The sequence below is a fragment of the Talpa europaea genome (assembly GCF_964194135.1).
Source record: "Talpa europaea genome assembly, chromosome: 14".
Classification (NCBI taxonomy): domain Eukaryota; kingdom Metazoa; phylum Chordata; class Mammalia; order Eulipotyphla; family Talpidae; genus Talpa; species Talpa europaea.
Window position 1 is genome coordinate 20,152,480 of NC_140082.1, and position 72,089 is coordinate 20,224,568.

Consider the following 72,089-nt stretch of genomic DNA (forward strand, 5'->3'; position numbering starts at 1 on the left):
CTTACTTGAAGGAGTCAGACTAGTCACCAAGTGTCTTTGCATGTCCCTGAAGCACCCCCTTGGAGTTTTAAGAATTCAAATATCACAGATTTAAAACTACTGCTGGAGACCGGATTCCCCCACCCACACCCCACGTGACCCAGCAGAATGACCATGGAACTATCCACCCCCTTCATCACCTCAAAGACTGGACAAGCAGCGCTGACACCCACCTTTGGAAACCTGCATTATGAGGCATCACACTGAAGTGTGATTGACTTGGTTCATTGTGCAGAGAAGGAGATTGAGGCTTTAGGAGGAAAGGTGACTTGTTCCAGATCACAAGCATGTGAAATGGAGGGGTCCCAACTCATTGACCCCATCTGCCTCAGGGGCCCAGAGGCTTCCCACTAGACCACCACATCAGCCCCAGACAGGATTAGATGGAATCTGAATACAGTCAGGCCACAGCCCTCTTAGGATATTAAAATTTCTGAGGTTTGAAGAAGCACATGTTTTTAAACATGCTTTGAAGGCTGTGTAATCCAGGCTTTGAAATAATTATATTTTCTCTAGGGTCTAAAGCATTATATGATTTTAAAATGTTATTTTAAATGTCTCTTGTAGGTACATTTTGTGATAAATTTCATTTAAGAACATGTTCAGGCCTAAAACCATGCTATGAAGGGGTATATAGATTCAACTAATATTTACTGGGTGACTATTCTACACCGTGTAGAATACACAAGAAATTTCAAAAATCTTATCTTTAACACACTCATTTTAACCTGGAGAGGAGGGTAAAGAAGTTCAGAGAGGGGAGATTACAGGAGCCTGAAAGCTAAGAAGAGAGAGGGTGCCCACAGGCATTCTTGCTGCTGCTGTTGCTTCTGCTGCACATTTTGAAAGTGACTTTCCTCCTAAACTGGGTCTTTCATCCCTTATGAAGGCATGGGCCAGGGGTGGACAAGGCAAAAAGGCAACAAGGCAGGAGGCCAGATGGAAGGATGGAAGGGCCATCTACCTGCCCAGGCTCTGAGGCCAGAGAGCCATGAAAAAATCTCCAAAAGGCCAAAAACCAAAACCAAGTGCTATTGCCTAGCAAAGGACGGTGCCAAATAAGACAGTGCCAATAAGGACACTGTCTGTGGGTTCTCACCCGCGCACACAATTACAAGAGGCCTCATGATCCAGGAACAACAATGGGATTTATTTTACAAACAGGGGGAAATAAAGAACTTACCTTTTCCACAAGTGGCTGCTACCTCACGCAGATAGTGTCAGTGATGGTCTCCACTGGTCACCAGGAGTGCTGGACAGTAATGGCCAGTAGTGATGGCCACAACTGGTCCCTCAGAAGCAGTGTCAGAGACACCCACTGTTAACAGCCCTTTGTGAGCCCATTTTTCCATCCTGGGGCTGACTGGAACATTTACCATCTGATGGTCCATTCCACGATCCAAGAAGTACGCTGTTACCGAAAAGGGCTATGAGGAGCAACAGCTCTTTGTGACACCACACCCAGGGCCCTTGGTGCTCCTTTCAGGCAATGTCAGAGACAGCCCCAGAGGCCCAGTCTGTGACAGAGGTCTTGGGCTTCTCTTCCCTCCATGGAGGTCGGCTCTGGATGTTTCTTTTCCGCTTTCTTCAGAGGCCAGGAATGGATTCTCCTTTTCTTCAGGGGCTGGCAGCAGCAACGGCTCTTTCTTTCGGGGGCTGGCATCCTCTCTTTAGGGCTGGCATCGTCTCTCCTCAGCACCCTCCAACCCTGGCTTATATCCTCTTTCAGGGTGCCCCACCCTCAAAAATCTAAGAAGTTCAGAGAGGGGAGATTATAGAAGACTGAAAGCTAGGAAAGCCCCAAGGCTAATTGGACCATTTTTCCAACCTGTGGCTGATTGAAACATTTAACATCTGATTGGTCCATTCCACAATCCAAGAAGTACTGCTGTTACTGAAAAGGACTCCAAGGAGCTACTGCCCCAACAGACTTACCGGGCTGGGTCCTGGTAACAAAAGTCTGATTGGATCATTTTTCAATCCTGTGGCTGATTGGACCATTTAGCACCAATCAGCTGATAGCTCACAACTGATTGGTCTATTCCATGATCCCGGAAGTACACTGTTACATAAAAGGTCTCTGAGGAGCAACTGCCACAACTGACAAAAAGTTACTAAGCTTTGCAGAGCAACTGCCACAACAGACTTGTGGTGGAGCAGCAGGTTGAAAGAACACCACTGCTCCTGCCAGCTCCCACACGGAGGCAATGATTGGAGGACATGGTGTTTGTGCCAGTAACAATTGGAGGACATGGTGTTTGTCTTACCTGAGGCGGAATTCTTTAAACCCAGTTCCCACCCTATGTTATGCACTGCCATAGTGCGCAGTCATCATGGGAATGGCAATAGCAGGGTGCCGAGGGCCACATGGAAGACAAGAGAACGACAGCTTCATTTAGGAAAAAAAAACAAGGACCTCCCTGGCGGCACAGGGGTTAAAGTCTCAGCATTATCAAACTATGGGCAGGCACTGCAGCACAAGTTCAATTCCCTGGTCAGGGAGCTAATCCACATGGCACAGCAGACCTCTCCTGTCTCACCCGCTGCCCCCCTCATCATGTGTTCCAGTAGATTCATGTGTTCTGTCTCTGGTGAATCCTCTCACCATCCCCCACACCTCGGCCCTACACCTCAGCTCTTGTATGCAGAAATAAATAAAATAAGTCTTTAAAATAAATAAAAGTCAAGAAAGCTAGGCATCTAAAATTGCACGTTAAAGTGACCAAATTGATTTTTCACTCTACAATAAAGAAACATACAAAAGGAAAAATCATGGTGATGCTTGAGAAAATGAGTTCTTTGCAGCTTTGTTGCTCTCAGAACAGAAAGGACATGAAGGTTCCATGAATCACAGCTCAGTGAACTTAAGTTAGGAACAAAGAAGCATATTTCAGAGCAAATTGATTTCTTTTTTAGGAAATGACTGCATTGAGTTTGGAAAATTGTATGGTCTCTACAAAATGGTAGTGCATGTGCTTAGAAATCAGAGGAATTTCAGGCTTAGCATACCAGTTTGGTTTCTGGGGGCCTCTCCCCTGCCTGACAATGCCACTTTAACTGCCAGGATTGCTCTTTTAGTTTACAAGGTCCATCCATTCCTCTGGGAGCAGCTTTTGAGGAGTTGGAAAAAATTCAGTTGTCATTATCATCTAGAATCTGCTTAAAACTTCCTTTTTTCGTGTTCCTTTTCAGGCGCTTGGGGAGATTTCTGGGGTCAGGGTCTGCAAAGGGCAAGCCCCATGGAACTCAAAGGAAGCATGATGGGCAAATGGAAGTAAAGAAAATGACCTCCTACTGAGTTAAATAAAACAAACTCCATCCTGATCAGTCACTGAAGTTCAAAGTGAGTGGAACTGATGCAATTGGAAAATACTCAAGTATTAAACTGCAAAGTACGTGCAATTAAAATGGCCTCCCTCGAACTCAGCACCATCCCCACAATACTGGTCTCCTCACAGCTACTGGAATGATCCTGCTTCCAACACTGTCCTAAAGTAGAGATAAATTCAGGAGCTGCACAGACCAGAGTGACCCCCTTGGTGGGGGGGCAGTGCCATGAACTGGCATGTTGCTTTGCCCCTAGACATGTGAATTTAGGAAAGATCGAAGACAGCTGGACTAGTTAGGTCATGCTCTTCCTTCTCATCCCCTCCTCCCTCCCTGCCCTCCTCTTTCCTGTTCCACCTGCCTGGATCCTCAGATTCTAACTGTAGCAGAAACACACAGAATGGAAATGGTTGGAACCAAGTTAACTCTTACCAACTTCCTAGAAGAAAAGCATCCAGTCTTTCTTGACTAAATATATAATGTTAACTGTAGGATTTTTGTAGATGTCTTTGTCAAGTTAAGGAAGTGCCTTTCTATTTCTAGTCTGCACAGAATTTTTTTCATGAATGGGTGTTGTATTTTGTCAAATACTCTTTCTGCATCTATTGCGGTGATAAAATGACTTTTCTCTTTAATTTTGTTTATTTGATGTATTGCATTGACTGATCTTCAAATGCTAAACAAATTTTTGTGTATCAGTCAGGGTTCTACAGTGGGAACAGAACCCCAAACAATTATGGGGGCTGACAAGCCTAAAATCTGAAGGGCAGACTCAGGCAGTACTTGATACTGCAAACTTGAGCCAGAATTTCTTCTTCTTTAGTTTTTCTTTTTAAGATCTTTTTTTTTAAAGATTTATTTATTTATTTATACATACATACATACATACATACATACAAGAACCGGGGTACAGGCCAGATGTGCGCAAGGGTGAGAGGACTCACCAGAGACAGAATGGGGAACAGAACAGGCAGACTGATGAAACACACTGCTGAGGGGAGCAGCAGGCAAGACAGGAGAGGCCTGCACGCCATGTGGTTGGGACCCTCGCCGGCAGCCAGGGATAGAACAGGCGGGCGCTGCAGAGGCTGCAGACAGCTTCGCAGCCCAGCATTCAACTTCTGCGCCGCCAGGGGAGGCCCTTTAAAATAGCTTTTTTAAGGTCCTGTCAGCTAACTCCACAAACGCTATCATTTCTCAGATGGTCTAGTGACTGATTTTTCTCCTGTTTATGAACCACATTTTCCAGTTTATCTCTGTCTAGTAATTTTTGACTGGTAGCTGAATATTGTGAATATTATGTTTAGTACTAGATTTTGTAATATTCCTATAAGGAAAACTGGACATATTCTGGTAGGTAACTATTTGTGAATTGGATTCTTTCATGTCTTGCTTTAAAACTTTTCTAGGGGGCCTCCCTGGTGGCCTAGAGGTTAAGTCTCAGCACTATTACTGTGATGGCACATCACAGTGGCCTGAGTTCGATCCCTGACCAGGGATCTAACCCACCTATGGCACAGCAGACCTCTCCTGTCTGGCCTGCTGCTCCCCTTAGCAGTGTATTTCAGTAAATCTGCCTGCTCTGCTCCCCACTCTGTCATTGGTGAATCCTCTCATCCCCCTACTCCCCGCACCTCTGGCTTACACCCCAGTTCTTCTATGCAAAAATAAATAAATAAGATCTTAAAATTTTTTTTAAAAGTTCTTAAAAATATTAAGAAATGAAACTCTTTTAGGGCATATGCAGAGTACTCTCTATTCTAAGGCTGATTTAGAACTACTTCCAGTTTTTGTCTCTTCTAAGATGTCTGATGGGATCCCCCACATATTCAATAGGATCTGCATTCCAGCTAGAGGGAACTTAAGTGATTCCTGGCCTTGGGTGGACTCTGCAAATTGTTTCTCTTATTACAGCTCTTAGATAACTGCTATTTTCTAGGAGGTTGTTCTGGCCCAGCCTATTAATGTTTCACAGTCCACATGTACAAATTGATCTTTAGCCAAAGAGTTAAAAGAATCCCTATGCAGACTTCTGGAAACATTCTTCTTTGGAATTCTGTTGTTTCATTTCTATTCCTATGACCTCCCCAACTCCAAATTAATGCTCCTCACCTCAGCAAGATTGCCAGGCCATTTGTATTGTCTCTTCTCTGTGCTACAGTCATGAAATTGCCTCCAATATACTCAAAGGGAATCCTATACATATTTTGGAGCTCTTTCTCTGCACAGTTTCCTTCTGCAATTTCCAGCTCACTTTTTTCCCCCAAATTCTTCCTCCTCAGCTCATCAAGATTTCCTACAACACAGCCTAGAAAATACCTCAAGTCAGAAAACCAGGAAAATCATAAGGTTTACTTCTTGTTTCCCTTTTCTCAGGATCACAGTCCTGCACTGGCTGAAGGCCAAAGTCCCCAAATCATTGTTTCATAAATTTTCTCCAATTGCCTATTTGTTCCTAACAAAAGGGCAAATGTCTAGTCTTGGCTATTCTATCACGGCCATAAACAGAAGTCTTGTTTCCTCCTAACAATTTGCAAGTCAAAAATTGTTTGTGGTCATATGTTTATCCCGACTCCTGCATTAGACTATAAACCCCATGGGGGTAGTAATTATGTCTGTATCGTATACACTGAATGCCCAGTGCCCTGTACCAGGCTCACACATAGTAAGAACAACAAAGAAAAAAATTATAATCTTGGGGCCAGAGGTTGGCATAAATCAGTAGAAGGAAGGAAATGGACCACATGGTATGAAGGGCATTGCCAGAGCCCATGTGGTTGCCAGACTCCCACATGGGTGGCACTGTCCCACTGACACATGCTTTCCACTAAGACCTGGATATTGTCACAATAGATTGGAAGCAAATGTTTTACAATGCCTAATTGTGTTAAAGCAGTAAGTTATGTTTTCCACACTATCTGTAATGTGGGTAGAAATTTTTAGATTATTCTTTAAATTCCTCCACATATTACTGTCCATGGTTTTATCATGAGACAAAGTCTTAGTTGGGAAAAACTTCAGGTTGCTGTGGTGAAGTCACTGACTGATTAATGGAATCATATTCTCTTCAGAGTGTCTTGTTCCCTCTCACAAAGCCAGTGTGATTTGTCCTGAAAGGAACAGAGTATTAGGTGATACTAATTCCTTACTCTCCTCCAATCTGCTCAGTCTCCTTCTTGCTGTCACAGAAGTCTCAGTTGACCCACTAGGGTGGGTACATGTTAGCTGATGTATAGTCACAGAATCACACAAATTGTGATTGAACAGAACCAAGCCACAAAAGAAACAATCAACATTGTCCTAAGGTCACTTCAGACGTAACCCACCAGCTAAGCAAGGGAATATCCTGTCTCTTGGGAGAGACCAATAACAGATCCTAGATATGTGAGAGATCAAATTCTTTGCAAGCTGGCACCTACTGGCCCATGATCACCATTGGTCCATTCAAGATCTTTGTTATATTTCCTTCTTTACCCTTCTTTAAAAAATAAAAAAAAAAAGATTTGCTTTGTTTATTTATGCATACAAGACCTGGGGTGTAGGCCAGAGGTATGGGGGGTGAGGAGATTCACTAAACACAGAGTGGGGAACAGAACAGGCTCCCCACTGAAATATACTGCTGAGGGGAGCAGCAGGTGAGACAGGAGAGGTCTGCTGCGCCATGTGGGTCACTTCCCTGGCCGGGGATCGAACTTATGCTGCAGTGGCTGTGGATAGCCTCATAGTGGTGAGACCTAACCCTTTGCCCCACCAGGGAGGCCATTTGACCTCTATTTCTACCACCTCTCCTCCCATAGACAGTATTTGGTTAAACATGCCTTGTTTTAGGTACATGTATTTTTAGTTTATGCAAAAGGTAGTGTTCTGTATTCCACTTTATTTGCTTTTTCTTCACTGAGTAATGTATCTGTTCAGATTCATCTGTGTTGCTACGTGTACTTTTAAGTACTAATAATCCACGGGGTGGGTCCATTACATTCTTTCTAATCACCTTCCGATGATAGACTTACCACAAACAGCACTGCAGCCAACAGCCCTGTAACAGTCCCTCAAAAGCCAGTGCAAGAATATAAGACATGTATCTGTATCCCAGAGAACTGGGAATTACAGGGCATAGGCATATTTACTTAGGCTAAAGAGTATCCAATAACTCTGGACACAATGACTGTGCACTTTCTCTGTTCCAGGCTTTCTCAGCCTCTCTTCTCCTGTTGACATTGTAGACGATTGTTCCGTGTAAGGAGCTGTCCTGTACACGGCAGGATGTCTGGCAGTATCCCTGGCTGTGACCACTCAATGCCAACAGCATATTCAGTTGTAATGACAAAATATGTCTCCCAATACTACCAAATATCCCCAGGGGTCAGGGGGTAAAATCGCACCCAGTTGAGAACCACTGCATGATCCCATTTCTGTCAACACTTGTTAATATCCAGCTAATTTTTTCTTCTCTATCAATTATTTTAATCCTAAATTAGGATTTTTCCTCTCATGTTAATTCTCCCTTGAGGACGCCGGTGGCTTTTTGTTGCATTTTCAGGAAGTGTCCTATGCTTGCCCTTCTTTGGAATTGACATAGGTCCCAACCCCCTTTCAACTAACTATCTGTACTGTACTTCACGGACAAAATTCTTAAATTTTCATGTATGAATTTCGTCAATGTTTTGCTTTATGGTTTGTATATTTGAACTTTAATTAAAGAAGTCCTTCTTTGCCTTTACACTTTTACTTTTATAATTTGATCTTGATCCCTATGAAGCTCATCTTCTATTTAGTGCTGGGTAGCAATCTTGTTTTCGCTCCAGATAGTAAGGATCCTCCCTTCCCCGCCAGCTTTTTATAAAAAGTTTCCATAAATGCATGGATTTGTTCCTTAGCCCTCCATTCTATTTCACTAATCTGATCCTACCCTTGTCCCTGCTTTCAACATGTTTCCAAACCAATAGAGCAAAGTGTCCCTTATTCTTCAGAGAATCGTTATTTCTCCATTTACAATTTCTCATAAACTGTCAAATTCCTCAAGTTACAACTGTGATTTTTGTGGAAGTGGCACTAACTTTATAAAATAATTTGGAAAATTAGCATCTTTTTAACAATAACTTATCCCAACCAAGATAATCACATCATCTATTTCATTTTCACAGCTTCCTTTACAGAAGCTTACATACGCCTGGCTGCTTTGTTTGTGATTGCCATTATGAGTTGGTATCTTTTAAGTTTCTAGTTAGCATTGGTGCTCTTGATTTTTAAGTTGATCTTATATGCAGAACTGTTCACTCATTTTCTGAGTTTGGGTGGGTTTCAGAAACACTGACTTCTTAGGGTGCCCACTTCTTGTTATCAAGGCACCTGGAAAACTGGTAAGTTCATCAGAATATAGTCTATGAGCAAGGGATCAGACCAAAAAAAGTGCTAGAAACAGCCCCAGTCACAAGGGAGAACAGTCTTGTCCCCAGAGTCATCACCTCCCTCCTTGGCTGCAAGGTGCTGAATACACCCAGGTGAGTTTTGTCTCTATGTCTCTATGTCTTCTTTTTGCAGAGAGACCCTTTAAAAGACATGTTACTATCACATTCTGTGCTACCCTAAAAATTACCAAAACTACTTGCTTAGGAGCTATTTTGCCTCTTCTTTTAATGTCTAAATGTAATAATCCAACGCTTGCTGACCCACAAACTTCATCACAATCACAATATACCAGTAAATCAGCAAGTACCATTACTTGCTCACCCAGAAATCTTCAGTCCCAGGTAGCCAGGACCCATTGCACATGTGATAACGGAAAATTACAGGTAAAAATTCTCCATCTACCATTGCTAATTTACCATTTCAATACTGTCGTGAATGGAAAAGGATTCTTCCGGAAAAATCAGCTGCAACAAGACTCAAGGAGAAGCTTTCTGAGCCAGTCACTTGATGCAGTAATTCTGTCTTTGAAAAGACTTGCCAAGGCTTCCACGTCGCCAGAGGGCTGTGTGGGACCATTGTGCCTGGACCATTGCTGCCCACTCACCTGCGGGACAAGGCACTGGGCCTGTCAGGCCAAGTCGACTTGCTGAGGAGTTTCACTGCCTTAAACTTGTGTGAATCCTTTATTCTTTTTTGTGTTCAACAGCAAGCATCTTAATAGGCTTCCTGACTCTGGTAAAGACCTCAAAATACACATCCCACATATTTTAAATGGCTTTATTAAAGGCTATTAATATAAAATACAACCAAGTTACAAGTAATAAGAATTTATCATCTTGAAAAGGTGTATCAAAGAAAGAGAGGATGCTCTGACATCCACCGGGATGGAGTGCAGGCTCCCCCATGTTACCATGGTGAGTGACACTCCCCAAACCCAGAGGATGAAAGAACTGAGACTTGTTTTCTGACTTCCTGGGGGTGATTTTGCAAAATACAGTCACCCAAAGCAGGACATTGAATCCTTGAGCTGAATCCCAGATGCAGGGAGAAGGGGGGAATCTCTAACCAAAACATGCAAGTTTTCAGCTGAAAAGTGTGTTTTTTTAAAAATTATAAATGTAAACTCCTGGTTTTAGAAATGTTATCCTGATACATTGGGGGAGGGGGATTGGGAAGGAGAGACAGCAAGCATTAAAATTTAAATGTTCCCTGCCTTGGACACCTTTCACATCGCTTCCCAGGAGGATGGGGAAGGAACCACCCCGGAGTCTGCCTCCAGAAAGAGAATGCCCAGGTCAGGCAGGATGCAGGCCCACGAGCCCATGTCCTCCAGGTCTTCTCCCTCTCATATTCCTTTATTTCCAAAGGCAGAGCAAAACACCACGACTCTAGGACTCTCTGCAGGATTTCCTAACTTCTGATTTCACATTTAATCTCAGGAGACGGTGCCACTATGAAAATCTAAACACTGTAATAAGAGACAACTAAACACCGCTGAGTACAAGACTCTAAATGGTAGTAAGGGTGGCAGAAGTTTCAACAATCCCTCACCCCCTCAGCTCCCAGGAGAACCTGAAGGGACATTTGGGATTTATGAGAAGAGGAAAGAAATCAGAATGGTCTTTCAAAAGGACAGACAGATCACCTGAGAGGTAACCATCCAGATGCAGCTCTTTCTTCCCTGTTATACCAACTCCACAGACTACAAGCTCACATCTGCACATCTTTTCTTTAAAGGATGCTGCTTTCCAGCATGGGTCCTCAGATAGTCCATGCCCTTGAAAGGCAGGTGGTAAGTCCAGCTTGGAGGTTCAGGGGCTACGGGTTGACACCTTGTGGGTGGGCTATTCCAGCTGGGATTTCTAGGTACCTTTTCCACCCTCCCCAACCTACCATAAACCCCTTTTCCGCTGCATGTCTCATTTCTACTTAAATGGTACGGGAAAAAACCTGTATCTATCATGATCTAGTCCGTCACCAGAGGAGGAAGGTGAAGTCCAGGATTCCAAGGGGCCTAATGAGGTTTTGGGACATTAGGCAATTGGCAGGAACTGATCCACAAGTTGGCTTAAGCCCCTGCATTAGTAGGAACTTTCCTGGGGGAAAAAAAGTTGCCATGTGTGTTACCAAGGAGATAAATATTCTGGATAAAATATTCTGGAAATCATTTCAGAAGGTCCTATGGGCCTATGAAACAGAAAAGCATTTCAAAAAAGACACACGTTGATATTGAAAGTAGGCGCTCACTGGCAGGATTCAGGGATTAAGGCTTCAGGTGAGGAGAACACAGTGAGAGGCAATGTGAAGCCCACACACACAATGCAAGTCCTGCAGGCTCACAGAACTCAGGACGTCGGTTGGGCACAGGCTTCCCAGGGAAGGCTGGCAGACCTCCCCACTGCCCTGCCCCACCACCAGAGCGCCAGGGGCCACAGTGGGCAAAGAAGTCCAGTTCTAGAAGATGCTATTGCTGTGCCATAAGGATCTTCAGGGGTTGAGGCTGGGGCACGGTAGAAACTCAACTCTTCCACTTCTGCTGGTGGATGGGGTTGGGGGAGGGTCCATCACGATGCAGCATGACCAGTCCTTGGGATGAAGGATGTCCACACCCCTGCCAGTCTCACACTGGAGGGTTCTAAGACAGCTAATCAAAAGAGCCGGGTTTTTCAGTCACACCTGCCATCTGTCCTGCTCTGGCAGGTGCTCAGGTCAGGGGCCGCTTCACAATCTACATAAGCAGCCAAGAACTTCCAGAAGGAGACTGGTACAAACTCAAGAAAAGGGGGAGCCCTTACAATTGCTAAATCTAGATACAAAATAATGAAAAGTTAATACAAAATGGTTAAACATGCAACTCTTGTTAAACAATGAGGAAAAGTTTGAATAACTATCAGGGCAGCTTAGAGACAAACTCTGCCACATGCCAACATCTGTTTCCTGGAATTGACATGAAGTGGCACATAATTTGAGGGAATTGGCTTAAGCCAGGAAAGCCCTGGGAAGCTGGGAGCCTCGGGTGAGACTTCGTGGGGTACAGATCTTGCCTTGGTCCCAACCAGCATGCCAAAGTCATTATTGCTGAGGATATCACCAATCATCACCCAATAAAGATAACCCCATACATTTGAAAAAGGAAGGAATAAATCATAAAATCACTTTTCCAATTTTTGTGGTGGTTGAGAAAACATTTCCACTGAGGAGGGTTCAGGAAAATTAGGTGGAGCTGGCAACAGAAGTTTTATCTACAAGATTTACTGAATTCCTAGTTCAGTCTTTAAAAATTCCAAATGTAAAACTTCTATTATCAAATCACTGAAAAGAGCATGTATGTCTGGTCTTACCAAAAGGGGAAAAATCTGGACAGGGCAATATTTAGCAGTTCCCAAATGACTAAAAGTACACAGGAACCAAGGAAATGCTGCCCTCGTGATCCCCCTCCACCGCACCACTTTGGAAAACACTTTGGGGCTCATGGTCTTATTTTTTTTGTCTAACGTGTTTTACCAATTGTCCAGAAAATCAAATCCCGTCTTCAAGACGACATTACTTGAGCTGACCTGTAAAGGGCACAAAAACAGCAAATTAAGGAAGGAGGTCTTTTTTTAGTTATGCATATCATCTAAAAACAGCATCTCATTTAAAATGACCCAAATGAAACAACCTGCTTCTGTCTGAGAGACTCCCTGACCTCAATTTGCCTTGGTGCTTAGAAGCAGAAAATTAGACAAAATTCAATGCAAGCTACACTCTGCTAGGATCCCACACCCCACCTCCCATCTGCAGGTCTGCCTGTGAGCAGTTTATAGATCTATCTGTTTGGGGGGTTGATGGGGGGAGGTGAGGAAGAATATGTATTTTTTCCATTTCTGAATGACAGGCATGTTTAAATGCCTTCCAGGGGCTGCTTTAGTCATCATGGAATAAGAGAACAAATCACAAAGGCAGTCTTTGTAATGTAAAACACACTCAGACAAAACAAAAATTATTTGCAAAGTTGAGGGGATATAAGGAAAGGAGGAAAGGAGGTAAAGCCTTTTTTCAGATTATGTGGAAGGTTCCGCAGTGACTTACCCTAGCCCTTCTTCGGATCAAGGATGGCTCACTTAAATGATGTGGGCTTAATTTAAAGGGTTCCTGTGAGCACAAGCTGCTCCAGCTGCAGTATTCAAAAACATTGCAACAGGCCAGCAAGCTGCCTGCAGTTTAAGCCACGCCCTTCCTCCCATGGGACACAAGCAGGTATTCACCTGGCGGAAGCAGCCCACCTGAGCCAGAAAACCTCAAAGTTCTGCATAACTGGCAAACAGAAAATGCTAATGTGGAGGTAATGGCAGGCAATGGGCTGGGCAACTTCTCTGGAGTCTATCCCAGACCCAGTTTTGCTGCGTTCTAAGAGTGACAGAGTCAACACGTGAAAAAACAAGGAGTTCAGGCAAATCTGCCTTTTTCTGATCTTCCACCGGTTTCCTAAATCCAGTGACAATTTCACTGTGCTTTGCACTCAGAAATCTCTTCCAAAGGATTGCATGCGCTCACTCCCACTCTCCACTCCTTCCATATCCTTTCCTGTTCTCTTTCCAGTTAAGACTCTCATATATTTGTTATAAATGCTTCCTTCGGGGCCTCCCTGGTGGCGCAGCGGTTGAGCGCTGGGTTGCGGAGCTGCCCGCAGCCTCTGCAGCGCCGGTTCGATCCCCGGCTGCTCCCCGGCCACCGGAGGAGGGTCCGCATGGCGCGCAGACCTCTCCTGCCGCCCACTGCTCCCCTCAGCAGTGTCCTTCGGTCCTTCTGCCTGTTCTGCTCCCTGCTCTGGCTCTGGTGAATTCTCTCACCCTCCCGCGCTTCTGACTGTACCCAGAGCTTGTATAAATAAACAAATAAATGTTTAAAAAATAAAATAAATGGGCCTTAAAATAAATAAATAAATAAATGCTTCCTTCGGAGTAAGACCCAACAGCAGAGGATGAGCACGAGATAGGGACAGCAGTGAGCTGAGCTGACCCGTAAGGGGCCACGGCAGGAAGACTGAGGATACAAACAAAAAGAAGTGACTAATGTGGCCAGAGGAGTCAGTGAGGGGAGGGGGGAAGTGCTGGCTTATGTGATGGGCAAGCCTGAAGGAGGGAGGTGGCTAGAAAGCTGAGGTGGAGCTGATGGAGGGTGCTCCCCTCAGAAGGCTCCCCTTCTGGAAGGAAACCGAAATGGTGATCAGCTGAGAGTCAGTATGGAAACACCCAGAACGCCATTCCAGGACACACCCAGAGGTCACGACCACAGCTCGACAAGAAAAAAACAACAGAATGAAACTGGGGAAAGGATGTGAACAGACATTTCTCCAAAGAAGATGACACGCATGACCCAGAGGCACATGAATAGACGCTCAGCATTGCTTATTAGAAACAGCTCTGGGTGCAAAACCTCCCAGCAGCTGCTTTGATAATAGCAAGGCTTCCAGGCCACAGTGGCGCTGACATGCTTGTTGAAAAGTAAGATCTCATTACTCACGGGATACCCCCATCTTAGGGCCGACACCTCAGGATAGCACTCCCCTGCGTTTCCTCCCTTGAGGTGTTCATCCCTTTCCCATGCCTCCCTGATCCCTCTGGCTCAGCAAAGACTCTGATCTCTCTAGAAAGTTCCAAATACCAGGAAGCATTCATGTGACTGAGCCTTGTCCATCTCCAGTGTGGACAGGACACAGAATCTTGTTTGCTCACCCAGGTGCACAAGTCATCCATAATTTCCTCCCTGAAATGGTTCTCAGACATGTCTACAAGCAGGGCAGGCTTAGATGTCCTTAAAAAAAAAAATTCTTCCCAGGAATAGAGGGGACGCAAAGAAGAGCTGAGGGTCCACTGGATCCTCACCCGGCACACCTGTGCATCATGAAAGAAGAGACTGTGCCAGAAAACAAATAGCCTGAGTGGCTTCTGATGCTGTCCTACTTCTCTGAGGCAGCACTGGCCATTTCTTTACCAGCAGGTCTGTTTTGCATGAAACAGCAAAGAGAAGACAAAATGTCCTGCTATGACTTAGAATAGGAGGAACACATAAAACCAACCAAACAAACAAACAAAACAGTTATTATGTTTCAGAACGGGCCTTGGTTGATGATGACCCACCTGGGGAAGGGCAGTGGGTATCTGGGATACAACCACAGACCAAGTCATAGGTTCAAGATCATTCAGGTATTTTTGAGTAGTAGCAGAGCTAAGAACCCAGCTCTCCAGGTCCCAAAAACCTTCTGAGAAGGGTGCAGGATGAAGAAGAAAGCTAGGCATCTGTGCCTGCCTGTGCTCCTCCAAAGCAAGGCCACCCACCTGTGTCGGTACAGGATCTGAGAACAGAGTGTCCTCCATGTCGTCCACATCCTCCCGCCTGGCCTCAGGAGAGGGAAGCTTCGGCAGGGGCTCAGAAGGGGTGACTTCATTCAACACACTGGTGCAGGCCTGGACGGGTGGGGGTCTCTCCTGCTCAGCAATGACACTGGGAAGGATGCGCTGCTCCTGGCGGGGATTGCCTGGCCTTTCCACCTTGGCCTCCCTGTCCTTCAGGACAGGGTCCTGCCGATAACAGGTTGGCAAGACCTTTTCACCTTTCTCCATGGACTTGATCTGGCTGGGGGTCAAGGACTGGAACTCAGCCTCGGGCCCATCCCCCCGGGACCGCTCGGCATTGATCTTCCAGAAGGACGCTTCCTCGTCCTTCCAGGAAGGACCCAGAGCATCCAGGCTGGAGGACTTGCTGCCCTGGGAGGATCGGAGGTTTTGGGAGCCCTGAGCAGCTTTGGACAGCTGCCTCAGGTCGCTGGTGGCTGTGCCGCTGCTTGGCTCTTGGATGGATAAGGAGGAGATGCTGAACTCCATCTGACTCTAGAATGGAGACACAGGGTGGGGGAAAGAAATCGAGGCTTATAACCAACCAGAACATGTAGGACAGCTCACCCACCTCCTTCCCAGCAGCATTAACACCAGCCGCTTCCCAAATGCTGCAGCTTCCTATCTGCCCTCACTGGCTCTCAGCAGAACTGCCACAGTTTACCTAAGACAGCAAAGGTTTCGATACCACGGTCAGCACAGTGTTACACCTTAGAGTGAAGGCCCCTGCACCTGCACAGCAGCTGCACAGCCCACACACCTGCACTTGGTGTCCCAGAAATGCTTCCCTTGATCTGATGCTGCTAACCGCCTCAACCCCTAACAGTCACAATGTTGAGCTGCTCATGGTCACCTATACTTTCTCTTAGGACAGACCACTAGGAGGGTGTCACCCCCAGCTCTGCGGAACGAGCAAGTTGCGGTCTCAATCAACTCTAAAGTCAGTGTTGAAAATTTCTCTTCCTCGCCCACTTCTTTTTTTTATTTTTTAAAGTAAACCAATAAAACTGTAATACAGAAAGTCAGGGAATCAAAAGAAAAAAATCCTCCATAATGCCTGCCTCTTCCCAATCACTACCACTTTTTGTATTTTGGTATCATCCTACCCATATACACATTTTAAGAGGCTGCAGTTTTGTTAGGAATAGAATTTGGGGTACTGTTTATTTCACTTATTCAGAAGCATCATCCATGGTGTTTATGGTGTTCGTAATCATTTTTAATGGGTACAAAATAATTCAATGAGCGGCTGCCTCACCATCTACCCAACCATTTTCTTATTATCAAACAATCTGCTGGTTCTAATCTTTGTTGCATATGGTTCTCTCCAACTTGGAGTCAATTTGGGGAAATGAAAGCTCAAAATACGAAGCCTTTTGCTTATGGTTACAGTGCAGACACCAAGCCTGTCTCTCAGAGGCCCCACTGCTGATGCTGTATATCAGAGCCACCTTTTCAGTCCTGCTTCTGAGTTGTCACTGAGTGTAGACTTAAGACTGTTCTAACTTTAGGCACAAAATGTGGTTTCTTATTGCTTTAATGCACATTCCCTCATTTAAAATATAGCCGATTCAGGTCTTTTACTTTTTACACACAGCACCCTCCCAGGACTCACTAGCGGGCATGGGCGTGTCTGCTAGGGCAAGTAGGAAAACAACCGCTTATCTTGAGAAATACAGGTCCTGAACCCAGAGTGGCACTGTTCTCTCAGCTTGAGATTGCTCCTCAAAGCCCGGATTCTGATGGCCAGTCTCCCTCTCAAGGCTCAGAAGATGAGATGCCATGAAGAACTCAAGTTCAAATAGCAAGCACAGGCTGCTCTGAAGCTCAAGGTAGTAAGAAATAAACCCCCAGAAAAGGACCTCACAGTCCTGGTTCTGGCAGATGCTGTGGTTCAGAGCCACAGTTGCTGAATATACTGCAGTTATTGAATATGAAAAAGGACATGAGGCACCTTTTTTTATTGTAGGGGGCTTTGGTGTGGTGTTTTTGTTCGTTTTTAACTTCTCTCTGCAAATGAGAAACTGGAGGTTTGATGCATTTGAGTAAACGGTTCTAGGCCACTAATCCATTAGGAGAGAAGGCAGCTGGGAGGGTCAACCTGGATTGAGTGACTCCAGTTCTGAACTGCACTGGGCATCACATTAACAAGCCAGGGGACACCAGGGACAACATTCAAGACCAGAGAATCCTGTCCTCAGCAGGGTCCTATAAGTATATCAATGATGTGATATGATTTTTAAAGCACTGTGAATCATTCTCAATACTCTGCATATTTCCAAATTCCACCATAAAATACCGGGAGATTGTGGGCACAGAGATGATGGTTTCTTAAATAAGCAAATAGCTAAAGATAGCTCGGAAGTAAGAACTCAGACTCAGAGAACAGAGCTGACTTTGATCTAGAAATTGTAGAGTAAGGAAAGCACTTAAAACTGAGCACTTCATCAAAACCCACACTTATTTTAGGACTAGCAATTTCTCCAGTGGGGATCTCTACTTAGAAGTCTCTGGAAGGCTAGGCAGAACATTTGTCTACGTGGGGGGCAGCAATGAGCCAAGCCCAGGCTGCTGAGAAGAGAAGGTAGTCCCAGTAGACCACTGTTAAGGGCACCCAAGCAACACTTAGCTGGACCTGATGCCCTGGAACAGGACAGAGGTTGTTTCCAGGCCTCCTGGGGCAGTTGGAGTCATGTGACAGACAGCAGCTCAGGGGAGGGTGACAACTGTAGGAAGAGAGGGTACTGCTCACAGAAGTGGCTATCTGGTTGGTGGGGGGCTTTAGGGGAAGAAATCAGAACTTACAGTAGGAAAACAGTTCTGGTATATTTGCTTCTAAATCTTTTCCTTAATCATGTTTTATTTTTTTATTTCGCAAATAAAATATGATTACAGTCTCCTTTTAAAAAATAATCCTCCCCGATCAGCAATACTGAGACTGGGTTTCTTCCCCACAGCTCACCCTGAGCAAAAGGAGTCATTCGCATTTAAAGCACACAACTGTGGGAAGGGGTAAGAGGAGGAACTTTTTTCCTATCTTTATTTCATGTTCTGCCCAGGAACCTGGGCTTGGGCAGGATCTGTGGAAGAATTGTGCCGCCAGGAGTGTGATTCTACCCTGGGGTATCATCAGTTAAGATGCCTGTGCTCACAGCACCAGGATGGGGTGAAGAGTGGCTCTCAGCTCATTCTGAAAGATGCTCAGTCCTGCAGGCCACATGGAAATACACCTCTCATGTCAGCTCCCTTTGCCATTTCAAAGCGGGCTTGAACTTTACATAGTCAACACAGACACTGATTCACAATGATGCACACCTGAAGCTTTCCAAATGCACTACAACATCAACAAAAATTTGATAAGACAAACTAGGTTTTCCTGGGTTTCCCCTCTGTGACTCCAGGGAGTTTACCTCCCTGCTGGCTGTGCCCGCTTCTCCAGCAGATCTAGTCATCCTGCTTCTGTGAGTTGTTCTCTCCCTAGACACAGTCCACTAGACACCCATCCAAGTTGCCCAAAGGCACCTTGCACTTGCTGGTTTCCTTCCCTTTAGAGCTGAGACCTGCTCCTCCTCACAGTAAATGGCCAAACCCACTTATCAGCTACCCGATCTCAATGTTGGATTTGTTCCCCTTAATTTTTATTTATTTTTTTTATCCCCTTAACTTTTAGCAAAAAGGAATAATCATCATTTTTATCTGTGAAGATTAAGTCAGCAGAAGCACCTCAGGCTTTCAGAACAGTCCCTGGGATGTAGCAAGTGCTCAGTAAATGTGAGCTACTTTGCTCTTCTCTCAAGTTCTATGTGTTTTGCGGTCAGCAAAGCTCTACCTCCATGACCACACGTTATCGGGCCTCAGCCGGATTCCCAGTGGTTCCTTGTGGACTCCGGCCCTCTGCTGCCTTCCTCTAGTCATCAGGGATGTAGCACATAGTGCCTGTCCCCCTCGCAAGCACATACAGCATCTGTCCCCGGAACAGCAGAGTGGGGTGAATGCTACTCTGGAGCCCTCTTCCTGGGTGCCCAGTATGGACTCGTGGAATCTGAGATGCGCCATTCCCCACAGGCATCATGGTCCAGCCTTTTCCCTGTCCTGTGGACTCTCTCAGAGTCTGCAGTCCTAGAACTGCTGGGAACCCTGACCTCTCCACCTTTGGAGATGCCTTTGGGAGGAGGGCCCTGGACACCTGTGTCCTCAGACCCTGGAACAGATCTGTGGTCAGGAGGACAGTCCTGCCTTGTGCAACAGCCAGGCTGCAGGGGCAGTCCCTGGCTACATCCCAGGGCTGTTCTGAAAAGCTAAGGTGCTTCTGTTGACTTAATCTTCAGACCAGCAAAGAGGACTGCACCCCCTCCACCTGGGCTCAGAGCAGGTACCGGGCCCAGGAGGGTGTAAAGTAGACAGATGTGATTTTCTTGTTTCTGGGAAAAATATCTGGTTTTGCAGGTGTGCGGAAAGAGCTTTTTGGGAAAAGAAATAATATCAGCCTTGTCCCGCCACACTGAGCAACACTTATGGGGCCCAGCTGAAGGACACTGCCTGCAAAAGGCCGCAGATGGTCAAGAGACTCCAGCGCATCCACATTGGGTACCGACAGGAAGTCAGGGCAGGGGTTCAACTCAGTAGTCTGTGAGAAGGGAGTAAGCAGAAGCTTTCTTCCCTTGAGGTAGCAATGCTGACAGCCCCACCTACAATGCCCAGGTGCTTGCTGAAGCCCAAGGTAGAGGCACCAGGAGGATTTAGTCCAGCAAAGCCAGGACTGGGCATGGGTCATCCCATGTGGGGAACTGGGTCTCAGCTGGCCACGTCCGTTCTAAAAACAGAAAGGCCACAACTGAGCCCAGGATCTATTTTTATTCCCCACTCACTGGAGAGGAATGTGTGATATTTCAGCAAAGGGAGAGTGCATGCAGCCAAAACTAACTGTTTGGCTTGGCAGCCTCTGGCAGATCTAAATTGTTGAGACAAAGGCTGCAGAAACATTGTCAGAAAATATAATTGTTTACTGGAACAAATCCTAATTCACAAACCGTTTGACATCTATTCTCCCACCTCTCTCTCCAAAGAAGAGGAGGAAGATGGGAAAAATAGTGAGAACTTTTAGAATCACAAAATCGGTACAAGTGACCACCTAATGGGGTGGTCAGCACAACTCGGCCACTGGAGACTGAGGGAATAAGAGCTGCCTGGCTGGCGGACCACTTGCCCCTAATCCCCAGATGTGGACAGGGCACACAGGGACCTAAAGAGCTGGGCAAACAAATGGATTAATCCTGCTCCAGTTCCACTGCCCCTTGCTTGGGCTCCATGGCAACACCAGAAAACCCAACAGAGACCTAAGGGGGGAGGGGGGAGTGCAAAGGGCCTCATTGTTATAAAGTTAAGAGAAAATAAAAGTCTCTCCTTCCAGGATTTGTCATCCCAAGGGATGCTGGGTTCACATCCCCTGTTTTATGCCTGGATTTCCCTGTCTATAAATTGGGGTTGTCGTGATGATGGAAAGGAAAAATGCAACAAAGACACTCACTGTTTGGGGCACTGTTGCCGTGATCTGGAGAATCCCAAGGAACTATTGGCAACAGGTCTGAAGGGCAGGCTGGACAGTCCCTGGCAGCTGAGGGTGGGGAGTCAGGCAGAGGCTGAGTCGGAAAGAACAGGGTCCCTGGGAGAGCAGAGAACAGTGCCTGGGGCACTGGGTTGAGAGAGCCACACCCTGCTCTCCCCACTTTAGAAAGGTGAATGAGAAAAGGCAAGGGTGGGCAGACCTGGTCATTGCACAGAAATGGGAGGGGGGGGTCTCGGTGAGGAAGGCAAGGTGAGGGAGGGCAGATGAGAAGGGCAGATGGGCAAGATGGGGTGACTGGGCACAGTGTTCCTCGGAAAGTTCTGTTGGCAGTGAGGAGGAACAGCAGAGCAGACCCAACTCGGGGCTAAGGGAACCACTGGACGAATGCCCTTCTGTCCTGCTGTGAGCGGGAGACTCCTGCCGCCAAGGACAGACCCAAGTTCCAATCTCCTCATTCACCTGTCAGCGACGCTCTCCCTGGGTCCCTGGGTGCTGACCTGTCAGGAACAGCGACACAAGTACCCAGCACCCATAAGCAGGAGGCTTATGCTCCTGAGGGCCTGCTTCTCTTGCGGAGGAAGGGCTGGAGCTCCCCCTATTCTGGGAAAGCTGTCTGACCCTCAGAGATCTTTGATACCAAAGGAATGAAGGAAACCATCCCCACACCCATCTACTTACTATCCCCAAATAAGCAGCTGGACATCAGAAGGACTGGGGTTGAGAAAAAGGAAAAAGCCAGACATCCTGGGGGAGGAAGGCGGGGAATGGGGGGGGGGGTGTCCCCAGAGCCCCAGCCAGGGCCTGACCTGCCTCCCCAGGCATCTCCTCTACATTCCCCAGCCCAGACCGACTGGGGAATGCAAAGAATCCTTTCCATACTCTGCCCCCCTCTCTGCAGCATTCCAAGTGCTGATTTTTTCCTCTTGAAACTTCAGGAGCATGAGAGAGGAATCCACCACGGGGCCCCAGGGGCACCCTCTCCCCCAGAACGGCTGCCAAGCTGACAGATGAGTGGAAAAGATGATGGCCACAACCATGCCCTTGCCTGGGCTGCTCCCCCTCTGAGCCTCTTTCCTGTGATGGAAGAGGTCAGAGCCGCAGAGGCACAGGGCCCACGCCAGCCTGGTCAGGAAGAAAGTAACTCAGTAAGGGAGGAACAGGCTGGAAGACGGAGAGGATTCAAAGAAGCCAGGTGCTCGGCTGTAGCCCGAGACCACCTTGCACTAGCTGGGCTGTCATGGGCTCTGCAATCAGAGCTGTGTTTCACTGAGGCAGGGTCCCAGCTCAGAGACAGCTCATGCTCTGCAGCTGGAGCTGCCAGCGGCTGGCCCAAGTAAAGAAGCCCATACAGAGATCCAGTAATTGGGTGAGAAGCCCCAAGTCCCTGAGATTCTTAGCTCAGCCCCATAGCCAAGGCCTGGGGTCAGGCTCACCCTTGTCTCAGTTGACCCGGGATATAAGCAGAGCCAGGACATGAAACCAAGGGAATCCTCTCCTTGTGGAACACCCTGACACGAGCCCCTCTGTCCCGCTGTGGGCAGGATTCCTGCCAGCCACAGACCTGAGCTCAATCTCTCATGTCCATTCAACCTGCCTGTGGGGAGTTGGGGAGCAGACAGGGTGTGGGCATTTCCCAGCCAGTTGGTTTCAGGAAGCTGAAAAGTCAAAAGTGACAAACAGCTGGGCACATATTTGTCATTCACGAAACATCTGCTGAGCTGTCCTCTGGAAAATGCAGGCACACACACCTACCAACACGTGCATAGATATGTGTTAAGTAAGTGGGGAAGATGGCTGAAAGGATGCCTGTGAGGACAAAGCTTTTCTCCTGCATGAGTTTTGCCAACAAACGGAACTAGCCACTCACTGTTATATGAGTGGAGAAGTGTTTACTCATCGCTGAGCATCTAGCCCAATGTTCTGACATAGACTGCATATGCGGTAAATGTTCACTGAACTTCTGAAAAAATCAAAGGATGATGTCATAGAGACAGAAAGCAGAATGGCAGTTGCCAGGGGCTGGGGGAGTGGGTGGTAAGTGTTAAAGGGGACAGAGTTTCCGTTCTGCATGATGAAAGAGTTCTGTGGACAGATGGCAGTGATGGCTACACAATGGTGACTGAACTGCACACTTAAAGTGGACAAAGAGGTCAATTTTTTGTGTATTTTACCACAATTAAATATTAAAGTAAAATAATCAATGGGTGGCGGAAAACAATCGAATAAGATGACCCAGTGCCACAGCTGCCAGGGTATGAAATTTCAGATTAAAAATGGCTACAAATTCTTCCACTCTCTGTAATAAAGTGTGCCAAAGCCAAGAGGTAGAGCACTCTGGCTTAAGGCTAGGGAGGGCCAATTGGCAGAATGTTCTAGAACGCAACATTGACCAGTGAATAAAGGAATAAACTCCTTCATTGGTTCTTTGGAGTGCTCTCTATTTTGCCTCCTCAAAGTCTAACACGAAACTAATTCTCACTCCACGAGATCAAAATAAAATGTGAGGAAGACACAGAGCAAGCCAACCAGGTGGCAAAACCAACAGGTTCTCTCGTTGAAAGAGAATATGACATGGGACTGAGAATTCCGAGCCACCCAGACTGTGTTTTTTACTGAAAGGATACAAGTTAAAATGAGAGACACATATAAACTTGATTTTATTGAATCTTCTCTATTTACCAGATTCCTCGGCACCAGGCTGGTGTCTGTGGACCATTAGCACCACAAGTGTGACCCCCACACACTGTATTAGCTCTCTCTGCTCTCAAGGCCTTTTCCAGTGCCCCGCTCCCCACGTGGGTCCTGGTAGTTGAGCCCTGTCCCTTGGCTAACCCGAACACTATCTCATCCTTGTTGCAGAATGTCACCTGCAGCAAGTTAATAATAGATGAAATGTCCCATCCCACACATAGCTGAGTCAGAAACAATAAGGTAAATTCTTAAGAGAGCAGATATCACAGGGCACACAATGGCCTGAGGGTGTAGGATATTTTAACAATTTTCACTTCTCTGCCTTCATTAATGTTATATCCTCAAACACAGGGTCCCCATCCCAGAAGATCTGTGCTGTTTTCTGGGCCACCCCACCCGAGGCTGTTCCTCCCCAACCTTCAGAGAACCCACTTGTCTGCTGCCACTGGCTGTCACGCATGGGATGAGTGCTTTCCTAAGTTACCCATTGGGGGACCATAGAGGAGGAATATTGAGAGCTGCTGCCCAATGCCATTATAATGCTATGCTTTTCACCCACCTGCATCCTTCACAATGTCATGCAACAGAGGATTTCCTATTGGCTTTAGGAGCTACAGTGATTCCAGGCTTGATATCCTTGATAGCCTCCCTCCCCCACCTCCACCCCAACCAAACCTCCAACCAGTGACCAGGTCCTGAGGGAGACTGCAGTACCTAGTCATACCATTTTCGCTCACTCTGCACAGACCGAGGTGATTAATCTGCAGTGAACATAAAAAATAACACACACAGGATGCAATGTTTGCATCTTTATTTTTAGAATGTTGAGGACCCAATGTAATAGCATCCCGAAGGCAGGAGAAACCTGGGCTTGCTGAGTGAACAGGTTTGTCTGTGTCAACGTCAGGTATTCTCAGAAATCAACTCTTACCTATAAGTAAGAATCACCTCCATTTGCATCTGCTTCCACATCCTAAGGCCTGACCGCTTCACTTGGGATGATCAGAATCCTTTACTAGATGCTGTCCATGTGCAAGAAGGCCAGCTGACCTATCCAGCTGAACCTCTGTCAGGTATTTCATTTTTTCACCTAAAGATTTATTTATTTATTTTTGCATAGAAGAACTGGGGTGTAGGCCAGAGATGCAGGGGGTGAGAGGATTCACCAGAGGCAGAGTGGGGAGCAGAACAGGTGGATTTACTGAAATACACTAAGGGAAGAAGCGGACAAGACAGGAGAGGTCTGCTGCGCCACATGTGGGTTCATTTTAAGACACAGGTTCCCCCAGAGGGACTTGTAGGACCTCCTGCTGACCCCCTCATGGCTTCACCCCTCTCTTGCAGGCTCCTAAATACCCATTTCTGCTGCAATGACAATTGAGGGGACAAGTGAAAAGCCAAGAAACAAGCTCTTTCAAGCATCAGTGTTTGAAAGCCTGGACTGACCTCAAGTCCAAGCCCTATTCCAGGCCCACAGTAGCTTCATTAATCCCTCTATGAAAATATCCCTCCCCCACACAGCACTAAATGTTCTAGAATTCAGAGAATCCCAGTTTTTTTTTCCCTTGGGTTACAGATACCTCCTCTTGGGTTACAGATACCTCCTCTTTGCTGCTTATTAATGTACTTCTACTGTGGCAACTAGGGAGGTGAGGGGAATGAATTAAAATCATTTAAGCCTGATGCTCTTAAGCAGGGAAATGAATTAACAATGGCTAAGCTTGATGTTTATAAGCAACTCTGGTCACAATAATAACATGAATGAATGAATGACCAGGAGAGCAGAACTAATGATCCAAGTTGGGTTGTATTTGCTAATACATGCACTCGTGTATCAAATGGCTATTTCAGCCTCATATGGTTTCCCTTTCACTCTCAGAATGCTCATGGCTTAGAGGTGACCCCTTCAGGTATTTTGGATAGGTCAGCGATCTGGTCTCTGCCAATATCGCTCTTGTCTCCACACTACCCAACTTCCTGTCTCTGTTAATCTTGTTTTCATTTCAATGGAAGCAGCTGTTGCCTCCGCTGCCAAAAAAAAAAAAAAAGCTTCCTTCAAAGCTTTGCCTTCTGGAGCAACCCCATGCTGAGGGTCAGTGGGTGGAAGTAGGAGAAAGGGGCCCCTGCTTTCTCAGGTGACGAGAAGGTCCATCAAAGGACAACCGAGGGCCTCCCTGGTGGCACAAGGGGTTAAGATGCAACCTATGAAACTGTCTGCAGCCTCTCCAACATGAGTTCGATACCCAGCCGGCCAGGGAGCAGTCGCCCACATGGTGCAGCAGACCTCTACTGCCTCGCCCGCTGCTCCCCTCAGCAGTGTATTTCGGTCAGTCTGCCTGTTCTGTTCCCCGCTCTGTCTCTGGTGAATCCCCTCACCCCCCACACTTCTGGCCTAAACCCCAGCTCTTGTATGCATAAATAAACAAATCTTTTTTAAAAAAAGGACATCCGAGAGCCCGGGTGAAAGAACCACTACTACTTTAAATCCCACCAGGGACCCACATGTGTGTTCCCTACTCATCATAATTATCTCTCCTCATCCTCTGCTTTCCTTTGGGCGGTAGACACATCACCTGCAGCCTGGCGGAGGGGTTAATGCTTTCTGAATTTTTGAAATGCTGAAACATACACACACATATGTAACACAAAGCAGTTCTCTTTAAAGGTCAGACAAATCTAAATTTAATTCAACTTACCCTTGTTTCCCAGGAAAAAGGGGCAGAGTGCTCATCTTGCCAAGTTATGTCCTGAAATAAAAATTCAAGAATAAATCTGAAATTCAAGCCCAAACATACCCCATCTACCCAACGCCATCTACCCAACACCATGGGGGGAACCAAAACTTAGGAACCACCTCCACTCCTAGCTCTCTAGCCTGATGTTTTGATGCTCTGCAAAGAACGTGCTGGCATCTCCAGTCCAGCTTCATCCTCACCTCTCCAGCAGAGGCTGCCAGGCACACCCCTTGCCGTGCAGGACTCCATGAGAGGGACTTGACCCCAGGCTCAAGGCTTAGCCCTATCAGAGATTAGCCCTGTGGCCATGTGGCCTTTTCTAAGCCTCAGCTTCCTCATCTGTAAAAGGAGAATTATACTTCCCTTGCAGGATTAAGTCACATAATAAATGAGCAGAACCATCTGCCAATCAACTCCAAGGCATCTGAGGTCCTCTCTCTCCCCAAGTGCCTGCTGGAGATCAGGAAAGTAGTGATCAGCAAAATCAATGAAGAAAATGCCAATGTACTTTGAGTACCAAATTATAAGAATGCTGAGATCCTTCTCTACCCTCACCAAGCAGAACATGCTTGGAGGGAGCCCTTCAGCAGTGCCGTGGAGAACTAAACCTTGCTCAGTGGCTTAAACAAATGATGGGGAAATCACCTTTCCATGGCTACCCCCTCCAAACCCCAGCAGTAGCCAAAGACTCATCTGAGCCCAGCTTCTACTGGGGATGGTATTTTATGAACCAAAAATCCGAGCACACTGAGCGATACAGACTGAAAATGAGGTAAACCATTTTAAATTGAGACTGCTCATCCATAAAGTACCCCAGGTGGGCTATGTCTATTTCCTGTCCCCTGAGTCTGGTTAGCAGGCCCCCCCTCCTCTACAGATGGGCCTACTTCCTTAAGAGTCAGAGCCACCCCAGCTTAGTCTCTGAGTTATAACCCCATGCTGTCAGGCTTTGAAGATGAAAAGGATTTTGCGTTTCAGTTAAACCCAAGTTACTTCTCAATTTACAAACCCTATCCCTCCAAATATGGAAATGGGCTGCTGTGAGGAATGGAGTTAAAAGGCTTTGGTGACTAGACATCCCCAGGCTGTAGGCCCAAACTTTAGCTGTAAGGGGGTTCAGCATGTGTTTCCCTGGGCGAGGAGGGAGAGTAAAACTGATCTAAATCACCTGAAACTCCTTAAAAATTCTATGATGTCAGGTTCCTCTAACTTCCTCTCATACGTAATAAAACAAGAAGGCCTCTGTTTTCAGATGAGAAAATTAAAGGAGGTCAATGGGATATAAATACCACTTATTTTAGATTTGGGCCTGTGGGGAAAAGTAAAGGGAAATCAACAGGAAAATACGCTCCTACGATCCAGTGGCCGCCTGGCTTGGGGTGCATGGGGGGTGTCTGCTCCAGATGCTGAGCTTCAGGGCAGGTCATCCTCACTCCACGGGCCCAAAAGGTTAACACTGACCAACACGCCACAGACTGCAACCAATATCACACAGGTTGGAATTCATTACATCCTACAGCTACTCTAATAATAATTTTGGCATTTAAATGTTAAGAGGATTTTGGTAATGTGCTTCTGAAATTAGTTGGTTACAAGAGCCTCATCTATCGTTGTTATGATTTCTCTAATAAAAGCCATGACTAGTCCAGGCCTCCCTGGTGATGCAAGGGATTAAGTCTCAGCACTATCAAGCTATCGCCAGCCACTGTGGCATGAGTTCGATCCCCAGCCAGGGGGTTAACCCACATGGCGCAGCAGACCTCTCCTGTCTCGACTGGTGCTCCTCTTAGCAGTGTATTTTAGTAGATCCTCCTGTTCTGCTCCCCACTCTGTTTCTGGTGAATCCTCTTTCCCCCACACCTCTGGCCAACACCCCAGCTCTTGTATGCATTAATAAGTAAAATAAATCTTTAAAAAAAAAAGTCATGACGAGTCCCCCAAAATTGTTCAAAAATGTAAAACTCTGGACTTAACATTCACTTCAAATGTGGTAGAAGTTTATAAATACAATAATAAATACACCTTTACACTTAGTGAATTCTATTAGAAACTACTGAGCAAATACTTTTGCAATTTTCTTTCCAATTTCAGAGCCAGTGAATTTTATCGTGTTTCAAGTATGTGGGACAGACAGCACCTGTGGACAGCGCTGTCTGCAGGGAATGTTCCTTAGGTTCCCCACAGCCCAGCCAGGAGCAGAGGCCCAGAACATGACCATCTGAGGTCACCTCTGAGCTCCCATGCACAAAGCCAGGCCACAAGCAGGGAGCAAAGAAGAACTGGCAGCTTTCCCGTAACATTCAAAGAATTGCTTCTGGGACCCCAGCAGCCCTTTGAAGGTCTTGACTACCCTCTGAAGGCCACCCTGGGGGCCTTTTGCCTACCCATCTTCCTACAGATGCCCTCTTTACAGCACCCCATCATGGGGAACCAGTGGGAATGCCCCCCTTTTTTCCTGAGTCCTTCTCGGTCTTGGATTCACACCAGAGCTGCCCAGACACCAGAGTCCCTATCAAGCGCCCTACCCTGTGGTCCCCAGACATGACTCTAAATCAGAACTTCCTAGACGCTATTTTAAACGGTAGATTCTGTGGTTCCCGCCTAACATAGTTTTTAAAAAACAACAACTAACTGGGTAATTCTAAAGAAGCCACCCTATGAGTGGCCTGCCTAGTTCAATCTTTCCAGGACACCTGACTCCTCATATCAGGAACTAGTTGGCCACACAGCGCTGAGCACTAGGGCTCAGGAGTCCACACCACGCGCAGTAGGTGCGCAGTAGGTGGCAGCCAGTGTCTCCAAATACATCCCCACCCCCAACACCAGTTCAGGCTGTTCTGGCACTGCCCAAGGTTTCTTTCCTTTCACGTATTGAAGTACCACTGCTTTACATCCTTGCTAGTGTGTTGAAACTATAGGATTCCCTCCCTCAGGTACAGTCCTCCACCATGGCCCACTGTACTCCCTGCCCCCTCTGCTTCTCAGGTTCTCCTCCACCCCCACTTTCTGGATGCCTCAGATCTATGGTCAGCTTTCAAGGATTGCTTTTAATGTCTGTATTTGACCCTTTGTTTGATTTCTCTGTGTTCCACATTTAAGTGACACCATTCAGTATTTCTCTCTCCTTCTGGATTAATTTGCGTAGTATAATACCTTCCAGCTCCATCCATGTTGCTGCAAATGGCTTGAGTTTTGATTGCTAAGTAGTATTCCATTGTGTCTATATACCATATCTTTTTTTTTTAAGATTTATTTATTTATTTAAGTATAGAAGAACTGGGGTGTAGGCCAGAGATGGGGGAGGTGAGAGGATTCACCAGAGACAGAGTGGGGAGCAGAACAGGCAGAGATACTGAAATACACTGCTAAGGAGAGACAGGAAAAGTCTGCTGCTGCAGCTCCTGGGTGGGGATCAAACTCAAACCACAGCGGTGATAGCGCTGAGACTTAACCCCTCGGCCACCAGGGAGGCCCTATATCATATCTTCTTGATCCACTCCTCTGTTTTGGGCATTGAGATTGTTTCTATACCTTGGGTCCCAGGTTTTCTGGGCCAACTCTACTTTGGAGCAGAGAATAGCATGGCTCTGTACGTCAGTACAACTAAGCAAGGCAAATTAACAGTGTTTTAATATGCTGCAAGCCTCCAGTTTAATTACCAATAGAGGCTGTCTTTTATTTCTAGTATTCTTCTTGACTTTCAAAGTTTGCATACAAAAATACAACTGCATTTCTAATAATGCTGTTACATAATTACAGTAATTATGTGGCCACAAGAGTAAACACTCTTATCCTGTAGCTGTGGTTTGTTCCATGTCACCTCCTACCTGGAATGCTAAGGTTCTAAAAGACAGACTCCCCACCATTAAACTCCCTTGAAATATATTTGTTTTTTCTTGAGTGATCCAGCGACAGAGTCAGCATCCCAGAAAACTGTAAGGAGCTTACTGGAACCATAAATGGCCATTGTACTCCTGAGGTCCACAAATGCAGGGAGTTTCTGGCTGACAGATGGCAATATCTTGACTTTAAAGTGAGAAATTTAAAACAGGAAATAACCGAAGCTGGAGAATGCATGCTCAGAGGGCAGAGCTTCAGGAGAGAAAGAGACGCCCTGTCGCTGACAGTCACCCCTCCGGGGATGTCAGGTGGCCTGGGCGTCCTGGCACAGCCAGCAAGGGGCACATTCTTCCTGGTGGGGGTTTAGAGTCAGCGTGTACCTTAAACACACAAGAGCATATTAAAAACAGGGGCGAGGTAAGTATGCGCTTTGGCACTTAGCCTACGGTGCTGAAAAGGCATATTCACACAAAACCCTGCACCCTGGAGATTATGGCAGCTCTAGACCGAATTACTAAAACTTGGAGTAATCAAAATGTGCTTCAGTAGGTGAACGAATAAACGAACTTCGATAGCTCCAGACAACGGAATACTGGTCAGTACTGAAAAGAAATGAGCTGGCAAGCCATGAACAGTCAACCAGGAGTCTTAAAGCACACTACCAAGTGAAAGGAGCACATGCAAAAAGATGACATATTCCACCTCAATGACATTCTTGAAAAAGTCAAACTATGGAGACAATACAAAGATCAGTGACTGCCAGGGTAGGCAGAAAGAAAGGGGTGAACAGGGCCTCCCTCATGGTGCAAGGGGTTAAGCACCACACTATGAAGCAATCTGCAGCCTCTGCAGCACAAGTTCGATCCCTAGCCGGCCAGGGAGCAACCCACGTGGTGCGGCAGACCTCTCCTGTCTCGTCCGCTGCTCTCCTCAACAGTGTATTTCAGTCAATCTGCTTGTCCTGTTCCCCACTCTGTCTTTGGTGGATCCTCTCATGCCGCCCCCTCACAGCTCTGGCCTGTACCCCAGCTCTTGTTTGCATAAATAAATAAATCTTTTTTAAAAAAGGGGGTGAACAAAGGATTTGAGGGGCTGTGAAACTATTCTGTATGATACTATAATGGTGGATAAAATATGATACATTTGTTCAGACCCATAGAATGTAGAGCACCAAGAGTGAACCCCAATGTAAACGATGGCCTCTGAGTAGTGATGTGTCAATGTCGACTCATCAACTGTGACAAGGGTCCCATTCTCGTGACACGTTGATAGTGGAGGAGGCTGTGCTTGTGTGGGGGTGTGGGGGCAGAGAGTTTAGGGGAACTCTACTGTCTGCTCAATTTTACTAGGAACCTAAAACTTCTCTAAAAATAATCTGCTTACAAAGTGTGTGGGGGGGGCAAGAAAGAAGAATGATAAAAATGCTTTTTTTTTAACCAACTACTTACTCCGAGGGAATCTTATTTATATATTTATAGAATTGATGCTGTTCCCTTTGACATGTAATATATTTAACTCTGCTGAGGTAAGAGGATTTCCATAACTGGAAGTACAAAACTGCAGTTCCAACAACAGAAAAACAGAACTTCACTACTGGGCAGGTTCCACCATGAATACAAATTCACAACGCCAGGCCTCCATGGACCCCAGAAACAAAAACTCTGCAAACTCTGCACATGCACGAAAACGGGAGCAGGCGGGTAGGTGGAGGCGCGCCCTCCAAGGAAAGGAAAATGAGGAGGAAGCTGAAATGGACAGTCCTGGCCTTCATTGGGCTTTTTGAGAAATGACTTTTTTTTTGGCTGGTACTAAGGGAATCTCTTGCTAAGCATGTAAATGTGTCTTCTGTCAATTAAAAGGTCACACCACACCTATCCACATCCTTCCCTCTCTGCATGAGAGGGATTGCTGTCCCACAGTAATCGGAGGGCCTGCAGGGCTGCCTCAGCTCCCAGGGCTCACCTGTTCAACTCCTGTCCTCCCTGGGAGCCCAGCTATGTGTGGCATCAGGCCAGTCTGGGCAGAGAAGCAGGAGCCTGAAAGGATAAGCCTGTGGAACTGGATTTTAACTCATGGCTGTGTTCTCAACTCCTGCCCCACCCAGGCGCAGCGACAAAGACAGCTAAATTCACCTGTCACCTTCTCTAAAAAATGCATGGATCTAAAAATGCCAGACAAAAGGTGCCAATCACCATTATACGTTTCACCTTCCTTAAAAATCAAGTTCATAATACTGAGAAATGAACCCTCAAATTTCCTTTTTGCTTTATTATTGAAGGTGGAAAAAAGAAAAGGCTGAGAGAGGGAAGGGGCGGGTTACCAAAGGACTCAATCAGAAAAGAGTAAGTGAACTGTCCACGCACCTGGTGCCCAGATGGCCAGTCCACAGCTGAACTAGCACAGAAGCTGACTCACAAGTCACTAAGTTATGACTCTGTGCTCAGCACACACCCATTTCCCAGGGCCAGACAGCTTTCGTTCTGGGATGAAGCCAGATATACAGGTTAAGTGAGCAGGGGGCAGTACACAAATGCCAGAGCTGTCAAAGTTCCTTCTTGCTCCTGCTCCTCCTTCAGATTACAGTGCCATCTCCCCAGCTTTAGCAGACCCTGAAAGAACCCCAGAACTCAAAGAGGGGGGCTAGGGATGAGGAGAAGAGAGGAGGGCAGGGGGGCATGCAGGAGGTCTCTCCACTCTTTACCTTTTCTTTTTTTGGTTACTCCAACTGCTTTTAATTTTCTAAGTGCAAACCAGAAACCCCTTAATTTTGGAAGAATAATTCAAATCATTCTCCTTATTCAAGGATATAGGAGCACTGAGCCTATAGCCCCATTTAAGAGGGATTTTCTTTTTTATTGAGGTAACGCTGGTGTGCAACACTGCAAATTTCAAGAATACAGCTTTACATCTTGACATCTGTCTATACCACATCACAGCCACCATCAAAGGTCTAACTAAACTCCCCGACCACCCCCTCAACCCTCCCTCTACCATTCCACTTCAACTCCCTCCCCTTTTCTTCTAGGAAACACTGTTCTGTTGTCATATTCTAAGGGTTCTGTTCTGTTTTTATTTGTTTTGTTTCTTTATATTCCACACGAATGAAATCACAGTCGTCGTCTTTTCCCCCCTAACCTATTGCACTAAGCATAACCCCCCTCAGGTCTATCGGTGTTGTCACAAATAGTAAGATTTCAGGGGCCTCCCCGGTGGCGCAGTGGTTGAGTGCTGGGTTGCGAAGCTGCCCGCAGCCTCTGCAGCGCCGGTTGGATCCCCGGCTGCTCCCCAGCCACAGGAGGAGGGTCCCACATGGCTCCTGCCGCCCGCTGCTCCCCTCAGCAGTGTACTTCGGTCCTTCTGCCTGCTCTGCTCCCCGCTCTGGCTCTGGTGAATTCTCTCACCCTCCCACGCTTCTGCCTGTACCCAGTGCTTGTATAAATAAATAAATAAATAAATAAATAAATAAATATTTTAAAAAAAATAGTAAGATTTCATCTTTCTTTTTAGCTGGGTAGTATTCCATTCATTATTGCTGAGGAATACATCTCACACCTTTATCTATTCATCCAGCAATGGACACTTGGGTGTTTTCGTGTCTTAGCTACTGTAAATGATGCTGCAATAAACATGGGGGTACATATATCCTTTCAAAGTAGTGTTTTCATATTCTTCAGACAAATACTCATAAGTGAAATCACCACCATTTCTTATTCCTGCCTTTTCTCTCCTTAGAGAGTTTGTGGAGTGGAGAGGTCCCCGGAGACCTGAGAATTGCTTATCATGAGTCATTGTGACACATTTTATCTTTTGACAATTATTCTCCAAAACAACCCTCTTCCAAAATGTCCCTGGTATTTTATACTGTCTAATTTTTAAAATAGAGATATTAGTATCTATAAAAGGAAAAGGAAGGGAGGGAGCAGGAAGGAAGGAGGGGCAGGGAAAGTGGAGAACTCAGGTATTACAGGTCCTGCATCAAGAAGTCACACAGCCAAACAAATCAAATACAACAAAAATTGGATAACTGAGGAAAGTTCTAGAAGGATAGTACAACTGCTTTATACTGATGCTCCAGCATTGTTTAAAACGTGTAACAGTAACACACCGGTGTTATTTTACAATTTTATAATCATGTATTATTTTTTTAAATCCTCTAGGTTAATCAGCCTGTACTCTAAGGAAGGAAGGGAGATGCAGGCCCTTCCAGGGTGCCCAAGGGCACCAAATAGATGGCAGCAGCTTAGCACGGCTTACTGAACTAGGATATTCTGACTCCCCAGCCTCCTGAGGCACCCATGGAAGATTTTGTGGAAAGGCACTTCTGCCAGTGGGGAGCAGGAGCAATGGGGAAGTAGGGCTGGAGAAGCCTCAGCCCTTCAGAGGTCCACAGAAGGAAGGGTCACCCTCAGGTAGTGGTCAGGTGTCTCAGAGTCAGGAAGGCCAAGACCCAGGCCCCAAAAAGGAGGTGAAAGCCAAAGAAGGAAGACAACACCCAGGCAATTCTCCAGGTTCCTGTAGGATCGGGAGGGAGGAGGGTGCCTGAGGGACACATCCACCAGCGGGGGTCAATCGAAGCTGCAGAAAAGCTGTCCAGCTCCAGGATGCATGCTATAGCACACAAAACCCTGGCTGCATCTCCTGGGAGTGATGTATGGAAACAGCATCCCTGCCACCTCTACCTGCTTTGTGGTGGGTGGAAGAGGCAAGTAGGTCCCTGAGCAGGAAATGCACTGGTTGCTGTATTCCCAGGGTCACCTGCTAATGGCCCACTTGAAGCTAAGAATGTGACACAGAGCTCGGAACCCTGTAACTCTCACCAGTGTGCTCAGATCCCGCTAGATCTAGGAATTCAGGAGAGAAGACAGGAGAGAAACACATTCCTAAAAATTCCAGAGGTTTTTTTTTTTTTCTTTTCTTTTCCCTCAATTTGATAACAGGAAGCAGCCGCAGCAGACTGGGGTGATCTGTAAACCCTTCTAAAATGAAAACTTTTCATCTTCCAAAGGAAGCCATTCCCGAAAGTTCACTGCTGGGGGAAGAGCACAGTAATGGAGAATCACCGTGTTAAAAGCATCCATTTGCAAACCTGTCTTAATGGTTAGACCAAATACTTGACCCAAAGGGCATGCGTCAGTCTGTCTTCTCTAAGCCAGGCCTGTGAGCTTCAGAGATCTTGAAAGCTGCTCATTCCAAGGGCAGAGAACCACACATTAAGAGACCAGGGCTTGGCTGGAGGGCATGGCCAGGACAGGAATTCAATATAACCCTCTTTTGCTGAGAGGTTAAGTGTTCCCAGAGTAGCAGCTCCAGCTTCTCTGTTCAGGAGGGGCTTGAAAGGAGGATGGAGTTAAGAAAGGGCCAGTGGCCTGGCACTGATGCTGTACTAAGATCTTAGGTTCACGTGAGGAGATTCTTAAAGGAGCTGGTGAAGCTCGTGGGAGGGCTAAGCACCCCTAAATCTGGAATACTGCTGGAAAATATTTGTTCAGTTGATTCCTATGGAAGAACTAACAGGTCCTGCATGGTGTCATTGGTCAAAGACAATCAACCTCCCTCTATACCCAGGCAGTCATGCAGGCAAATGCCTCCTGGTTGCACCTGTCCAGGGTAGGACCATCACACAGGCTACTTGGATGTATGAATTCTTCCCTGACCACTCACAGCCACCAAGAGATGAAGAGTCAGCATTCTAGAATCAAGTTTCTTTGTTCCTGCAATGCGTAAGAATGACTAGATTGCTCACATTTAGAGGCTGTGCTGGTAACACCTGACTGAAAATGTCACCATGTGGAATATAAAAATGCCACCGGTGATGAGCAAGAGGATATTCAAAGAATCAGGTCATCTCTTGTCCTAGGTGGCTGCAGCTGGCCTGACAGGCCACATCTCCTCTGCACCGCAGACAGAGCCAACTAAACCCTACGGCACCTCACTGGAGCGCACTAGGGCACCAGGGCAGGGCTACGTCTCACGTGGATGACTCTATAGGACCAACTCCAGACTGAGCACCGGCAGGGATTTCTTTATTTTGTGGTAGGGATTTTCACAAGTGAAAACGAGAGTCTAGCAATGTCAACACTCTCACCATCAGGAGCAGCAACTATTTTTGATGTCCAGAAGCTTTTTATATACTTTATCTCTCCTGTCATCCTGTAATGTTATTCCATTGTAGAAGGCAAGAAAACTGAAGCTCAGAGAGTTAGTGATTTACCACCTAAAATGGCCTGAAGCCAGAGTTCAAACCCCGAACTACAAAGTTCTCGTTCTTTCTGTTTTTAGGTCTTAGCAAAGGCAGGTGGTCTTTCATCTACCATTGAGGCCCTTCAGCAAGACCTGGGGTGCACCTGGGTCACCCACCATCAAAGTTGATGGTGTGTGGATGCTGGGGTGGTGTGGGCCCCTGGCATTAGAAACGGAGCACTGGAGGGCCCTAGGGAGCATCTCCACTACTCCACTCTGAAATTGGCGATGGAGGCCTCTGGGACCACAGCAGAAGACAGATCAAGTGGAAAAGGACAGAGCGTCCTACTCAATCTGGTTCAGAGCCCTTTTGGACAAATCCAGGGCCACTTATTTGGGTTGCTCTGTCCAGTTACCTACCAAGGGGTCACCCCACATCCTGTCCTAATCCATCAGCCCTTGATGCCCAGGAGCTGGCCCTCTTCCATGTACGGTCTCTCCTAGGAATGAGACCACCAACTCCACTTTGGTATCAACCTCTTGTAAGGTCTAAGGGAAGGTATCTTAACCCCCCTGGTGCCACTATACCATACAGCCATTGCAGGCCAACATGTACCCCAGGCAGTGTTGCACCCCATCTCTCCTAACATCCGGTGTCTATCTGTCTCTCTGCCATCTGTGCTGAGGTTGGTCTGAGGCATTCGGGGCATGCTCTCGGCAAGTTTGCCAAGCTGAGTTCTATTCTGAAACAGGGCTGGTTGGCTCTTAGACAGGCATGCAGGTACTAAAATGAACAGTTAGTTTAGTTGGCTTCTATATTACACAGGGTTTACAAATTAGCAAATTCAGTCTGGCATCCAGTTAAGGAATTATCACACAGGATGAGCTCGGTCACATCCTTCCTTCTAAGTGATATCGGGCCCTTATATGGAATAGACTTTTGATAATGAGCAGACTCGTGGATATTCTTAGCTGGACACCAAGCTAAGAAAAAAATAACACTGTCCAACATTTGTAAGTGCCTATAGGTTTATTTCCTCTCCTATTTATTTATTCATGACTCTTCAATGAGGCACCACCTGCTTTTTTCATCACCCAAACCTGAGCACAAACATAGCAAATGACTTAACAGAGATGCATATTTTCACACTAAAAATGTTTCAGTTCTAGGAATACTTTTGAAAAACTTATGTTTTTCCTGGCAAAGCCCTCCAAGTTTAAAATCCAATGGAGACTTTTCATTTAAATTTCTCTTAAGTTCTGAGAATAAGGCAATGCTGGCAGCACATTTCTGTCCTCAGCTTCTCTCACAGGAAAATGCAATGCTATATTAATAAACGCCTCGGCACATTCAAGTCTGAATACCAGGTTTAAACCTCATCCTTAACTAGACTCCTCAGAACTTCCTCAGAAAAACTCTCCAAGCCCTGATCCTCCTCCCTGCAGCCTCAGCGCCTTAAGAGAGTGCAAGGTTTATTTTTATACTTCTTACTCCTTTTGACTTGGCCTCTCCCTGCAAAGTTGAGTTTGAAAAGCCACTCAGCCACCGGGAAAGACCAAGTTTCTGAGCAGCACAGAACACTCAGGTCTTTATGACTTAGTGCCGGTCATCCCTGACTTTTTTCTTGTATTCTCAGTGTTTCTTCCTTTACCCCTACTGCTCTTCTAAAAGTCTGGGCGCAGTGTCTAGGTCTGAGACCTAAACATTCCCTTATATGTAAGAAAGATTTACTGGCGCTCATATAAGCTTCTTTTCCCTCAGTTTTTGGGTGGAAAAAACAGGGTCACCAAGCTCACCCCCAAAACAAAGCTGCACTTGGTACTTCCTGGGGGAAACAGCTTAGGGCTTTGGAATTAGCCTCCTAATTTTGAAGGCACTTCTTCTTTCTTGTTACCTAGCCTTGGCAACTTCACTTAACCCCATACAGCGCATCACCAGTATTAACATAATTGGCCCAGATCCTTTCCTGCAGGCATGGAGAGGGTACTATTATCCTCGTTTTACCCTGGGAAAAGTGAGGCTAAGGGACCCTCAGAGGCCATAAAGCTAAGCGGCAGAGCTGGATTAGCACCCAGGCGTGTCTGACTTAAAATTCCTGGCTGGCCCCACTCTGGTCTGCCTCTCTTAAGAGCAGCTGCCCACAGCAAGGGACACGCTCAGTACCTGGTGCGCTCCGGAGGGGCAGTTCCAGTTGGAGAACCCTGAAGACCTTCCATCAGCTATTCTTAACAAAATTTCCTCAGGGATCCCCATCCTACCTTGTGGGATAACTCTCCCACTCGCATCCCTGCGCCCCATCCTTTCCAGCTCCCACCCCCGAGGCGGGCTGGGGTGGCCGCACACCAGCAGGTGCCCGCCCGGTCGGGGGCGCTTCGGAGCGCAGAGAAGGGGCACAGGGTCCTGCACCTACCTCGTCCCCGAAGCGCACCAGCTTCTGGCCCGTGGGCCCGCGCAGGCCCGGGAAGCGCGCTAGCTCGTCGGGGTCCCCGGGGTCCCCGGGGTCGCGGGGAGTTGGGGTTCTCGGCCCCACCAGGCACCGGTCAATGATCTCGTCCTGCTGCGCGGGCGGCAGCCGCGCCCACTCGGGCCCGTACTTCTCGCGGATCTTCTCCTTGTCCTGCATGATCTTCCTGGCCATGGGGCTCAGCGACGAGAAGTAGGTGAAGCGCTTCCGCTCCCTGTCGTCCAGGGGCCGGTTCCCGCTCATGACCGCCGAGCGCGAGGCCGCGATCGCCGCCGCCATGGACGCCATACCCGGCCAGCCGCTCCCCCCGCCGCTCCGCGCCGCCCCCGCGGCCCTGGCGCCGCCTCGCCCGAGCCCCGCCCCCGAGCCCCACCTTCCCAGCCCCCCCACCCCGAGCGCGGCGCCTTCCGCCTCTGGGAACCCCGCCTCCCGAGCGCCGCTCCCCGCGACAGCCCTGTCCTCCACGCGCCCCAACTCCGGGAACCCCGCCTCCCGAGCCTGCCCAACCACTGGGGACCTCGCTCTCCTCGCCCCCACCCCGAGGGACCCCGCCCTTCAGGCACCCCAACGCCTTTCGCACCCCCCCCCACTCTCGGGGGCGCGCCCCCGCCCCCGGGCACCCCGCCTCTCGATCCGCCCAACCCAGGGAGCCCCGCCCCGGGCGCCTCTCCGCTTGCTCCCCCTGCACCCCAGAGTCCACCCGATATGCCTGGGGGTTTCCAGCTGTGCCTCCACTTTGCGGATCACTCCTTGGCCAGCTCGGGAGGGGCTTGGCGGGCGCCCCTGTCGGCACACGGCGGCCTGGAGGGATTGCCGGTGTGCACCGCCATAGCGCCACGTGGTCACTTGTTTGACAAAGGAAACTTTTTTTCTCCCTCTAGTGGGCCAGGGAGAGCTCAGGCGTTCGGGCCACGTTCGTCCTTTTCCCCGATGGGCCATCCTCGCGTCCCTTGACCGGATCCCGAACAATGGGCCAGGGTCCTGCAGGAGGAGCTTGTGCAGAAGGGGTGGGCCCGGCAGAGTAGAGGCTGGAGGGATGGCCCGGGGGAGACCTGTGCTTGGTGTTGCCGGGCACTTGAAGTGGTTTTTCCCAAACTGACCACCTGGCATTGCTTTTTCTAATGCCGTAAGTGAAATGACAAGATTTGTTTGGGAATCTCAGAAAGTCACCAGAGTTCTCAGCAGCTGAATTTTGGCAAAGGGGCTGAAGAGGGAGGGGAGTTTTTCATAGGTAGATGATGGGGTACAGCGCCTGGGGCTCTTGGGTCTCTCTGAGAAAGAATTCAGTACAAGGCAAGTTTATTGAGGAAAGGGAAAAAAGGAAGGAGAGATGTTTGCTTAGACACAGGTGGGCAGTCTTAAAAGACAAGAACTGCATTTTGCCAAAGCAAGGGTTGCTTATGTGTGGTGTCCTTTGAAATTATTTATTTATTTTTTTTTTAATGAAGAGGCATGTGTTTTTTTTTTATTTATTTATTTGTTTTGTTTTGTTTATACATGCACTGGGTACAGTCAGAAGCGCGGGAGGGTGAGAGAATTCACCAGAGCCAGAGCGGGGAGCAGAGCAGGCAGAAGGACCGAAGTACACTGCTGAGGGGAGCAGCGGGCGGCAGGAGAGGTCTGCGCGCCATGTGGGACCCTCCTCCGGTGGCCGGGGAGCAGCCGGGGATCGAACCGGCACCTCAGAGGCTGCGGGCAGCTTCGCAACCCAGCGCTCAACCGCTGCGCCACCAGGGAGGCCCCCTTTGAAATTATTGTGGACATTATTGCCTTGAGATTAGGTTGGGTTGGGCTTGTGTGACTGATAATCCTCTCTGCCCCCACCTCTGGCTGATAATCTTTTCTGACCCCTCCTCAGATTCCTGGAATTTCCAAAGCTGCATTTAGTTTAAGATCTAATCATCTCTACCTCCACCTCTGGTGTTTGTGCCTGTGAGAGCTTCCATCCTAAATTTTTCTAATCTGAGTTTTTATCAGTAGAGACGCAAAATCCAACAGTGGGGGCCAGGGAGGTTCGTCATTTTGAACTGTGTCCCAGCTCATCATTTTGAAGGGTAAATTTTGTAATTAAAATTTACAAAAATTTAAATTACACAGAGCGGTCACCTATGTTGCCACCTAGCTGATTTGCACAAGTCTGTAATGTGCAAATTACCCAAGTATGTGAAGTAACAAAAAGAAAACTTCTCAGTGTTCACTCTTAAGACAAAAAGCTGCATTTCAGCTGTTACTTGAGGTCTTTCTCATTAGCACTTGGAATAACTCTGAACATAATGCTACTAAAGACTTGCAAAGTTCTGTTTTAAATGTGAGCTAGCCTTATCTTCTGGACCTTAGAAATTCTAAAAATATATTTCTGGAACTTTGTGAAGAGGTGATAAGCCTTACAATAAAAGGTCTTGATGACAGTTATCAATAATATCTATGGAAGCACTGAGCGAGATCAGCAGGTAGCGGGCTGGGCTGCACAAGGTGGATGGCTTTTTATGAGGACACCAGGGTGAGGCGACTGTTCTTGGTATGACTATTCTCTGTTTCAGTTGAGCCTGTACAGGCTCAGTACAATAACTGATTCCCATTTTCTCCCCCTCTAATCCTTGTCTAATCCTTCACATAAGAAGGGCTCTGGGCTTTTAGGAACCTGATCACATGTGTTTTTCAAAGCCGTTGCAAAAATAAATGCTGCTTTCGAAAAAGCACATCCTAAGTGTTTTGGACCAAATGTAATTTGTTGCCAGAAAAATTATAAAATAAACATGATATGAAACAATTCAGGGATAGCAGCCAAAGTATGTGAAGTAACAAAAAGAAAACTTCTAGATTATAAGAACAAACTTGGGAGTTAAATAGCCATTTAACTGATTTGACTGAAATTGTGTGTTTGTGTGTGTGCGCGCGCGTCACTCCAGGGAAGAAATAGATCGACTCTAGTGCTAACCATCACCTTGAGCAAGAACTCAGATGTAGATAGCCTTCCTTGTCCTCATTTGTGGGTGTGACATAGCCAGTGGAGTCTGTTCACAAAATGAAGAGGCTAGTGTATGACCCCTGACCCTTTGAAAAGCTTTTAAATCTCACAGTAGTCCCTAGAACATTCCCTGAGGGCCTCCCCTGATGGCCCAGGCGGTTGAGCACAGCGCTGTGAAGCTGTCCGCAGCCTCTGCAGCGCGGTTCAATCCAGGCCAACATGTGAGGATCCCACATAGCGCGGCAGACCTCTCCTGTCTCGCCTGATGCTCCCCTCAGCAGTGTATTTCAGTCAGCTATTCACAGCCACTGCAGCATGTGTTCGATCCCCGACCGGGGAGCTACCCACATGGTGCAGCAAACCTCTAATGTCTCACCCCCTGCTCCCCTTGTTATAGGACAGGGAGAAGGGCAGCCCAAACCCTGCAAACCTGCCTATTCTAAATGGGTTCTGCCATCCGCCGCATCAACACAAAACATATGAGACTTTAATGGGAAGGATCTTTAATAAAACTAGGAAACAATACAGGAAAGGCAAAGAGTCTAGTTTCTAAATGAAGCACCCAAAGTTACCCGTCCCCTCGTGGGTAAAAGTCCATCCATATGGGATCGGCCCAGAACAAGGCCCCAAAGCCTGCTAAAAGTCTAAAGCATCTTCCAGTGGGGACCCACAGAAAAGGGTCACAAACAACCGGACAAGTCCGGAAGGAAAAGAGCAAAATCAACATCAAAATAAAAGCTGCCATGGTCACCTCCCCACGGGTCTCACCCACATCTGTGTCACCCAGTCCACGACCAAAAGACAAGCGCAGTTTCTTCACGTGTCTCTAGGCTCCATGCGCCTCTTCCAGGTCTCCTGGCTCCATCCTGCTTCCTTCCTCAGTCTCTTCTGCAGCTTCTCCTCTTCCTGCTCAGCTCCACCCTCCCTTGGGTGGGGCAGGGAACCGCCCCCTTTCCTGGGGACCACCCTATTACACCCTCAGCTGCGTATTTCAGGCAATCTCCCTGTTTTGCTCCCCACTCTGTCTCTGGTGGGTCTTCTCACCTCCTGCACCTCTGGCCTGCACCTCAATTCTTGTATGCATAAATAAATAAATCAATAGTTAAATAAATAAATAATTAAATAAAAGTGACCCCAACTGAGTGCGCTCTTCTTCCTTCAGAGGTCAGCTGCTGGATGCTTCTTTCTTTGGAGGGCTGGAAAAGTTTTGCTTTTTCAGAGGGCAGGAACAGAGTATGCCTCTTTCTCTGGAGGCCCTGCCTTCTGTCCTCTCAGGGCCCACCACCCTACTTGCCTAATTGGATCATTTCAGTTAATCCAATCAACATTTTCCCATTCTAAGATCCAGGCACACAGCTCAGGCAAGGAGGGTGTGTATTTTCATTAGATTTGTTAGTTAGGAGCAATCAGAATTCCATGCAGGATCAGCTCTTCAGGAACTAAAGGAGAAATTAGTTCCTGGAATGCTTTTCTTGGAAATTAGAGACACAGTGTTAAAAACAAAATTCATCCGAATGAATTTAGAGATCTAATTGGCTTTATTAAAAGATTCTTCAATGGGGCTAACTGTGGCTGCCTTGGATGACGTCTCTCTAGGTCAGCCCCATTTAAAAAAAAAAATGTATTGAGAGAGGCAAGTAGAAGGGCTGGTTTTGGGGGGAGGCTCGTACAAATAGGAAGGTTTTCATAGTCAGAAAGCAGGTGGGCCAAGGTTATTATCAAAAGAAAAAAGAGATTTCTTCAGGCAAAGCTACCTTCCCTCAAAGGGAAAGAGGGTCTAATGGTGCCGATTACGTCACCAGTGTAAACAGGAAACCCAGGTCCACTGGTTTAGAATTCCACTTTTGGGACAGGCTGAACTTGCACTTAGGTGAAATATTAAGTCTCGGTGGGTCTTGGCATAATTGAGTCCATCTTGGGCCTGTTTCTTCTTTTCAAAAACAGAGCAAGGGCCTCCCTGGTGGCGCTAGAGGTTAAGCACAGCGCTGTGAAGCTATCCACAGCCTCTGCAGCACGAGTTTGATCCCCGGCCAGGGAGCTACCCACATGGTGCAGCAGACCTCTCCTGTCTTGCCCGCTGCTCCCCTCAGCAGTGTATTTTAGTGGATCCACCTGTTCTGTTCCCCACTCTGTCTTTTGTGAATTCTCTCACTCCCTGTACCTCTAGTCTGTACCCCAATTCTTATCTGCATAAATAAATAAATATTTAAAAAACAAAATAAAAGCAAAACAAGTACTTCACCTAAGGATTAATCTGTCTTTTGGTGTCTTACACTGTGGAGTTTTCCTTTGCATGTGACAGTTCTGTTATTTTTCTCAGAAGTGTTCTCGAGTCCCCACCAGAGTGTAAATTCCACAATACGGAGAGCCTTGTCTCTCTAGTGCTGGAAACAAGAATGCCTGATTCAGAGGAAGAACTCAATGATTATTTGTCTAGTCAAATGAAAGAATGAATATTACATACTTTGCATGATTATCTCCTCTTTACAGATAAGAGAACTAAAGCTTCAAAGGAAAAACTCATCTAAGATGATCCTGTTGGGTGGGGGGGAAGGATGTCCTGAGGTAATTCCATGCAGGCTTTGTGGACCCTACCCCCACTCCAGACCAAAGCCATCAAGACATTGGGAAAGACAAATCCTGTCACTACCAAAGGGAAGGTTGCTGGGACCTGAGGGTGGAGTTAAGCAGCCACGTTTGGTATAAAAACCAAATATGTGGGCCTTGGGGGTCTCTCTCTCACTCGCGAGCCTCCTGCTTCATGGCTCGTGGCTCGCAGCCAGCTCTCAGAGTGCCATTTGGGATTCCAGATCAGCGGATCAGGTAGGATGCATTTTAAGACTTTATCTCCTACTTTTCTCCCTGAGTTGTACATTTCCTCATTTGTCTTAACCTTGTGAATAAACCTTTTATTAACCTTTCGTGTGTGCCTGCAGTAGAGCATTGATAAGTCCTTTTAAGTGCAGGTGAGGACCCACAGTCAGGCAACCTGTTTTGTATTGGGGCTGCCCTGTAACAATTCCTCAGCACCCCTCATAGCTTGCAATGGAGTTTTGACAGTTTGCCTTTTGTTAAATCTCTAACATTATATTCATGTGTTTAAAGTTAATTACTGGATTATAATAATAAATTGGGTTTATGGCTATTATTGATTGAAGCTTCCAAATTACTTTTTGGTGAAACACAGCACTCATTTTTCTCAGTATAATAATTTATTTTTTATTTGTGTGTGTGTGTGTGTTTGTGTGTAGAAGAACTGGGGCGTAGGCCAGAGGTGTGGGGGTGAGAGGATTCACCAGAGACAGAGTGGGGAGCAGAACAGGCTTTGTCCATGCTGAAACACGCTGCTAAGGGGAGCAGCAGGCAAGACAGGAGAGGTCTGCTGCGCCATATGTGGGTTAGCTCCCTGGCTGGGGATCGAACTCAGGTCATAACAGTGAAAGCACTGAGGCTTAACCCCTAGGCCACCAGGGAGGCCCTCAGTATAATAATGAAATAGCCAAGATGATGACCAACATTTCCATCATACATCTGAGATCTTGACTGACAATTGTGGCCTTGGATCTCCTCTTTCTAGGTCAGCCCATTTAAAAAAATATATATATATATATTCAGCATTGGGTCTCCATGGTGGCGCAGGGAGTTAGGATGCAACCTATGAAGCTTCTGCAGCCTCTGCAGCATGAGTTCAATCCCTGGCCAGGGAGCTACCCACATGGCGCAGCAGACCTCTCCTGATTCGCCCACTGCTCCCCTCAGCAGTGTATTTCAGTGGATCTGCCTGTTCTGTTACCCACTCTGTCTCTGGTGGTGAATCCTCTCACACATCCCCCACCTCTGGTCTGTACCCCAGTTCTTGTATGCATAAATAAATAAATCTTTAAAAATACCTATTTTTTTTCAGCATTATACAAACAGCAAGACTATCCCTCATTACTGGAGGTTGCTCTGGGAGGAACTCTGGGAAACCTGGGGGTTGACAAGTCCAGAGGCAGTGAATTGGGGTGTGCTTGAAATATTGCTCTCATGCACCTGCTCACCATGGGAATGTGGCCCACAAATAAATACTGCTCACAAATCAACTCTTGACAACAAAAGTGGTTACCAGAGGGTATGGGGAAGGAGGGGGTGGCATGGGAGGAATGTGTAAGGGGGTCAATTTGATAGTGGTGAAGGGTACTAGAACTTTGGTGGTGAAAAATGAAAAAACAAGTAACTTCTGTGTAATACCCTGTCTAAGCCTCAGTGCCTTTGTTGTTAAGATGGGGATAACTATGGCAACCTTCTAGGGTAGGCCTGCCAAATGAGAGAGAGAGAGGATAGCACAAGGAAAAGACCCTCACTCAATCCAGGCTAGTGAAGCCAGCCTCTCTGACGTTGATGGAAGCTTGGAGTAGAAAACTTTTTTTAAGATTTATTTATTTATTTATGCATACAAGAACTGGCCAGAGTTGGGGTGGGGGGCAGGCACTGAGAGGATCCACCAGAGACAGAGTGGGGAACAGAACAGGCAGAATGACTGAAATGCACTGCTGAGGGGAGCAGTGGGCAAGACAGGAGAGGTCTGCTGCGTCAAGTGGGTAGGTCCCTGGCTGGGGATCGAAATTGTGCTACACAGGCTGCAGACAACTTCATAGGTTGCATCTTAACCCCTTGCACCACCAGGGAGACCCCTGCTTACAGTAGAAAATTTAGGATGGATATTTTCACAAGGTCTAAAAAACCCAAGGTGGGGGCAGAAAGGGTTATCTATCAGTCATTACAGAACCAACCCAACCCAAGCCCAAATTGTTAAATTACACAAAGGAATAAATCCCATCAAAGAACAATATACAAAGACATCCCATGCTCTGACAAAGACCCTCCTAGATTGCTGCCCATTTGTGTCCATACAAGCATCTCTTTTTCGGGCCTCCCTGGTGGTACAGTGGATTGAGCGCAGAGCTGTAAAGCTGTCCGTAGCCTCTGCAGCACGGGTTCGATTCCCTCGATTCCCGGCCGGCCAGGAAGATTCCCACATGGCGCAGCAGACCTCTCCTGTCATGCCCGCTACTCCCCTCACACCCGCTGCGCCCCTCAGAGTGTATCTCGGTCATCTTCCTGTTCTGCTTCCCACTCTGTCTCTGGTGATTCCTCTTACTCTCCCGCACATCTGGCCTGTAACCCAGCTCTTGTATAAAAATAAATAACTCTTTAACAAAAAAACAAGCATCTCTTTTTCTTAATAAACTTGCCATGTGCCACTGAGTGGAGTCTCTGTCAAATTCTTTTTCAGGCCCCAAGACCCCATTCACCAAACCCCAACAACATCACATCCACTTGGGATGACATGTGCCATATATGTTGTATTTCCCTCCATGGAAGGTCACTTGATGTTGCTACGTGGCAATTTCAGGACTTTGATCACCTCAGTTGAAGCTAAGGACAGGGCTCTTCTCCTGTCACCCACGCCAAAGTGCCGATTGCACAGTTGAGTGGCGGTGGGTGCTGAGCACAAATGCCTGTTGAGGGAATTTCTAGTCTCAAACAAATCATTTGTATCTGCACATTTCCCTCCTTTTGGAGATAGCTTGCAAGAGAGTGGAAAAATTGCGGACCTAGCGCTATAGTCCTACTTTCAAGAGCACAGAAACAAGTTGGTTGCTGAACCTCATGGTGAAATTCCAGGCACAGGGACAAACGGATGACAGCTTGGGAAGGGAGTCCACAGTGACAGGGCGGGACAGTGCCCTGGTAGATAAAACCAGTCTTCCTTACAGACACTTTCAGCATGGATGCAGAAAGGCTCCCCGAGGACGGTGATTCATTGCTTCATCTGCTACTGGTTATTCCAGATGCTGCCTACAAGATGACTGTTCTCTGATCTTAACTCCCACATCCAGAAAGAATGGGTGAAGGCCGAGAGTGAGTCTGTTTTTTCTTTAAAGCCCAGTACACTGTGTGATTGGAGGGCAGTGTCTGTGTCCAAGACAAAGAGGGCTGAGGCAGAAAGAAAAGACAGGAGAATACTGTACGAATCTACAGTTGGTAGAAAACGTGATTTGGATACTTTGGGGGGTTGGGTTATTTTTTCCAATTTTAGGGAGTGCTTTCACTGAGACAAGTCTGGTGTGTCATCAAGACTGGGGTGGGCCACTCCCTGTGCCTACGGGAAGAAAATCATCTCTGCACAAAGCCACATAGGGCTCAAAAGTCAGCCCTTTTCTCCCTGTTTTTGTTGCAAAGACAAACTTAAGTGCACTGTGACGAGTGCTAAAAGCTCATTTAAAAATAAAAATCTTCTACCTACCTGAATATTTGCATTTAGAAAGGCTTCTGGGATTTCAGTCCTCTATAAAAATATAAATAACTCTAGCAGTAATTGTTCATTCTACGCCTCCTTCTCCCTACTGTCCCATCCCATTGTCCCCAAATATAAATCCCAACCCTACAACCTAGCTCAAATGCCCCCTTCACCACAAAGTTCTAATCATCACCAACACCCAAGAAAGGTAGGCACAAAAGAAATAGTTCATCTCCTGTATAGTTTGATCTCAGATAGACTTTGGTGTCCCAGGAAAAACAATACATGGGTTAAGGACTAGATGTCGGGCCTCCCTGGTGGCGCAGCGGTTGAGTGCTGGGTGGCGAGGCTGCCCGAAGCCTCTGCGGCGCAAGTTCGATCCCCGGCTGCTCCCCGGCCACCAGAGGAGGGTCCCGCATGGCGCGCAGACCTCTCCTGCCGCCCGCTGCTCCCCTCAGCAGTGTACTTCGGTCCTTCTGCCTGCTCTGCTCCCCGCTCTGGCTCTGGTGAATTCTCTCACCCTCCCGCGCTTCTGACTGTACCCAGTGCTTGTATAAATCAATCAATCAATCTTGAATAAATAAATAAATCTTTAAAAAAAAAAAAAGACTAGATGTCATGTCCTCCCCAAATTCCTGTGTTAAAGCCCTAACCCCCGGTGTGATATTTGGAAGTGGGGCCTTTGGGATGTGACTAGGTCATGAGGATGGAGCAAAGGATGGATGCAAAGATATGAGTCAGCCTGTCTCTCTCATTGCTCTTCACCACAGGAAGACACAAGGAGAAAATGGGCGGGCAACCCAGAGCAGGAAGCAGGCCTCATCTAGACACAGGATCTGCTGGCACCTAGCTCTTGGGCCTGCCAACTTCCAGAACTGTGAGAAATGAGAAATGAATGTTTATTGTTTAAATCACCTGCTCTATGCTATTGTTATAGCAGCCTGAACTAAGATAATGTGGAAATGTTAATGTTTCAAATTCATATCAAATCTTTGACTTAGTAAGACAGTACAAATGTAGTTAGAAAAAGAGAGAGCAGGTGAGAGAGGTAAAAATATTAAATGGAGAAGAGGGTATAAAAGTCTGTGACAGTGATTTATTGATTGAAAAGTAAAGGGAATTCCTCTGTCTCCTCCTCTAAACTATCCGTTCTGGACACTAAACACTCCCAGATGTGGAATGCGTTTTCCTTCCTCTGTTCTCCTCGGGGTGCCCTGACATTTGTTAAATGGACTCCTGGCTCTTGGCTTGTGAAGTCACCACTCCCAGAACTGTAAGTGGTCATCCCAGTTGCCTTGGGGACTTTGTGGAATGTACCAGAGCCGACTGACGGGAGTCGGTTTCTCTTCTCTCTTTCATCATTAGCCAGAGCGCAGGAGCTTGGTTAAAGCTTATGCAATTAAAAAGACTGGCTTTTGGAGAGGACAGTATTCTCACTACAGTGTCCCTACTTGAATTTAATCTACATCCTGAGTCCTTTGAACCTGAAATAGCATCAAAATACCAAGATGCTATGAAGAATGAACATGAATATGGAAGAAATGAAAACAGTTTCCTATTTAGTTTCTGGGATTATATTTAATTTTTTAATTTCTGGGAAAATACTGTTTGTGTAATAAACATAAAAATTGTCAAATGTTTTTAGTTATTCACTTTTCCAAACAAAGACTGAGATGCCACTGAACTCTGAAATTATGAAACAAGTATTCTGTGAAACTCGTGAATCTGACTCCTGTCTAACTGGCAAGACAGGACATAAAGGGAGCAGCTTTCACTTCTAGTCAGAGCTCCCACCTTTTAGTAAATAAAAGTCACTGGCCAGAGTCTAAGGGCAGCCTTTAATAAATACTTTTCAAGTGCATGATAGGTAGATGGAGGAGGGAATCTTACCAATAACTTGGAGAACCCAAATTTCATGTTGTGATCTAGTTCACAGCTTTACCCTATAGGTTTACTCAAGTAACAATTTGTATTATGTTTTTTTTTTAAGATTTATTTATTTATGCATATAAGAACTGGGGTGTAGGCCAGAGGTGTGGGAGGGGTGAGAGGATTCACCAGAGACAGAGTGGGGAACAGAACAGGTTGATTGACTGAAATACACTGCTGAGGGGAGAAAGTGGGTGAGTCAGGAGAGGCCTGCTGTGCCATGTGGGTCACCTCCCTGACAGGGGATCGAACTTGTGCTACAGACAGCTTCATAGTGTTGCATCTTAACCCCTTGAGCCATCAGGGAGGCCCACGTTTGTAATACTCTTTAAAATATTGCCTGCCTTTTTCCACCATCTCCATGACATATCCATCCCAGCATGCCTGGCTTCCCAACTCCAAGCCTCTCCCTACAAATCACCCTGCACCTTTCTGCCAGCCTCCTTTTCTTCTCAAACCCCCAGGTTGGGTGTCTCCATTTTTGTTAATGCTTTTGTCCTGAACTCTCCTCCTCTCTCTCTTTTCACTCTGGCCTCACTGGCTCTCTTCCTCCCAGCACGTCACCAAAGCCTCGGGGTGGCAAATCCATCCTCATTCCTAGCTCCATGCGCATCAGTCCATTTGGTTAAAAAGCTTTAATGCCTCGTGCCAACTATCCAACTTCCACCAATTCTTCAAAGTTTGGTTTAAATGGCATCTTGCTGACCTTCACTGTACCCCCTCTCCTCTAACCTGTGGTTACTTAGCGTCCTTGGCCACCAGCACAGTAGAAAGTATACCAGAGCTATTGTCTGCTGCATAAGGACAGCCGTCAAGGGGCTCCAACAATAGAGAGTGTCTCCCTGGAGGCCATAGTGGTTGCACCAGTGACTGTGCACCTTTCCTGCAGGGAAGCTGTCCTCAGGGGGCCTCCCTGCCCACCTCCTCCCTTGTGCCTTCTCCCTGCTGGTTTAGCACCTACAGGCTGTCACTCTCCACAAAGCCAATGTGAATTCCCTGTCTATAGGATGTGTGGCACTCCTTCAGGTCCCAAGAAGAACAGCTGGGCTAAAAATACAGAAGTCTAGAGAGTTCTGGTTAAGCTGTTTTAAAAATATTATAAAACAGAGACCAGAAAGGACAAAACAGCTACATTTCAGAAATATTTGTGTGCCCCAATTATTGCACAATCTCTGCACTCCCCTCTGAACCAGTCAGAAAAAGCAAAATCCAAGCTTTCCATGTACCATATATTGGGGCGGCGGTGGGGGCGGGGGTGGTGGTTGCAAAGGCCAGAAACTTCCTGAGGTTAATTTTATCTATTTGATAGAAACTTTGGAGAAGTCCAGTAAGATGGCAGCAGAGTGAAGACACTAGGCTCATCTCCCACAACCGAATTGCAGCCGAACAAAGTTAATAACTCCTGAAAGATAAAGGATGACTGCAGCATGGAGTATGAGCAACGGTCCAGCAGATAAAGGGAGGAAAAACTGGAATTGAACTGTTTGCAGTGATGGAGGGGCAGTGCAACCCATGGGCGGGGCAGCTGCAATATGGATTGCCCCTGTAATCACCGACATAGGAACACATACCCATATAGAGGACTTTGGAGGACCTGGCACTGCCCTGAATACGGGGATGCTCAGAGCTGGCATCCAGGAGAGAAGGTGTCCAACTGGAAAGCAGGGATGTAGTGTGATGACTGGCTTGACCCTGAGGCTCAAATACTGAATAGCTGGAGCGCAAGCCAGGTCACAGCATCATTTGTGTCTTCTCATGGGCATGGTTACTAGTTGTGTCCAAAGCTGTGATATTCAAAACACCTTCCACCCCCAAGGCCAAGATAACAACTGAATACTCTGAGGATTAAACACCTGATCCTTAACAATAGGAGCAAGAACTCCAGGGTTAAGTCTTTGTACTGGAAAAGAAATGAGAATAACTGCTGGTATGGAACCCTGCCTCAGAAACATTCCATGCCTAGCATTGCGTCCAGTGCTGGAACGCAGCATAGAGGTGGAGGCTGGCACAGGCTACACAAGGCATTCAGACAGAGGAGCTGGCCTAGAGGAGGTGACCAAAGGAGGCTCAATCCATACAGAATATGCCTGAAGAGGAAGTCAAGGTAACAGATACAACAATGTTTACCGAACTTAAAAAAAAAAATGGATATGGTAAAATAAGAATAGAATAAAGATTGAGAAGGTATGAGATGGATACCATTAGAACTAATGGATTAAAAAAAAAAAAAACTATAACTGGGGCCTTCCTGGCGGCGCAGGGGTTGAGTCTCAGCATTATCAAGCTATCACTAGCCACTGTGGCATGAGTTCAATCCCCAGCCAGGGAGCTAACCCACATGGTGTAGCAGACCTCACCTGTCTTACCCACTGCTCACCTCAAAAGTGTATTTCAGGGCCTCCCTTGGTGGCGCAGGCAGTTGAGTGCCGCGCTGTGAAGCTGTCTGTAGCCTCTGCAGCGGCGGTTCGATCCCAGCCGGCAGGGGAGAGTCCCACATGGTGTGGCAGACCTCTCCTGTCTCGCCTGCTGCTCCCCTCAGCAGTGTATTTCATCAGTCTGCCTGTTCTGCTCCCCACTCTGTCTCTGATGAATCCTCTCACCCTCCCGCGCATCTGGTCTGTACCCCAGTTCTTATATAAATAAATAAATCTTTAAAAAAAAAGTGTATTTCAGTGACTTTTCCTGTTCTGCTCTCCACTGTCTCTTGTGAATACTCTCACCCCCTGCACCTCTGGCCTATACCCAGTTCTTCTATGCGTAAGTAAATAGAAATAAATCTTAAAAAAATAATAAAAATACTATAACTGAATTAAAATTTAAAAATATATGAGGGCCTCGGGCCTCCCCAGTGGCGCAGCGGTTGAGCGCTGGGTCGCGAAGCTGCCCACGGCCTCTGCGGCGCCGGTTCGATCCCCGGCTGCTCCCCGGCCACCGGAGGAGGGTCCCACATGGCGCGCGGACCTCTCCTGCCGCCCACTGCTCCCCTCAGCAGTGTGCTTCGGTCCTTCTGCCTGCTCTGCTCCCTGCTCTGGTGAATTCTCTCACCCTCCTGCGCTTCTGACTGTACCCAGTGCATGTATAAACCAAACAAACAAATAAATAAATAAAAAAAAATGCCTCTATTAAAAAAAAAAAAATCCTTAAAAAAAAAAAAATATATGAGGGCCTCAATCACAGAGACACACAAGCAGTGGAAATGCATTCCATACTCAAGTATAGGGAGAATCAATATAATATCAACGACTATTCCACCTAAAGTCATATATCACTTTAACACAGTCCTCATCAAAATACCAACAATATTCTTCAAAGAAATTGAACAAAAAATAGTGAAGCTTATGTGGAACCATAAAAGACCTCAAAAAGAAAAAAAAAAAAAAACAATCCTGAGGAAAAAGGAGAGAACTGGAGGCATAATTGCATCTTGGCGTGCTTTTCACCTAGTATAAGGGATGAAGTGGAGTTCTCTCTACACAGTGTTCTCATAACACTCAAAGTAAAGACTACATTATAAACAACACTGCGTGGCCACATTCCGTGGCGGTTCTGGGGAGCTCCTGCCGTCGGAGTGCCCAGCCGCCCTGATGCAAGGAGAGACAGGTTCAAGATGGCCTGGGAGAAGTTGGGGCTTCCAGGTCACAGGCTGCAATGTGGATCGGTCCCCGGCCCTTTTCTCTGGTTGTTGGGCGCCACCTGTTGGCTGCTTTTATATATCGGGTTTCCCTTGGAGTGCCGGTCAGGCTGGCGATAGGAGGTGATTTGACTGCACTGCTCAGAAGATGGAGTTCCATACAGCCCTGGAAACTCTCTTAATTTTCAACTAAACTGGTTGATTGTTTTTTTAGTTTTCCTGTGGAGTTTTTAGGGTTCTCTATGTATATTATCATATCGCCTGCAAATAGTGATAGTGATTTTTCTCATACCTTGAGTCTTACTAACACACCCAAGTGAGATATCTGTGTATTTGACTGTTTCTGGAAGAAAATCACACATAAGTCCTCTTGCAACCAGACATCGAACTTTCACAGTTAGTGCCTGTTTTCATAGTGATTCAGCATTATCGCCCAAAAGCTCCTTTGGAGGCTGCTGGATCACTGGTGAACTTTCTCATACATCTCATTTCTCATTCATCTCATTTACAACTCCCAAATGAGATATCTGTGTATTTTACTTACTTTATCAAGAAAAGTAACAAGTAAGTACACCTCTTTCACGAAAACATTGAGCTTTTAGAGTTAGGGCATATTTTCAGTGTTTTCACCCCTAAAACACTCTTTGGAGGCAGTTGGAGCACTAGTGATTTTTCTCATAGCTTGAGTCTTTAACACACCCAAGTGAGATATCTGTGCCTTTGACTTACTTTCTGGAGAAAAATCACATATAAGTAAGTCTTGCAAGCAGACATTGAACTTTCAGAGTTAGTGCCTGTTTTCATGGTGATTCAGCATTATTGCCCAAAGCTCCTTTGGAGGCTGCTGGAGCGCTGGTGAACTCTCATACCCAGTGACTTTTATACAACTCCCAAGTGAGATAGCTATGTATTTTACTTACTTTCTTGAGGAAAGTAATAAATAAGTACCTCTTTCACCTAAATATTGAACTTTTAGGTTTCAGGGTATGATGCTGACTTAAAAACTTCATTTCAGACCAGAGTAAAGGAACTTATTCTAATAAATTATGAACACAATATACCATTAGTAAGTCTTATTTTAAGGACAAGAACTAGAATGAAATATTGAACTTAGGTTTACTGTCAGCAGTTACATTGGTGATGCGGCTCTAGAACTATTTTTTATATGTTGTATGACAATGAGTAAACTCATTGGTGTTTAGGGAGCAGGGTTTTCTGTGGGAAAAGGGAAATATAAACTCCTGATATATATGATATATATATGTGTGTGTATTTTGATTATACATGCTTAATTTTTTTTTAAAGATTTATTTATTTTTATACAAGAGCTGGGGTACAGGCCAGAGGAGGAGGAGGGTGAGGATTCATCAGAGACAGAGCGGGAGCAGAACAGGCAGAGGGACCGAAACACACTGCTGAGAGGAGCAGCGGGCGAGACAGGAGAGGTCTGCTGCGCCATGTGGGAATCTCCCTGGCTGGCCAGGAATCGAATCCGCATTGCACAGGCTGCCAACAGCTTCACAGCGCTGCGCTCAACCCACTGCGCCACCAGGGAGGCCCCTCATGTTTAATTTTTTATATTTTTAATTCTTCAGGAAAATATAATAAAGATGAAAGACAAGTGAAAAAATTTCTAAGAAAAAAAACAGACAGCTTTCACCGTATCAATAAGTGCTTACCTTCCTTATGATGTTAAAAATGCTAATTAAAAACTTCAGGGTTAAGAAATATTACAAATTTTTTCATTTGATTTTTACTATTAATCTCTAATTCAAGTATTATTTAGCCCAACAAGTCCTTTTCTAAACATTTATCTTACAAATACATTCACATGTGGATGTAAAAACGTACATACCAGAACACTGCACACATACTAGGATAGCTACTATCAAAAAGAAAAACAGGAAACAAGTGTTGGTGAAAATGTGAAGAAATTAGAACCCTTGTGCACTGTTGGCAGGAAGGTAAAGTGGTGCAGCTACTGTAGAAGATAGTATGATAGTTCCTCAAATTAATACAAATAGGACCATCGTATGGCTCAGTAATTCCATCTCTGAGACTATGCCCAAATGAATTGAAAGCAGGGTCCATAAAAACCTCTGTACACCCATGCTCATAGCAGCATTATTTACAATGTTAAAACATGGAAGAACCCAGGTGTCCATCAATGGAGGAATGCATTACCAAAATGTGATACACATACAGTGGAATATTATTCAGACTTGAAGGAAATTCTGCAATATACTACAACATGGATAGACCTTGAGAGCATTATGTTAAGTGAAATAAGTCTATCAAAAGACAAGTACTATGGGATTCCACTTATATGAAAGACTTATGAGTGTCCAAATCATAGTGACAGGAAGAATGGAAGCTGCCAGGGGCTACTGAGAGGTATTACAACAGATTAAGGAGGACCAGGTGGCACAGTATAAAGTTAGTGCTGGCAAAGGAGAGAACACCTGGGATACGACTGAAGATGCCCCACCTTTGGGACCCAGAGCAGTCCAGCTGGCCTGCTAGCCTTGCCTTAGGTGGACATAAAGGATTAAAAGACCACCCGATGGGGCCTCCCCGGTGGTGCAGCGGTTGAGCACTGGGTTGCAAAGCTGCCGGCGACCTCTGCGGCGCCGGTTCGATCCCCGGCTGTTCCCCGGCCACCAGAGGAGGGTCCCACATGGCGCCCAGACCTCTCCTGCCGCCCGCTGCTCCCCTCAGCAGTGTACTTTGGTCCTTCTGCCTGCTCTGCTCCCTGCTCTGGCTCTGGTGAATTCTCTCACCCTCCCGCGCTTCTGACTGTACCCAGTGCATGTATAAACAAAACGAACGAACAAACAAAAAAAAAAAAAAAAAAAAGTTTAAAAAAAAAAAAAAAAAAAAAAAGACCACCCGATGGCTATATCAGAAAATTATAGCTCAGTTAATGCCGAGAGGTCAGAAGCAGCTTTACATGCACATAAAATCTGGTTTCTAAGCACTATTCTCTAAAAATCCTATCACTTCCTCTCCATTTTTGCCAGGATTATCATTCATGCCTTCTCTCACCCTCACTATAGCTCTTTGTCATCTTTCCTGTGAAAGCACCATGTGTGTGATCATTACCATTACAATCAAATGATCAAGATTCAATATATGACAACTAAAAAGCTATCCCTTCACGCCAGCACATTTCTCTAATTCTGAATAAACACAGCGGTATATTTTATTATTAAACTTATGTTCATCAATAGGTGTTTTTTTTTCAATCCAAAGATTAAGTTCCTTCTTCTAACATATTAAAATATTACATATTTACATTAAGAAATATGCTAATAACTAGCTGGGTTGACAAAACTCAACCAAAAGTAAATAATTTAAAGTGAATATGAACAAATACATCTGAAAATGAAACCTGGATCAATTACCAAAAATAATACATAGGTGTATGTGCTGTCTGGCACCAAAACTACCAAAGCTTTGAATAAGGTATCTTTGAAAATGTTACAAATTCTCTCTAAGTCCATTCTTATTAAACTGCTTTAGGTGGATGTGATCCAAGATAAGTCAGGAGAGATTCATTTTCTGTATGTCGAGGTAGGAGGGTGACCAGTCATCTCCACTTTAAAAAATGCAAGTATAAAGTTGGATAAAATAGTTTGAAACAACCAGTTTCAGCACGCTAGAAAAACTGAAGACCTACAACAAACTCAGAGAGAGGTATACTTATGAAAATCACTGACCTTTAGGTAAGAACCATGTGCCTCTGTGGTATTGTTAGGCTTCCACATCTGAGGCAGGTCTACCAGTGCAGCAGTTCCATCAGGAGGAAAGCAGACTCCTGAGAACAAGGTAAGTTGCCAATGTCGCAGGGTCCCACTTAACTTGATAATTATAAGTTAAAGTGGTCCATTTTGATGTTAAACAAACAAGAGTTTTGCAGCCTATGGTTGCAATCCTGTTTGGGGAAACACAACAGATGGAGTAGCTAGGTATTTAACTGAAATTCTGGGAGAGTAAGAAACCATATGGATTTGAGAGCACTCTGGATTTGAGAGCACTCTAAATATTCCAGATGTACCAGAGGCATACTGGTCAGAAGTCACCCAGACATCCATGCTTGCCAAAGTCTGCACATATACACAAAGAAGCAAAAAAGCCCATTAGAAAGCATAAACCAGGGCACACTTGAAAATGACCTAAACATTGACTGTACTTGCCAGCCCCCACACAAACATCAACAAAAGAGGTTTGACTAATGGGGTTTGAATACAACCTTTGTACAATCTTTGCTAAACACTAAGGTATACAGACACAAATTCTCTGGACTGACTAGAATGAACTATGAAAGAAGACAAATCTGTGGGGAGAAAACCAGATTCTGTAATCACGAAATTATCTGAAATTCAACAAGATTAAAAAGCAAAGAAGCAAGTAAGTATGATCCTTACAAAGAGAAAAAGCAAATAGAAACCGAATGTTCTCCACATGTTAGAGTTAGCAAAGATTTAAAAAGTTATTGTGAACATATCCAAAGACCTACTGGAAGTCTTTTTTTTGGAAGTCATATTTTAAAAAATGAAAATGACAGTGAATAAAGAATTTTAATAAAGAGGTACAAAGTGCATAAAAGAACAAATTAGAAATGTAGAGCTAAAAAACAAAATAACTGAAGTGAAAAATTGAGATGTTTTGAGACAGCAAAAGAAACAGTTAATTCAAAGAACCAACAGATATTTTTTAATCTGAAGACCAGAAGGAGAAAAAACAGAATGAGCAAAGCCTCAGAGACCAGATCAACATGAAGTGTTTCAACAAATATGTGAGGGGAATCCCAGAAGAGAGAAACAGGTAGATAAATATCGTTGAAGAAATAATTTTCCATAATTTTTCAAATTTGGGCAATTCTTCAATCTACAGATCCAAGAAGTTCACTAACTCTCAAGTAGTACTAACAGCAGATCCACACCTAAACACAGAGACTAACTGTTGAACTATAAGAGAAAAAACGAAGAAAGCAGCAAGGTAAAAACAACTTATCACAAAAGGCGATCAAAATTATTTAAGCACTCACTTCTCACCAGAAATAATCAAATTAGAAGTCAATGTGATGACATATTCAAGTGATTAAAGAAAAAACTGTCAACCGCATATACTATATGCAACAGGACTACTCTTAAAAAGCCAGGGGAAAAAAAAGACACCCCCCCCCCCCAGATAAAGACTGCAGATATATGATTATATAAAGCAGTAACTGTCACTGTTTTTTGAACTACTGTAATACCTGGTAACAAAAGCACGAAGAAAAGAAAAAGAGAGATATTGGAGCAAAGTTCCTACATTTTACCAGAATACAATTTGTATTATTTTACCATAGAACATACCAACTTAAGATGCATATTGGCATTCCCATAGCAACCACTAAAATGTAACTCAAAAAAGAAGGAACAGTGGACTCTCTTAAGATGTGAGAAAAACAGAAAACAAATAGCAAAGTTTCAAATGTAAACACAGTATCGGTATTACATATGAATTATACATCTCATTTAAATTGCAGAGATTGCAAGACCAGATTAAAAAGATCAAGATCCATCTGGTAAAGGACGTGTATTCAGAATACATGACTTCTTACAACATATAATAAGGAAATAACTCATACATATAAAAAAATTTTAAGTCAGATTAGTTAAGACAGGAAAGACTTTAATCAGTGTTATAAATATATACGTGTATGAGTATACACACATACACACAGAGGGAGAGGGTTAAGAGAAATTGGGGGCATAAAAATATGGGACAAATGAAAGTAATTGATGCATCTGGATCAAGGGTCTATGGCAGTGGCAGTTCCTTCTATTCTGTTAACATCTCTCCATGTTTGAAATTAAATAAAAATTTTAAAATTAAAAAAAGGTAAATAATACTGGCTGTCGAGCTCTCTTTCAATTTCTTCAATGAAGACCATATACAGCTTAAGTTATTAGAAAACTGTAGGTAAATTTAATAAATCACTTCAAGAATATAATTTCGCTGTAAAACCAATACAATATGCTCTAAAATAACTTTTCTATTGAGTTAAATAAATTCATCTGTAAATCCTGTAACATGTTCATATTCACAATACTATTCACAATACTAAATGAAAAGTAAACTCAACTTTCTATAACTAACACAGGGTATAATTCAAGTTTACTCTAAAGGGAACTGACTTTTTGGATTACTTTTGCTTTCAATGCCAAGCATAGTTATAAAGGAGTTCTTATTTAATAGAATACTGCTGCTCTGAAATAAATTTTATTAGTCAGAGTCACAGTCATATTTTTAAAAAAAGACCATGAAAATGAAAACTGCATTTTTAAAAGGTTATAATCATTTAAATTCTGATTGTATGTTTACATTTCTCTATTCTTAGACCTTTAAAAAAAAGTCTACATATGGTCAATCTGGAACATAATTAAATGCATCTTAATGAAGTTTTCACTGATGTAAGTTGAAATTTGGTTTATCATCAGTTAAAGAGCATAATTTTCTTTATCAAAGAAAAAAGGGTACTATGGGGAAATAAAGATAATCCCCTCAATAATTTCACTATGATAGTGAAAATACTTGCTAGGAACTAAAGGCACAACTTTTATTCACATCCAATAGAGCAACCAGCCATATAATCTTTACTTTCAACTTAATAACTGATTGACATTGCTCAAACAAGCTGTTTTCAGTCCTGATCGTTCTTTATTTTCTTTAGCACATTTGCTATGGATTGCTAATTTGCAGTGTCATCAGAGAATAAACAAAATTACATAAATGTGATGAAAAGATTGACAGTGTTCCACACCCTAGAGTGATACCAAGTCAAGAATAAGAAATAGGTGCTGCAAAAGGAGACTACTGCAACGCTAATATTCTTGCGATAAAACCAGCAATCTATCCATTAGAAGAGAGTTATCATCTCACTTCCAGTTTCTTGCCCTCAAGAACAATCTGAATTTCTTTGGCATCCAAAGTCTCATAGGTCAATAAAGCTTCTGCTAGATTCTTATGTTCTTTTGCATGGGTCTTCAAGATATGTTTTGCTCGTTCATATGAGTCCTGAAATAGAAAACCAGGTATGTGAGAGGCAAAAAAACCTGAGATAAAAAAAACATAAATCGGAAAAGAACTCTATATACCCTAAAAAATTGGTCAGGACCAAACTATTTCGGCATATTCTAACTAACTAGATAAGTAAAGAAAATTATAATCATTACCCTTAGAAGGATTCTGATTTCTTGTTCAATAGCAGATTGAGTTTCAGGACTCAGTTTCCCTGTATCGCTGTAGGTCATAACTCCAAGCTAAAACAAATGGGAAGAGTGAAATTGAACAGAAGACCCAAAATACTAATAAATGTAACAGAGGAAGTAGTATCTTATACCCAAGAAGATATATAAAATGGGGGCAAGAAGTACAATATAAAATTGTTCTTGAGGACAAAGAAATTTTACGGTTCTTCTGAAAGTGTAAGACAAATTAAAAGTATGAATTAAAAGGAAAATGTAAAATCTTAAGTATGTGCTGTTTATCTTCTCATGAAAACTTGGCAGCTATTCCAAGTCCAGGAATCCTTAATTCAGAGTATTAGAATTCCTTACAGAGACACAGTGAAAATGCAGGAATGTGAAATATGTGGAAAGGGGACAGGGAACAAGCTCAGCAAACAGGCCTGTCATGTTCTACGAACAGAGGAAGCTATGAGTATTTGTCTTAGCATTTGATTAATTTGTGTGGTAACAACTATTTCTATCCCAAGCAGCTAAAATAGAAAGGGAATTCTACATTTTATTACTTAGACTACGTTTAGTTTAGAATAAGCTATGTCAAATCTATTTGTAATAAGATGGGGTAAAGAAGATATGATCAATTTCTAACTAGAACCCTTTCTTAGACACTTGGCATATCATTTGATACATGAAGGAGCTGAAATTAGTCATTACCTTTTCACTCATTCCAAATTTTGTAACCATCCGCTTTGCTATTTTAGTGGCATTATCAAAATCACTAGAAGCACCTAAAATTTAAAAATAAATATTGAATTCAATTTTAAAAATATCTTTAAACCAGCAAACACAATTTGAACTGAAGTCATTCTTTACAACCAACCTGTTGTAATGTGATCACTTCCAAATATAAGCTCTTCTGCCACTCTTCCTCCCATACTAACATCCATTTGTGCAAGTAACTGAGCTCTAGTTTCATTCCATCTGTCATTCTCAGGCAACAGAGATACCTAGACAATTGAAAACCAAAGAAAAGTTCAGACATAGTTTTGGGACACTTTGTATTAATAACCAGAAGTACCATTTGCAGAAAATTTAAAGACACTTAGAGACTGTGGCCAGGTGACTGATGACAAAACCAGTGATTTATAAAATGAGGGAAAATTATGAAGTAAAAGTGCATTTCACAAATAACAGGAACATAATGCTGCAATAGGCCTGTTTATTCTGAACTGCACAAAAATATTTAAAATATCTATAACTACAAAGTATGAGAATAAAACTTGTACTCATAACTGTAGACAATCTACTGAAGCAGTTACTCTGTTATATAACTTCTTTTGGAGGGGAATATAACAATTACATATTTAATATTTTTTTTTGGCATAGAACTGGGTTATAGGTCAGAGGTGTGGGGGGTGAGATTCACCAGAGACAGAGTGGGAAGCAGAACAGGCAGACTGACTGAAACACACTGCTAAGGGGAGCAGCGGGGAAGACAGGAGAGGTCTGCTATGCCACGTGGGTTATCTCCCTGGCCAGGGATCAAACTCAGGCTGTAGTGATGATAGCGCTAAGACTTTACACTTAGGCCACCAAGGAGGCCTCTTAATACATCTTAATGAAGTTATAATTTGCTGTCATTCATGATTTAACTTCATAATGTAAATATGTGATACGTAAAATATTTAGGAAATACTCTTGATTAGGAAATAAATTCCATAGGTATCTCTAATTTCAAGACAGTTCAAAAAGTTAAAAAAGAAAGTTAAAAAAGAAAGTATCAACTAACTTAGGAAGCAACCAAACTTTCTTTTTACATGTATTCATCAACATCTCCTACATAACTTTTAGGGAACATTATTTGCAATCAAATATTTTACCCCTGAGCTATATTCCCTCTGCTTGGGGGGACATTATCTGAAAGAAAAGAAAATACTGTAAGATACTTACATGTCCAAGTGTTGGCCCTCGTGGCATGATTGTAGCTTTGTTGATAGGCATTGCATCTTTAGTGTAATATGCAATAATAGCATGACCAGATTCATGATATGCAGTGATAGTTTTGTTTTTGTTATCAATCTCCACACTTCTACGTTCAGGCCCTATGGATAAAAATTTAATAAAATACCCCTTTAGGAATGAGTGAAACCCATTTGTCTTTAAGTCATTCTCAGAGTAATGCTTTAATCTTGCTCATTAGTATTCATTCATTTACATTTAGGGGCATAGGCTCATGCCTCTTCAGATGTATGTTACCACACCACAACTACCAGCAATTCAAATTAGTGTTGTTGTATTCGCTGAATAAATATCAAGGAGTGGAAATGCTGAGTCAAAGATACATTTCTTTTTAATATTCTGAGGATCCTCCATACTGTTTTCTATATGAGCTGGTACAGTCTACATTCCCACAGTGTCCAAAAGTTTCTTTTTCTCTATAAGCTCAACAGTTGTTTCTGGTTATCTTTATACAGGTCATTCTCACAGGCCAAAAACCAAAATTGTAACAATAATTATGATAATCCTTACACCTAAGGAGAAAATTTAAATATATTTCTAGAAAATAAACTTCCAATTTAACAAGCATGTCATAATAAACCTGTTTTGACTTTTTTTTTAAAAGATTTTATGTATTTATGCATACAAGATCTGGGGTGTAGTGGATTCACCAGAGACAGAGCAGGGAGCAGAACAGGCAGACCTACTGAAATACACTGCTGAGGGGATCAGCGGCCGAGACAGGAGAGGTCTGCTGTGCCATCTGGGTTAGCTCCCTGGCCAGGGATCGAACTCATGTTGCAATGGCTGGCAACAGCTTGATAGCACTGAGACTTTAACCCCTGCACCACCAGGGAGGCCCTAAACCTGTTTTAAAGTCAATTCAAGACCTAAAATCAAAATTAAATACTGGGAATAATTAGACTGAACTAATCAGCGATATTAGACAAGAGAAATGCATGGGTACCACCAACCGCTGAAGAATGTAATCATATATTTTTCCTGTAAGAGGCCAAGTTTTGCAGCTATCTTCAAGTATGACATTTTCATGTCCCTTACCTTTCATTTATAAACTTCCTCTCAAAATGAAGAAACTATTCTGTAATATAGTGAACACTGTAAGATGGGGGAGGGGGTAGGAAGAAAAGAAACGAAGGAAGCCTACCCATTAGAATTTTATCTTTGGAAAACTCTAGTTCCTTCATGGTAACCATTTCTTTTCCATCAACAGCTGCCTTTAATGCTGCTTGGTTTACAAGATTCTCCAACTCTGCTCCAGAAAAGCCAACAGTACCTCGAGCTATGATTTCTGGATCAACAGCTATGTAGATAGAACACAACATTAAAATTTCAAAACTAGCTCTTCACAAAGAAGTCACATTTCAAAAGAAAAGTTATGCTTATCTATAAAATATTTATCTCAATGAAACAAAAAACTTTCCTTAATATACCGACTTTTTTTCTATTATTTTATATTTCAAATTCATCTTAAAAATATTCATATATATATTCATTTTTAAGTATTATCTATCTGAATACTCTAAAGTAAACTTTTTTTGGAATCAGGATTCAAGATGATATAAACTCCTGGATACACACTTATTAAGGAAAGAACCTTTTTTTAATGGGCAAATAAAGGAAGGGAAAAAGGATAAATATCTAAAAGAACTGATCTTTTAAGACATTTATTAAGGAAGGAGCACAAAGAGAACAGAAATAGTGCCATTTTAGAGAATCAACAATGTTTGTATTATACAACTGACTTACACTGATCAAACTTTATTTTATTGAGATACCATTTCAAAATTTCTGTTCGACCCTTTACATCTGGCCTTGGAACTGTTACTTGCATGTCAAAACGGCCAGGACGTATTAAGGCACTAAAGGGAAAATACAAAAAAGAAATGTAAGTTAATTAGTGACTATGCTCAAGGTCAGTTATACAAGTTGCCACACTAAACAGAGGTGGAAAAGAAAATGGCAGTAAGAGGTTGATGAAGTTTTGAACATAAATGAAGAGATGGTTCTTTGTAAAACATGGCAAAAATAACCTTTTCAGTAACCACAGGCAGAACAGTTCATATAAACAGTATACACCCATCAGAAACAAAAACATGCAAGTCAGTCAAGAAACAAATATTCTCTAGCTATCTACAATGACTGCTAAATACACACCTCAGCTGCTAAGTTAAGAATTTTAGATGAGTGTCCCCCCAATATTTTGCGATACAGGTATATAACCACTTTATTGAGATGTAATACACATACCACAGAAATTAACGAAGATTGTGGTCATGCAACCATCACCGCAATCCAATTTTAGAACATTTTTGTTACCGGCCCCCCAAAGGAACCCTATACTCATTTGTAGTCAGTCTTCATTGTCCACAGCCTCTGCCAATCACTAATCCATTTTCTGTCATTATGGATTTTCTTATTCCTAATATTCATAAATTTAGAATCATAGAATGAGGTCTGTGATAGGCTTCTTTCTTTTAAATTTTCATCTACATTTAGCATGTAGCAGTACTTCACAATAATTTATTCTAATACTTACTTATCTAATGCCTCTGGAAAGTTTGTAGCTCCTATAATGATTACTCCTTCGTTGGGTTTAAAACTAAAAAGAATAGGAAAAGTTCATATTAAAAAAAAGTTTCTTTTCACTGAAAATTAACCCCACAAATATAAAAATACTCTAAAACAAAACTGTTTATCATTAATCTTAACAGCAAAGAAACAGGATTGCGTTTTCTTGTGCCCAAGATAATCAAATATCTGTAATTTTTTTATAGATGGAATAAGTTTTACACCACTGTACATCAATAAAGTTGCTAAAAATAAATCACCAAATCACCTGTGATTATATAATGTCACAATATTTATTCTACTCAGGAATGATGACCTCACACAAAAATCCTGAAAACCTGACTAAATTTTGAAAAATTATTTTACTGTTTACCCATTCAAATTATTTGCTCCTAGGTTTATTTGGTTTCAGTATGTCTTATATGACTTTAAGAAACTTTGGCCTCCCACAGCAACCCCACTTCTTGCTTTTTTACACTATGAAAACTGATACAACCTTTTAATCTATTACGATATTTAAAGAAAGTCACAAATTGTGTGGGAACCAGTACATTTTCCTTGTACTCTCGAAATAGACTAACACTCTCAATGAGAATCACTGTTCTCCTCCATAATTATACTATAATAAATGAAAAGAATTGCATAAATATCATCAATTAAAAAGAGCTGAAACATCAATTACCCCATTAGTAATGGAAAAAATACAATTAAAAAAAAAAATCTTGTCTTGACTTCTTAGACTTTTCTATTGCTGCAAGTCCAACGTTTTCCTTATCTCTAGAATGTTACCAAAATTTTCACCATATTATATGGACAAAGGAAGATTCAATTACCCATCCATTTCAGCAAGAAGCTGATTTATAGTCTGCCTTGAATATGGATGCATTGGAGATTCAATTCGCTTCCCACCAACCGAATCTAATTCATCGATAAATATAACACAAGGAGCATTTGCTTTTGCTTCCCCTGCAAAAGCAAAAAGATTCAGATTAAGTTTAATGAAATCAACATTTTTAGAACCACATAAATACTATTAAAAACATGTACGATTGTCAAAAGCCAATCAAAGGCATTCAAGGAGGGACAAAATAAGACAAAAAGGAGGTCTTAAAAAAAAACAAACCTGATTCAAGCCCAGTGGTTTGAATAAGATCAACTGGGTATTCCTTCTTCCTAGATGTACAAATACTACATACCATCAGGTCTGGAGACATTACATACTACAGAACTGACCAACATACAGAAAAAAACAGCTTTAGAGCGCAAACGCATCTAGCACTTCCATTCTTTTGACTATGTGGGGGAAAGGACAGGTATGTTTAGACTCACACATTAAATTATCTGAAATCAGAACCGAGCAATGACTATTTCAGGTGACTATCAATCCATCAAGTAGCAAAGAAAGGGTAAGAAACCTCTTCCTCTAAAATTAAGAAAGCATGGTATTGTAGAAAAAGATACATTAACATACTAAAAAGATTTCTTATACGGCTGGCTCCCACGCCCACAAACATCTCATCAAATTCTGATCCAGAAGCGTAATAAAAAGGAACATCAGCTTCTCCAGCCACAGCTCGGGCAAGAAGCGTCTTTCCTGTCCCTGGTGGTCCAACCAAAAGAATTCCTAAAAGATAAAGCAAACATGAATGGAGTTAAACAACAAAGAACACTGATAAGAACCTAGCAAAGGAACAATGGTTGATTGATAGTTTTGAGGCTGAAGGCAAATCAGTGACCAACCACTGCTTTGAAGCACAATAAAAATATTCGTCTCCATTAATGTTTCACTTCTGAATCATCTCCATAATTAATTTTTCTGTATCATTTAAATACTGCTTACATAAAAGCCATAGACAAGACAGAATTTTGAAGGAAAGGAATATAAAATATTTAACATCAAATATGATAAAATGTAAGTTTTAAATAAATAAATAAATAAATCGCAACAATAAAGTCATTTTGTTGAGTAATGGAAAAAAATAGAAAAACCAAACTGAGAAACATTCTACACATTAACTATACTCTCAACACAAGTGCTAAGATCAAAAAAGACATCCGCCCCCCCACCCCCATTTACACAAGAGGATGAGGATTTATCTTTTTAAATTAAAGAAAAATCTAAATGTTGTGTGAAGGGAGCGTAATATCTACAATTTATTTTCAAATAGTTAAACACGTATGTAAATACATGTAAAGAAAGCAAATGAGCAAATGGAACAAAATGTTTTTAAAAAGACGAGTTTAAGAGTAAAGAGTATGAAGAGAAATCTCTATACCATTTTTGCAACTGAAATTTGAAATGAAAATAAAATTTTAAATTACAAAAAAACCCCAAAATTGTTCATTCAGAATGAATGTATATTTGTGAAACAGAAATTAAGAGCTAAACCTCAATAAGTTAAATCTGATAAAAATTAAATTAGTAACACACAGAATTTTTAGATGTCAGTTTTGGTAAAAAGAAGATATCTTACCTTTTGGAAGTTTTCCTCCAAGTACAGTAAATTTTTGTGGATTTTTCAAGAATTCAACAACTTCTTGTAATTCTTGTTTAGCTTCCTCCACCTAAAGTGACACACCAAATAAATTAAATAATGATTATATTACTGAGGCATCCTTTTTTGACAAGATACACTTAACAGGAAACTAATTTGGGCTTTCTATTTGTTTTAGTGAAAGTAGTATACAAAAAGGCCCTCTGACAGATACAACCAGAGAGGATTTTCTCCTGATCCTTAATGCTAATTATCTAATCTCCTTATATATATATCCCAACAAAATCCATTTTCACTTCTTACATTTTCAAGAAATAATACTTTACTTCCTCTGGTTAACAAGGATGATGTTCAAACTGCTAGTACAATCTGTCAGTGGCATTTGATATAAACAAAAGGAGTCACCTAGTAACTTTCAAATCCAGACATTTTTTGTACCTGGTTAAAAACTGCAAGGGCATTTGAGTAGATTTATAATGTCTTTTCTTTTTTTTTAAGATTTATTTATTTATGCAACAAGAGCTGGGGTACAGGCCAGAGATGGGGGGGCTGAGAGGATTCACCAGAGACAGAGTGGGGAACAGAACAGGCAGACTGACTGAAATACACTGCTGAGGGGAGCAGCAGGCAAGACAGGATAGGTCTGCTGTGCCAAGTGGGTCACTTCCCAATAGCCAGGAATCGAACTCGTGTAGTTGCGGATAGCTTCACAGTGCTGACGCTTAACCCCTTGCGCCACCAGGATTTGTAATATCTTAATGGGAAAGAAGTGTGTGGTTAACATTAATTTGTGGTTAATTATGGGGTTGTTTTCATTTTAAAGACTCATTACTAGATTATAAGCCATTCATTTCTTAATAAATGCCAAAAAACTGACTAAAATTAAGCCATGGTGAACTGATATTATTTTATAAATGGCTGTGACAAAAAGTTTAGAAGATTTAACCTCCAAAATACAAAATATGCAGACTTGAGATCCACAGCAAGAATAAACTCTAATCTCGCCAACAAAGATGGCAAGCAGGACATGAGGTCAATTTTTAAAACTTGGATAGGTTCAAGAAAATTGCTTATAGAAATGGTGTGCAATTTTCCTAGTTAGCATACAACCAGAAGTCACAAATATAAATACCTTTTTCCAGAAAAATACCAGAAATAGGTGCCTACAGTGAGAGTATGATGACAACATGCTGAACTGAGCATCAGTCCACTGAAGGTTAACACCATTACTGCTCTACCAGGTAATAGAGACCCAGTTTCTAGCCTTTAATTTTTCAAGCAAACAAACCACTTTTTGTGAAATTTTCCAGTTTAAAAATGTTGCCCACCAATTTAAATTAAAAATGTGTTTGTATATATACTGATTTACATTTATTTTCAATTATACTGGCCAAACACTACATTTGCAATCAATTTGCAACCTCTCACTAGACTACTTTAAAAGGCTCTCAGTGAGAAAAAAGACCTCAAGTATTTTGGGCAGGGTTAAAAAGAAACTCCCTGGGAAGATATGTACTAAGATATAAAAACACAAGTTTCAGCAAAAGGACGTTCTGAAAATCCAGTTAAACTCAGGATCATCTGAGAGTCCTAGCACATCGCCTAGGACTATTTTCATGAACATACAGCTGAACAAGCAGGTTTTTTGTTAGGCTACGAATAATCTTTAAAAGTTATTCAGATTAAATTACTGAAGTTCACTCAAATGTTTATAAAGTTAATGGTTAAAAGCAAACCTGTCTACTTCTAGGCCCAGGAGTGTGTAACTGCTCCCCAAGATATGTGTACAAGAATACTCAAAGTAGCACCACTTGAACCAAAACTAAAAACAACTCAATTTTATATTTTATTTAGCATATGCAGTATTATGACATTCACAGAATTCTATGCAATGAGGACAAATGAATTACTCTTCCACGTAACAATATGAATAGATCTCATAATCATCGTGCTGGTAAAAGAAGCCACACATACCAGCCATGTTACCATTTAAGTAAAATTTAAGAACAGGCCAAATGAATGCATGATACTAGACAGAACAATGATTATAGTTGGGGTGAGAACAGATAACAACTAGAAAGAAACACTAGGAAGGTTGTGGTAATATTCTCTCTCTTGACCTGGGTGACAAGTGTTTATTGTATATTTATTAAGGTATGCACTTACGATTTGTGCTTTGTTGTGTGAATTTTAAGCTTCAATGAAATGCATGCTTAAAAAATAGTTGATTGGATTCTTAAAATATATATGTTGATTGGATTCTTAAAATATATATACACACACACACACACATACTTTTTAAAAGAGTTATTTATTTATACAAGAACCAGGATACAGGCCAGATGTGCAGGAAGGTGAGAGGATTCACCAGAAACAGAGCGGGGAACAGAACAGGCAGACTAACTGAAATACACAGGTGAGGGGAGCAGTGGGCAAGACAGGAGAGGTCTGCCGCACCATGTGGGTTGTTCTGCGGCCGGCGGGGATCGAACCAGCACTGCAGAGGCTGCGGATAGCTTCCCCGTGTTGCGCTCAACTGCCTGCACCACCAGGGAGACGGCTAAAATGTATATTTTTTAGATTCAAAGTATCCATATACTAAAAGAAGACCAAACTACATTTGATTAAGGTAACAGATAACTTTAAACTACAGGAAAAAAGGAAAAGAGATTAAATATCTGCAACTCAAATTATTTTCTCTCCCCAACTTCTGTGGTAAGAGAATTCATGCTAGGAATACGACAACTATGGAAGAAAACAGGGTTAAGAGGCTCAAGGCAGTGAAAAACCGCCCTTATGAGTATTTTTATGGTAGTGATGTTCAACATCACTAATCAGCAGGAAAATGTAAATCAAAGAAAGAGATAATCACCTCATACGTACTAGAATAAAAAAGACCAATGTCCTACAATTCAGTTCTGAAACTAACTGGAGATAGCATCAGATCCCACAGGCTAAGGGCTGAGTTCCATAAGACCATCCTCAATCCCACCCCACAGTCAACAGAAGCCAATCCTAAATCCAGGTCGTCACCTGTGTTTCCAACCAACTGGTTATAAAATGAAGGTTCCCACAACCATTTCTCGTGTTTGATTAGTTTGCTAAAGTCGCTCACTGAACTCAGGAAAAGAAATTCCTAGGTTATTGCTTACTTATTTTTTTTTTTTTTAATTTTTATAGAGGCATGTTTATTTTATATTTATTTATTTGTTTGTTTGTTTTGTTTATACATGCACTGGGTACAGTCAGAAGCGCGGGAGGGTGAGAGAATTCACCAGAGCCAGAGCAGGGAGCAGAGCAGGCAGAAGGACCGAAGTACACTGCTGAGGGGAGCAGCGGGCGGCAGGAGAGGTCTGCGCGCCATGTGGGTCCCTCCTCCGGTGGCAGGGGAGCAGCCGGGGATCGAACCGGCGCCACAGAGGCCGCAGACAGCTTCGCAACCCAGTGCTCAACCGCTGCGCCACTGGGGAGGCCCGGTTATTGCTTACTTATAAAGGTGTAATTTAGAACCAATCAGAGATGCACAGGGCAAAGTATGAGGGAAGCCATGCGAAACTCCCATGCCCACTCTCTTCGGGCATTCTCCTTTACTCTCCCAGCTCTTCCAAATGTTCCTTGAAATCCACAAAAAGCTCCTTGAAATCCACACTATTGGGGCTTTCTTATGAATGTGAATAATTATTAACTCCATTTCTAGGCCCTCACCTCTCTCTAGAAGAAAATTCCAAACTTTTAACTTTTGGTGACCAGCCTCCATCCTGAAGCTAGCCAGGAGTACCATAAAGACAACAGAGTAAAAGAAAAGATGCTCTTATGACCCAGGAAATTCCAAAAGATTTAGAAGTTCTGTGTCAGGAACAGGGGTCCGAGGGTAAATATGAGAACAAAAGATGACCTTAGAACTCTTAACATTTAGGATATTACCAGGGTTTTAGCAGCTCTGTGCCAAGAAGCAGAGGCATAAACCAACATATGTTTTCTCAATTTCCTATTTTTTAAATCAAATATTGACCATATACCATTTGATATGTCTGAAAAGTTCAAGGTAAACTTTTTAACTTACTCCTTTAACATGTTCAAAGGTGACATTTTTCATTTGGATAGGATCTACTGCAGAATCAAGTCCTGTTGTTGTCCGGAAGCGTACTAAGGGGAAGAAACGAAATGTGTATTTTAGACAGAACATAAAATTCCAACCATCTTATTTTTCAAACAAGAAAGTCTAGAAAAATTAAATATCTAAGTTGACATATATTATAACACAGTGAGAAGCAGAAATTAGGTCTTCTGGATTTGTAGACTATGACCAAAAAATAAATTATTCATAGGGAC

At 44.0% G+C, this 72,089-nt stretch overlaps 2 protein-coding genes across 3 annotated transcripts in view; both read right to left on the reverse strand.

Annotated features, from left to right (window-relative positions):
- Window positions 1-12,275: 12,275 nt before the first annotated feature.
- LOC311183841 (uncharacterized protein C1orf198) lies at window positions 12,276-38,917 on the reverse strand (the record flags this gene model as incomplete). Its single annotated transcript, XM_084253487.1, has 4 exons — window positions 12,276-12,332; window positions 15,096-15,647; window positions 26,106-26,156; window positions 38,576-38,917. The coding sequence occupies 4 exons, from the start codon at window positions 38,915-38,917 to the stop codon at window positions 12,276-12,278; spliced, it is 1,002 nt and encodes a 333-aa protein (XP_084109613.1).
- Window positions 38,918-60,361: 21,444 nt separating this feature from the next.
- The window catches only part of YME1L1 (YME1 like 1 ATPase), a gene marked incomplete at its 3' end in the record, with an annotated part of 25,689 nt that continues 13,961 nt past the window's right edge, over window positions 60,362-72,089 (reverse strand). For both annotated transcript variants that reach the window (XM_084253627.1, XM_084253626.1), the window contains 12 exons: window positions 71,821-71,903; window positions 67,737-67,827; window positions 66,734-66,886; window positions 66,096-66,228; window positions 65,231-65,293; window positions 64,441-64,553; window positions 63,839-63,994; window positions 62,626-62,777; window positions 61,556-61,682; window positions 61,390-61,463; window positions 60,664-60,750; window positions 60,362-60,505 (listed from right to left, as the gene is read on the reverse strand). In XM_084253627.1, coding sequence (XP_084109753.1) covers window positions 60,362-60,505; window positions 60,664-60,750; window positions 61,390-61,463; window positions 61,556-61,682; window positions 62,626-62,777; window positions 63,839-63,994; window positions 64,441-64,553; window positions 65,231-65,293; window positions 66,096-66,228; window positions 66,734-66,886; window positions 67,737-67,827; window positions 71,821-71,903 — 1,376 coding nt within the window. The remainder of the gene's footprint in view (window positions 60,506-60,663; window positions 60,751-61,389; window positions 61,464-61,555; window positions 61,683-62,625; window positions 62,778-63,838; window positions 63,995-64,440; window positions 64,554-65,230; window positions 65,294-66,095; window positions 66,229-66,733; window positions 66,887-67,736; window positions 67,828-71,820; window positions 71,904-72,089) is intronic.